Source organism: Homarus americanus, unplaced genomic scaffold, assembly GCF_018991925.1.
Source record: "Homarus americanus isolate GMGI-L3 unplaced genomic scaffold, GMGI_Hamer_2.0 scaffold31037, whole genome shotgun sequence".
In the NCBI taxonomy this organism is placed as follows: domain Eukaryota; kingdom Metazoa; phylum Arthropoda; class Malacostraca; order Decapoda; family Nephropidae; genus Homarus; species Homarus americanus.
Window position 1 is genome coordinate 5,435,539 of NW_024722227.1, and position 72,089 is coordinate 5,507,627.

Here is a 72,089-nt window from a genome sequence, read left to right on the forward strand (position 1 = left end):
ACGGGATGCTCTCAAGAGGTGATACCAGCGGCCTGACACCAGTCTCCTGCAAGACCTATCCGGTCTCTCCCTTGGCAACTCAACGCCTGCACGTCTCTGGGACGAGATGAGGAGACTGAACTCCCGCCACACAGACAGGCTTCCTGACACTAACCTGCGCCAGCTTCACACCCAGAAGCTCCCTGCAGAAGTTTGTCTGGTCCTCTCGGCATTTGGACTACTCTACTACCTCAGCGACCTATGCAGCCACGGCAGACAAAGTATTCCACGAATACACTGCTGTGCGCCATGCTGCTGCAAACAACTCAGCGGCCACACCATCACTTTCCTCAGGTCTCGTCAACCAGATCATCGCTCCCCAGATGAGCAGCACCTCACAAGACATGAGGGACCTGCTACAGTCCCTACACCACAGGATGCACACCCTCGAGCAGCTCTGCTCCTCCAAGCCTGCAGCTGCTCTAAAGGTGATTACACTATTGATGCAGGTTTATTATCATGTGTGTGTGTGTGTGTTCCATGCACTTAATACAGTACGTTCTTTGTACTGTAATACCTGTACATTATTATACTTGATGAGAATGATGATATATAATTACAATGTATCTGTCACACTCATTTGTCGGAAAATTTAGGCCTTTGACCCCATAGAAAATACCAAGCTTCTCTACCCGAGTAGGTGGTCACGTCTCCAAACGAGTTAACAAAAGATGACTAGACGACTAGACAAGCATTAGGTAAATCAAGATGTTTAATGAATGTTATTATTGTTCTTCAACAGCAAACACCTTCAATTTAAAGATGTTAATTTCCACTTCCAGAAGAAAAGCTGTTTTGCCTAGGTCCCAAATTTTGATGAACTTGATTTTATTAAAAAATCAATATACTGTAGATATAGATATAATGTACTTTGATTTATGATCAGGGTTTGTTCATGAAAACCATGTCATAAACTGAATACCGTAATCGAAAATAAAGTTGTATTTATCCACTGATTACCGTTATAAATTTGGAGATATGTTCCTTAACACTTTTGCTGTGAGACCAGGATAAATTTGAGATAGCAACTTGTAGCTTGCTACAATAACCAGGTTTTCCACTGGAGTTAAAATCAAACCTATTGAAAGTCTTGAGCGGTTGTGCCACCCTCCTCCTATTAGAGCAATGGCTTTTGCTACCTTGTAAATGCAGCCATATCAAGGTGATGAGTGTAAACCCCTGCATTGGTGATTTGTGATTATGGGGATTTTCTTCAGTTATTTATATTGTACAGTTTTGCCTTTATATGGTGTAAAATTGTATACTGTACTGTATTACATATAAGGATAAATAAAGTATGAAATCATTACATTGTATGCAATGTTTGGTATAATTTCATAAAGTGTTTGTTCACAGAGTTATTTCTCACATAGCCTTAGGTACAGCACCACATAAAGAATTCAACTTATGAATTTTATCCCAAGTTAAATATACAATGTTGTCATGTGTAGATGGTGAGCGTCCCTTTAACTGGTTTTTTATGCCACTTTCAAATTCCTCTTTATGAATGGCATAAAAAAGTCATAGACATCCGAAGAAGTTGATATCATCCAGCAGGAGTCGAGACTCTTCCGGGAATCAGAGATTTCCAATATGGAGACAAATTTTCTTTTCCCGGATAAAATTGCACACCCTGGAATTTTTCCGGGTACAGTACTGAACTGGGGAAAGTCATCCGATAGTAAACTACGCATTACGCACAGACACTCTCCCATTACTTTCAGTCCGTGGTCATGACAAAATACTTACAGCTAGTGAAAAAGTGTATTAACTTTTATCCACAGTATCTGTTCTAATTGTGCTTGAAAGATGAATTTGGTACCACAATGATCCTGAATAAATTCTTTACAAGATTCTTTCAATATAAAATCCTTAAACAAAATATTTCAACACAATATAATGATTGGCTCTCAATTCTTTTAAGAAAATACATAAATGTTTTTACCAGTCTATAATATTAATCCTGAATATTTTTTATGAAAGTTTGTTCATATAAATAAACATTCGTATGACATAAAAACCCTGAGTGTTAAGTCTAGGTTAAAAATAACTGTGGGGTCGGTGTTCTTTGGCAACTTGACTAGAAAATCCCCCACCCTCTGTACTTTTCCACCTTGTACTGGGGAAAGTTTCCGAGTCTAAACTATGCATCTTGCAGGGACTGACACACAGTTGCATTTATTAATGCACCCACCACTGTACATGTACAACATATTGAAAATAAATAAAATTACTACTGTATACTGTACACTATACAGTACTCACCAGCAGATGCTGTCCTCTTGAGCTTGTGATGCAGACAGGCCAAATGGTGTTATGATGATACAGAATGGCCTGCCTTAGTCCTGTACCAGGTGTTGCTAACTCCCTTCTCTCTCCCTTCATGTAGGATGGGATTGTACGTACACTCTACAGAACAGTATACATTAAACCCTTGTTATTCGCGGGGGTTATATTTAAAGGAATGGTGCGAATAGGCAAAACCATGAACAGCAACTTATACTATCATAGTGCACTACTGTATACCTATACAGGTACTGTGTAAGAAACTTAAGTCACCCAAACTACTTACATTTGTATGTGGAAGTTTGGAAATTGATAATTGTAGTGTACAGCAGGATGAAGTCTTGTTACTGAAGTAGAGGGATATCATCAGGATCTATGTTGTAAGAAAGTGATGCAGTGGTGATTTGTGGAGAGGCCGGTGACGGAGAGGCAAGGGATGGACAGGCAGGCAGTGGAGCGGCAGTGGCTGTCTTGAGGTGGTGAGGAAGATGGTTTAGCTGAACAAGCTGCTGGCTCTTTCTTGAAAATTATCGAGATTGGTATTTGTTCCTTGTATTTGAGTTCTCTAAACATTTCCTGGTTGGGAACTAATGCTCGGTTGATTTCTCGGATGATCTTAAGGCCACGTTCCATGGAAGGGTTGTGGTCAACAATGAAATCAATTACCACCTTCACATGTGAAACAGTTCACCCAAATTGTTAAAGTGCCAAACTTCTTGTTGCAATTTTAAAATGTCTTCCTCTTCCTCAGCAGTTTTTACCAACTGTTCGAAGTCATCTTTGCCATTTACTCTCTTTGCCCATCGATCAGCTCTACCATATCTTCTGTAAACATGTCCACCCAATTGATCCACAACACTCCAAATGTCATTCACATCCTTTTCTATGAACAGGAATCCCTGGAAGTTATTAACACACTCGGCCTACAAGACTGGCTAATGAGCTTTCACCGTCTCTGGTTTTAGCTAGCGGCTGGTGTAATATGCCTAAAAGATGAGTATTACACCCTCATCAATAGGCTGAATAAGAGCAGTGATGTTAGGTGGTAGGAATGCCAGCTCTACACTTGGATGGCAAAATTGCAGACTTTTGGGGTGGCCTGGTGCATTGTCTATGATTAATAGCACCTTGAAATCCATCTTCTTGGAAGCAAGGTACTTTTCCACTTCTGGGATGAAACCTCTATGGAACCAATCCAGGAATGCTAGCAGTTACCCATGTCTTTTGTGAGACTGCAAAAACAGGCAAATGGTTCTTGTTTTTTCCTTTTAAAGCCCTTGGGTTTGCCAAGTGGTAAAGCAAGCCAGGCTTGATCATGTGGCCAGCCACATTGCCACAGAAGAGGACCGTCACTCTGGCTTTGGTTGCCTTGAACTCTGGGGTCCACTTATTAATGTAAATTCTACACTGGCATCCTTTTCCAATTTAGACCGAATTCATTGGCATTAAAAATTTACTTCAATTTATAGCCTTTCTCCTCTATAATCTAACTTAATTCCACAGGAAATGCTTCTGCAGCCACGTGGTCAGCTGATGCAGCCATATTAGAGCGATAATCATTTATAAAATTGTCAAACCACCCTTTTCTGGCGTTAAAAGTTTCAGTAGCTACACTAACCCCTTCACTACCTGTTGATTAGTGAAAATGGGTATAGAGACTCTTAGCCACTCATATCACATTGTCAATCAGTACGTTTTTGCTGTGGTGGTCTTCAATCCAAATGTAGGAGCACTTGTTGCTACTGTCACAAATCGTTTGCTTGTTCTTAATGTACTGCACCATGGATTTATTCACATCAAACAACTGGCCAACTGCAGAGGCACTCATTTCTTCCTTTTAACTTATCATATAATTACTGGATTTTGCCTTTTATGCTTCATTGCACTAGCATCACTAGCATCAAACATTTTTTTGGGGCCATTTAACACAAAAAACACTAGTTTTGAGCACAACACGAGAGGTGCTGCATCACACACAATGGTTAAGCACAAACAGGGGAGAAGAGATGCTGTGGGTGTGACTCGTAGCGCTCACACAGAGGCTTCAGAGTTGGCCACCATCTATATACTGCACAAATTGTAAACTTGTGAATAACAAGGGTTTACTTGACTGTACATACACTCTTTACGCTCTAGCATATACTGTCCACTCTGCTAAATACTGTACAGTACTGTACTGTACATATGATACTCTCACACAGTATACTTAACTGTAATCACTTATGTCTTCACACTGCTTTAAAAGTTTTCTTGGCAGATTATATGCTGGTATATTAATGTACAGAACTACACAACACAGATTGTATGTGAAAACAGCAGTGAGTGAGCTAACAAGCTTGTACAATAGTTGCATGATTGCAAGAGTTTGAGGAGATAGGCTAGGAGATGTAGCAGGCATCATAGGCATCTCATGCAGTCACTTGACAGTAGTAGCCAATTGCAGCTCATAAGCCTACCAGCCCGGCACGTGTCCCTGGGTTGGAAACATGATGCAATCTCTCGAAACTTCGTTCCCATGCCCGAAACAAAGAAATTCTCTCAGAACTGCCCAGAGTGGAGTGATTTTTTTCTGGAATTTCTCGATGCTAAAAAAAAAAAAGAAAGAGGCTATGAGTTCCAGGGATCTAAGATTCCAGCTAGCAGATATATATTTTATAAAATTTTAATTTTTAAATTAACTGTGTACTTGAAAAGAGTCTTAGGAGTTATTTTAGTATATGTTGAGGGAAATTTTAATCCATAGAATTATATAATGGAAGTCAATGGGAAATTCAATTTTGAGTAACCGAATGCTTTTTAGGAGTGTTATCCCTCCTTAACTCGAGGGATACCTGTACCAGAGCGCAGGAAGAGATCAGATAAATGTTGTTTTCAAATATATTCAACAATGTGTGCCCTTGCCAAAGTGTACCAACTTGTTTGAAGCAAAGGGTTTTGAACTGTTGGAGGTTGTATGATATAAGGCAGGAATTAACTAAAGGTAGTTACACAAATAAGCTTGTGTTGGTCTTACATATTGTACAGGGAAAAATATCACATTACAGTATTAAACACTTCAGGCTATTATGAAAATTTTCACTGTTAAGTTCATAGATTATTATCTCATAATCTAGTATAAAATGTGTTGTTCCATGATTAGGGCATTGACCCAATAAGCAAATGGTCTTGGGTTTGATTCCAAGCCAAAGTAGAGGACCGAGTTATTGCCTAGTACATTAGGCAATAAAAAGAATACTTGAAATGGTGCACTTGCTGATGGTTAAAGCCTTCAATGGAATAGTATTCTGCCAAGGGGTGAGTAGGTAACCCACTAGCTGTAGAACAATAAGAATCTGAGCAGTTACCTTGCATCATAGCAGAAAAATGCTGTATGCAGGAAAGTCATTATGTCCAATCAACTGTGCTTCAGTAAATCATACAAAAAATAAAATACAAATATAATTGGTTTCTGCTCAAATCATTCGGGTCAAAATAAAAGGCAGTTTGTTGACAATTCATTTGTTATTTACTGCAGAAAATGTATAAAATTGAGTTCAAAATAGTTTTTTCAAAATCATCAAAACCTAAGAAGCAAATTTCTAAAATAAAAGCTAAGCTGCCTAAACTTGGACTTTGTTGGAAATGACAAGAAATTATATTTCTTAACTATGTTCTAAAGGATTTCTTATTTCCCTCACTGACAACTGTGTCCAGCCAAGTTATCTTTCACAAATTCATTCTACTAATTTCCAATACATTATCACTGTTCTGAAAGCTTAGCCCCTTAGCAGCTTTTAATTAATTACAGTGTTAAGAAAATTACATTTGTATTTGAGTTTTGTTTATTCACATAATGACTTTTCTTTAATCAATAAATATAAAACTGAATTATTCACGGGGAATTTTATTATTCTTTAAATCATGGCAGATTTGGGGTCCACTTCTTATTTGGTAGTTTCTTGTGCAACAAACTTTGGCCATTTATCTGTTACTTCCTTCCAAAGTATTTTACCATCAGCTAATTTCTTCACTGTTAGTGGAACTTCATCAATCTGAAAATGAAACAAAATGACAGTAATATTTAATTACTCTAGATTAAAACAGATATAAAGAATCAGGAGAGCTAAGTAAAGACCATTATTAGCAGTTACAAGATATTAAAATTATCTTCAGATAATTATTCCTACATTGTCACATCTTTGACAAATCAACTAAGTTTGTAGTGAAACTTCCAATCTTGTATGACCCAGCTCCTCCCCATTTTTTTTCTTTTTTTTACAGTTTGTATTACAGGTATACTGTAAGTGTAAGCTAGAGTTGAGGATATGAGCAAGTATGAGTGAATACTTCCACTTTTTGTTTTATCCCTTTCTACCCTTAAATTACACTATAGTACTATTGGATACAGCCAATAATCTGGCAAATTCATGGTCACATGAAAGATAATACACGTACAGGTATCAACTTTGCAGTAAATACTAGCTTTTTTTAAAAACCCCAATCAGATATAACAAATTACCTAGACCTGAAAATTATAATAGAAAAGCATGGTTATGGAAAATTATAGTACAGTGATGTGTCTAGCTCTAATAAAAATTGCTTAAGTGCACTATGCTAAACATGCTTGTAACATTACAGATATGAACACATCAATAATCTGCTGTATGAAATTTATTCAGTTCACACTATTTCTCCAACCACTCAAGTACACAGTTTCCCCAACCTTTTTTGTCTGGTAATACAGTAAAGCCTCGAATAATGACGGCAATGTGTCCTCCAATATTGCAGTGTATGTTGACTCATCATATAGTGAATCATTAATTACCATTAAAATAAAACAATAATGGTGAGATGCATTCCAAAATCTGACCTTTTCCTATCTTTTGTGTGACTTTTTACCCTCTTTTCCCATATTCTTTAAATAATGTTTATGAATGCACCTTATACAATATAAACAAATAATAATAAGATCACCCAAGAGGAGATGGGACGCCATTGTTTTCGTAAAGTGTTTACATCCGGTACGATGGTTCTGCACAAGAAACTGAAGAAAATAAGACCCTGGTTGTAGCTGTAGTAAAATTAATGAAAAAAATATATAGGTGTACAGGTATATGTTTTAAGTAATGTTATTTAATGTTAATAAGTGGAACAATAGAAGCAGCTAAGCACTAATGGTAAAGAAATAAAGCGAGACAGATTGGGAGCACCAACGTATAAGTACGTGAGCACTCGAGGAAACATAGCGTCATTTCTCTACATAAGAATATGAAAGCAACACTTATTTACTGCTCATATGTTTTAAATAATACTTACGAATGCAAAACAAAAATTCTACTCACAAATGGTGGTAAAGTCTAAAACATAAGGACAGCCAATGAATATTGTGTGAGTTTTTACTCAGATGATGAAATCATCAGGTTCAACTCTGGCTGAAGCTGTAGCTTTCCATAAAGATGTTATAGCTGTTGCTGAAACTGTTACTGAACCTAAAGTTGTTGCTGAATCTGCTTATGATGCTGAACTTGATGGTTTAGGCCTTTGAATAATAAAGCTGTTGAAAACCTTTCACAGCTGCTACCTTTTCTCATTAACGTATTTATCAGCTTGGAAGACCCACCTTGATTTTGGAGGAAATGAAATTCTATTTTTTTTTTTTTTTTACGGGTATTAGCCCACCTGGGCACAGGTCACTGACCCACATCGGGGCCTAGGGGGCAAAAATGTAATAATAATAAAGAACCAAAAAGAAAAAAAAAATCAAGAGTGAGAAACAATACAGTGGGGTATGCTATAACGAACGGATCCTACTACGAATATTCCTATAACGAACGGTTTTACCTATAAAATTGAGAATGCTATAACGAACGAAACTCCTACAACGAACATTATTTAATTTTTTTTTTTTTCTAATTTAGTTTTTTATTACAAATATTAATGATATTCTTTATTTCAGGGGTTTAGATGCATATTTATGCACTTTTTTTACAATTTTTACAATATTATATTTTTCAGTGTCAAGTGGTTGTATTTGGGGGCCTGGAACGGATTAATCCTATAACGAACGAATGCTATAACGAACAAGGTTCTAGAACCAATTAGATTCGTTATAGCATACCCCACTGTATATGTATGTTGTGTTGTCAAATTAAGAGAAACAATTGAGACCCTGCAATTGTGTGTAAATGAGGCAGAAAGTCAAATCAGCAACCTGGGACTTGATCACAATTTTCGTGATGCCATATGGCAGCAGGGTCTACCAATATCTTCCCAGGCAGTAGTACCTCCCTGTTTGGTAGCTGCCTACTACCGGCACCAGTGAAACCGTTGCTTGATAATTATACAGCCCTTTTCGCACAAGTACACACACCTCTTTGAATATCATCACTTAGAACTGCTTATCAGTTGTCATTTTCATCGTTTAAAAAAAAATTCTGTATAAGATGAAATCTTTAATACAGCACTCATTTTATACACCTGGTCACCTCTGCATCTAGGGGGCTGTAGTGTTTACATTCTTTCTCTTGTTTTTGTCGGTATGACAACAACTGGAAATATTTTCCAACAGTAGAAGGTAAGCAAATGTAAACATGTATATCAACGTCTAAATAAAACAAAAAAAATCTTTATTAAAAAAATAAATGAATAAAAGTAAAAAAAAAAAACTCGTTTACAAAACCAGTGACTGATTGGTTCTACATAATTATAAAACTGAAGAAAATAAGACCCCGGTTGTAGCTGCAGTAAAATTAATATGATTGTTTTAAATAATGTTATTTAATGTTAATAAATGGAACAGTAGAAGTAGCCAATCATTAATGATAAAGAAAAAAGTGAGATCGCGTATGTAAGTGAGCACATGTGTAAACATATCGTCATTATTCTACACAAGAATATGAAAGCAACACTTACTTACTGTTCATATATGTTTTAATTAATGTTTCTGAATTAAAAAAAAAAATTCTACCCACCAGTGGTGGTAAAGTTGAAAACACAAGGACAGCCAATGTTGTTGTGTGTGTTTTTACTTGGATGACTAAGTTGAATTTATATTTGGAAAATTTTAATTTTCTGGGTTTTTTACAGTCTAAATGGGTATACAAATGTGAAAGCCTACTGTAAATAGGTGTCCAAATATGAGAGTCTACGTATAAAGAAACAAACATTCCTGCGCTTTGAGACCAGCAGACAACCTTTAGCAATTCCTCAATAGATGGCGCTGGGGCACCACTGCCATTAGTAAACAAACCACACAGCAGCAAGGGTTTATTTTTATTTTTTTTGCAATACCTGTATATCAACAATATTAGTTAAATCAATAGTTTTATAGTACTGTATAGAGAATACTTGTAATTGTTAAGTAATGTAATGAAGTAACAGTCTTTGTAAGGGGCTGATTTCAGTTGACCCTAAGAAAACCTCTGCTACAACTATCAACTCGCGTCCTGGAAGACGCACAGGAATTTTCAAGGTATATTTTTGTAATAAAAAGTACGTCATTTGCATTTTTCACGTCCATGTTAGTTTTAATGCTTCGTTCTGTTAATGGACCCACTTCAGAAAATATGTTCATTGCTTGCTCCATATAATATCCACACACCTCTCACCTTTTTCATATCGTTTTAACACCTCTAGTTTCTCAGCTAATCTTATACACTTTCTTTTAGCTTTTGAACCAGCACTACCATCACTTGCTCTCTTGCTCATGTTGATTAGGGATGCAAAAATTCCATAAGAAACACGAGAACATCTTTCTCCTTTTCCTGATCAAATGGGTGAAAACAAAGGTCCCGCCAAGCTGCGACTGTTTATACTAGTGATGCTGACGTCACCACTCACAAGCCCAGCAGCCTCTGTGTGCAAGGCGTGTTTTTTTTTTAAATACATATCGGGATTTAGTTATTATTTATATGAAAATATATATTTTATTTTTATTTTTCTATTTTCGTCGTAAATACGAAAAAACAATGACGTAAATTGAATTGGGTCCTAAATTGGGTCTTAAATATAAATCGTCATTAGTAGAACTGTCGTTAACGGAGGCTTTCCTGTATCTCTGTCATCTAGCCTACCATAAGGTCGTACAATATAATTATAACCTAGAAAATTTTCACAAAACAAAGTTGGCAAAATCAAGTATACACCTATACATATTAAAACCCACCCCTAATCTTCTAATTTCCAGGTATGTAGTTAGTTCACTCCAATCTCTTATGCAAGGGAACATTCAAAATCATGTGGTAAATATCGCATAATAACAAAAATATATAACAAACTCACCGGCATTCTAACTTGCTCTGTACTATCTCTTTCTCTGAGAGTTACTGTGTGAGGTGTATTATTAACTGTGTCAAAGTCAACTGTGACACCAAATGGAATAGCTATTTCATCTGTTCGAGCATATCGTCGTCCAATGGAGCCAGTTGAGTCATCCACCCTCACTGGGAGATTCAGTTCAGTGAGAGCATCAGCTGTTGAAAAATTTAAGAATTAAAAGTGGTATCCACCAAAGTTACACATAAATCTTTGAAATGCCCAGTGTTAATTTATTGTACTCAATAAAAACAAAAATTAATCATTAACTTAAAATTCTTACTTCATCTGCCTGAAATGGATAGCACTGTTTCTCAAAATTCTATTTATACAAAAGTGTGTTGAGAAAATATGACAACAGACGAAGGATTTGGACAACCCTACCAATACAACAAAAGTCACAGTGTTCATTCTGAAATTCAGTGACCCCACCCCCCATCCAAGTACAACAGACTATTTTTTTAGGGACAGTACAAGCAGCATGTCAAGGTACTTCAGAGAATAAATGAACTTACTATACGGTATTCTTAAATTGAAAAAAATCTGGTGAACATAAACATTATTATTCAAAACCTTAACTATCCATGAGACTATCAAAGTTTTGGGTTTAAATCCCTTGCCAAGTCAACAAATCATGTACAAAATGGTGAATCATGATTTTCATCCTGAAACTTTTCAATAATCTTTACCAATTTCAAAAGAAGTCTCCCTCAGATGAACAAGAACTACAGTGGTCACTCGGTTAACAAACTCTATTCGTTCCAGAGGGTCATTCGTAAACCGAAACCATTGTTTCAATGGGATATTGGATAATTGGTTCCAGCTCACAGAAAAGTATATACAAAGTAAAGCCAAAAACGCATAAGGTCAGAAACACTCCTAAAAATCCCCGAAATCGCCCTTAAATCACTATACAGGATATATATATATATATACATATACACTCTTACTCTTAAATCACTACTGTACTGTGATACAGGTGATTAATTTTTATCTTTTGTGCAAAATATATGATGTTTATATTCAAATTTATTCAAATTATTCGCTGTCTTGCAAGGATTCCAGCAATGCAAATTACATTCTCCTAACTTTAGTCTGAGATAAAATATAAAAGATAAAATCTGTAAACCTAAAACCCTGCCTGGGCAGATGGGGTAGAGGAGGGGAAAGAGGGAGGGAGCGTGGGGGGGGAAGAGCGGGAGGTGAGGTGTACTTTGACAGTTAGCGCCGAAGGTCTGGTGAAGTATTTATTTGTTTATTTATGTCGTTTAGTTGAGTTTTTGTTTTTTGCTCATAAAATTGCATAGAAATGACCGGGGAGAATATAATTTACATTGCTGGAATTCTTATAAGATAGTGATTAATTTGAATATAAACAAGCTATAATTTGCATTAGACATAGAAATTTTAGATTTAATTTAAGAATTTTATTAGAGAGCAAAAATTTTTATCTTGTACAAAATATATGACGTTTACGGTATATTCAAATTATTCGCTGTCTTGCAAGGATTCCAGTAATGCAAATTATATTCTCCCAACTTTTGTCTGTGATAATATATACCGTAAGATATAAACTTAAAGCCTACTGTATAACCACCAAACCTTTGATGGGAGGAAGGAGGGAGGGAGGGAGGGGTGACAGTGACATGTTTGACAGTTAGCGAAGGTCTGGTGAAGTATTTATTTGTTTATTTATGTCGTTTAGTTGAATTTTTGTTTTTTGCTCATAAAATGTCATAGAAGTGACCGGGGAGAATATAATTTACATTGCTGGAATTCTTATAAGATAGTGATTAATTTGAATGTAAACATGCCATAGTTTGCACTAGACAAAAATTTTAGTAATCATTTTGTACATTATTTTGATTACATGTACAGTTCAGCTTTGCCCTTAGGAGAGTGTGTGCATGTAAATGAGTTTCAATACATGAGCCAAATATAACAGTTGAAAAACTTTATGTAGACAGAGCTTGGATGGCTAAATTTAAGAATGACCAATAATTTTAATACTGTATAAAAAAATGCACAAATATTAAAGTGCACAATTTCCTTGATATTTACTCCATTGGAAACGAATGTAAACATAGAAGAGATTACTGAATTGGCTGAGTACCCCCTCAGCTTATCAGCTGATGTTCAAAACAAAACGTGATTTTCGTAAGGATTTCGTTAATCAAAATTTTTTTTGTTAACCGAATTGAAGATTCTTATGGAAAGTAATTCGTTAACCGAGGAACCACTGTATTCAGCCACAAAAGCATGTGGTACTGATGTACAATTCCTAAAATAATTCAAAACCTGAGCATAAAACTTAAGAGTGAAACCCCAATATCTGTTAACGGACAGTTTGGTCATTTGTGTATGCACCAGCTAGAGCACACCCAGTAGCCACTTAGTCCACAAATATCCTGTATAAGCCACTCCAAGTATCCATAGCAGACCCTGAAGCAGATATAAGGAAGAATAAAAACTTACCCAATTTGTCGGTAAATGGAACAAAGTCCTGCTTGCTAGAAAGTGGTAACACTGACACTTTAATTGGTGCCACAACTGGTGGTAGTGAGAAGAAAGTTCGTTTGTCATCATCCTCACGGACTCTAAAGGTGAACAATAGACTTTAGCCATGAAATATTGATGTTTAACTTTGTAAATACTGTACGGATATTGGAAGGATTTACTGTATATTTTTTCACAGGAACTATTGTTTAAAAAATAAAGTAAAAAAAAAATAAAATATTACCTTGCTCATATCAGTAATATTCTACTAACTTCTACCCACGTCCTATTTTTTTTTGTACTGTACATTATATTATTTTCCAAGTATTATCCCAAGTGGCAGTCTGGCAAAGGATACACCATGAAGAATCAACTTTTCCAATACAGTATCCCTTCCTACATATTAATAATTCCTTTAATAAGATCCTGATATCATATCTAATCTTGCATCTAACAAAATAAAAGACCAGGGCAGTTACAAACCTAAAAGAATGTTCCAAGAGAGCATAAAAGACACGGCCTACACCAAATGAAGGTTCTATCACGCTTGGGACAACTTCTTCAACGTGGACCTTCTTTTGCTCTTTTTTAAAGCTAGGAACCATTGCTCGTGACAGTTTGTAACCATTCAGCTCATACTCTCTGAAACAATATAATGTTCAATAAAAATGTAAAGTGCTTTATCCACTCCTCTATAACTTGCATATTCTCCCTCTCCTGTAACAACACTGTCAACAAAGAATCAGAAATTTAATACAGTACCACATAACTCATCTGGGGTTGAGTTTGGGAATTTTTGTGAAAAATTATTACTTTACGATAATGTTTTATTAACCAGGTACAAAATGAACCTAAATAGTATGGGAATTATGGTAAAATTGCATAATACAGGTATTGTATTTATGAGGTCATAGGTGTCTGCCCTGCCTCCCGTGAATTTGCAACTCAAATTCATATTTTGTAAAATATCGAGACTCCACTGTACAAGTACAGGCTGTACCTCTCTAGTCAGGCAACCTCAGGACCTGACCGGTGCCGGACCATGGAAATTCACCCTTTTCCTGGATAGATAGTGACTTGTGCTTACGCTTGGAAGCACTAGCACCACTTTCTCTGTTTCATGGTCTCTTTGAAGACATATTGAAGGGTTAAATGTCGTACAGTAGCTTCTCAAATTTTGCGAGTTTTTGATTCAACGTTTTCTATTTGAAAACACAAAAAAACAACACATTTAAAAATTTTGACAGCGGAAATCGAATTTTGACGGGTTTGAACGGCCCACCAACGTTCAGATGTGCACAATCGTGTAAACAGCGTCATTTCTCTTATGTACAAAAGATTCATTATTGTTTATTACTGAAAGTCTTTTTGATTGAATTAATGTTTGTGAGTGCAAAATGAGCACTACAATTCATTAATAATACGTAGAATATTAAAACACGAGGAAATGAGACCGCATTGTTTTTGTTGATTACAAAACCAGTGACTGACTGGTTCTACATATAAAACTGAAGAAAATAAGACCCTGGTTGTAGCTATAGTAAAATTAATATGGTGGTTTTAAGTAATGTTATTTAATGTTAATAAATGGAACAATAGAAGTAGCTAACGATAATGGTAAAGAAAAAAAGAGAGATCGCGTATGTAAGTGCGCACACGTGAAAACATATCGTCATTACTTTACATAAGAATATGAAAGCAACACTTATTTACTGTTCATATATATTTTAATTAATGTTTCTGAATTTGTTTTTATTGAATTAATGTTTGTGTGTGCAAAATTAACAATACAATTTATTAATAATACGTGGAATATTAAAACACACGAGGAGACGAGACGGCTGCCGGCATTGTTTTTGTTAAAGCTTACAAAACCAGTGACTGATTGGTTCTACATATAAAACTGAAGAAAATAAGACCCTGATTGTAGCTGTAGTAAAATTAATGTAAAAAAATTAATATGGTTGTTTGAAGTACCTGTAATGTTATTTAATGTTAATAAATGGAACAATATAAGTAGCTAACCATTAATGGTAAAAAAAAAAGTGAGACTGCTCGTATGTAAGTGCGCACATGTGAAAACATATCGTCATTACTCTACATAAGAATATGAAAGCAACACTTATTTACTGCTCATATATATTGAAGGGTTAAATGTTGTACTCTGTATAGACAAGCAGAGAGAGAGAGCAGCCGAACTGCCGGATGTAAACAAACCTTAATTTCCTGCGACTTTTTTTTTTTTTAAGGGGATTAGCCCACCCGGGAATAGGTCACTGACCCACATTGGGGCCTGAGGGGCAAAAATTTAATACTCCTGTAATAATAATAATAATTCAGATAAGAAAAAAAAAAAAAAAAAAAAGCTGCCTATCTACCTATTGGACAAACTAAAATCGTTCCGGACCACGGGAGTTTCCGGACCACAGAATGCCGGACTAGAGAGGTACAACCTGTATTGCCAACACACTTCTCTGCTATCCTCAACTTTAAAAAAAATTACTTCATTAGGTAAATGGGAGCAGTGAATGTGCCGACTATGAACATTCGGTCAAACAATGACATAATCTCTCCCCCTCATGAATACGTGCACAAACACATCCATGAAACATTACAACTACAGCCTATCGTTCTTAACTAGAAGAGACATTAAATGTTATTTTGATGATAAGAAAGGAGCTTCACAACTTACTCAGATACTCATTGGCAATTTTCATCATGTTTGGGGGAAAACAATGTGATCCAACTGTATCTACATAAAAATAATACCTACCCATTTTCACTAAGGGCTTTATCCATCTTCTCTGATTCCTCAGAAGACAAAGATGCTAATGCTTCCTGCACAGCTTTTGCATCCTTTTTGAAAGCTTTGCCTATAGCTCCCTTGTCTGTCACAGCAACAACAGAGTCAACCATTTGGGGTTCCTTAAGGAGGCGTTCCACACACATTTTTACACCTGTAAGTTTACAGAAACACCATGACTAGAAAAAATATTGACGAAGGTAACAACAATGAATATAGAGCACCTAACAATAATTACATCTATGGAAATTATTGTTTTGAATAAAAGGGTTGGAGTGGGTGCACAAATCGTAGGTAAAATGAGAACACTACATTAATTTCTCCATTAGCTGGAATATTTGATCCCCAGAATTCTCCATTCCCCAGAATTTGTTTTGAGCATTCCAGGAAAAATTCTCTCTACTTTCCACTTTCCTGAAAATTCTGAGATAATCTCTCCATTACAGACATTCAAACAAATATTTGAGACTGCACCGTGTTCTGACACAAGGACGAATTGGTAGGTTAGCTGCCTGGGTAACTTAGGTCATAGGTTCATGAGCTGCAATTTGCTAATGCTGTCAGCTGACTGCATGAGATGCTTGTGATTAGCTGATTCATCTACCAGCCTATCTCCTCAAACCCTAGTATCATAATGTGCTTAGTTCATAGTCCATTGCAATTGTACAAGATTGTTCCCTTGCTCACTTCTGTTTTTTGCATAAGATTTGTGTTGTGAAATACTGTACATTACTGTACCAGGATAAAATCAGCCAAGAATAGTGATAAATCATAAACAGGAATTACAGTATATTGTTAATTTACATTCAGTAAGTGTGAGCACTGTATGTACAGTACTGTGCATAGAGTGGACAGTGTTTGCATACTGTAGTTTAGTGTACTGTACTTTACTGCACATGTACTATGCCACAAGCTACAGAAAAAACCTGTGGCACTAATGGGTCGAGGAGAGGCCCAACAAAAAGACTGTCCATAAAGGAAAATTTAGACATTCTAAACAAACTTGAAAAGAATGTGCCTGTGAAAGTGTTAATGGAGAAGTATGGAGTAGGCATGTCAGCCATTTATGATGTGAAATATGCCAAAGGAAAGCTGAGGAGGCAAGAACAGAAAGCTATGCAAGGCACAGGAGAGGAAGGTAGCTTCACCCATACTTGTGTGGGAAGCTTGAAATATGAGGAAGTTGTTAATGTGGTGTATGACTGGTACAAGCAGCAACGTGCCAGTGTTGTTCCAGTTCATGGCATTGAGCTCCATGATGCCGCATATCGATTTGACACCCTGCTGGAAATGCCTGACTTCTGAGGGAGCTTTGAGTGGTTCTAAGTTCTATAGGAGGCATGGGATAACCAACAAGTGTGTGGCTGGCGAGAGTGTTAGTGCTGATGTGGCAAGTGTCCAGCCATTCAGAGAGGAACTGCAATAATTCAACCATGAGAATGACATATAGAATGTATGAAATTTATAAAGTGGATGAGACAGGCCTCTATCTGAAGTCTCTGCTTAACAACATTGTTGTATGAAGACCTGAGAGCAGCACCCCTGGACTCTTGAGCTGTTTTATTTTTTCCATTTCTGTTTATATACTGTATGGTTAAATTTTTTTTCTCCCCCCCAAGCCTCAATGTGGGTTGGCAAGCTGTGCCCAGGTGGGCTAATCCCCATAAAAAAAAGGGCCAGCATGTGTCAAGTGCTGTTGTGTGCCAATGCTGCTGGAACCCACAAAATCAAACCAATGGTGGTGGAAAAACCCCAGAGGTCTAGAATGTTGTGCAATTCTATGGACAATTATCTTCCTGCATCTTGGCAGGAAAGGGCAGAGGCACCAAGCAAGAACACTTCAATCAACTGACCATGTGTAGAACCTAGTCCATGACCATATGACATCCTTACTCAAACTTTCAATGTGTATTAGTGCTAATATACACACATGAAATAACACAAGAATTATAGCAACTTACTAGATCCTTTGGTGTGCTGGGTGAGATCATAGGCACTTCTGTCTGCACACCCAACACATTCAATCCAACCATAAGAGGTAAGACACTCTGCATCCCAACAGTCACATGCATAATGAGCCATCTCATTACTTAAATGCTGCCGGAATCGTAGTTTCTTAGGATTGACACCAATCTTGAGGAGGTACTGCTGGATCCGCGCCATGAAATAACCTAAAGTTTCATTAGCTACCAATCCCTGGAAACAAGAAAAAGCATTGAGTAAGAGCATGATATCCTTTTTATACTAAAAGACCAAACAAATAAACCATCCACGAAGAAAATTTTCTTTGTACTGTATATACAAATGACAAAATAAAACATACAGGTAAACTTCGAGATACGATGGGGTTAGGTTCCTAAAAAAACATATCGCTAGGTGAATTATCGTAGATAGGGAGCTAGTCCCTTAACACACATGTATCGCTGACAAAACAATTCCTACAATACTACTATCAGCGCAAAACAATATAACACTCCTCATCGTGAAGAATAAGCATGATCACTACCGAAGGGTCAAGACGTACCTGGCGCTCCTCTCGGAGCAGTCAGGTCAACTGTTAAGTTGGCCCATACCAACCCCCTCCCCTGAACCCTCCTCCCCACCGGAATATCAACAAGTTCTCGCCAGAAATTACAATTTCATTCAGGAAAGGAACGGAACCAGTGTTAAACAGAGGTGAACAGTGGTGAACAGTGCTTAAGTCAGTGAGAACAACTCAACAGTAACAGTCGTACCCAAGTTAACCTTCACACAGTGAGGTCCCAGGTACCCAGTGATAACGGCCCGTGAGACCCAACAACAACCAGCGATGTGTTAATCCGTCTACGATAGGAAGGCCTAAGACCAAACCTCACTCATATAACACCATCTGTGAGGGAATTACTACACCACATGTCCCTCATAACACCATATGTGAGGGAATTACTACACCACGTCAAGTCCCTCATCACACCATCTGTGAGGGAATTACTACACCACGTGAGGCCCCTCATAACACCATCTGCGAGGGAATTACTACACCACGCCAGGTCCCTCATAACACCATCTGAGGGAACTACTACACCACGTGAGTTCCTCCTAACACCATCTGGGAGGGAGTTACTACACTACGAGTTTGCTGTTCAACACCTACATTAATCTGTATGTTCACTGTATGTTCCTTTACCTTTCTCTAATGAAGGCTTTTGTTAAACCACCAATGTATGTAATAAGTCATTTATGTCCAATGTATATTTTCAGCCTTCGGGCTGCAGAATTTTTTCAATAAACCGTTAATTATTATTATTATTATTATTATTATTATTATTATTATTTCCACTTCGAGGCTAAGGGGACTCTTGTAGGTGGACATCACTCTCTCACACAGTCACTGGGGAGTCTCATGCTGCTTCACTGTTGTCTTGGATGCCTTGGCCTTTCCAGACATTTTCAAAGTTACACTGCTCACTTCAGTCACAAGAACAGAACAAAAGCACTTGTCACAAAAACAGAACAAATGATAATGTAAAAACAATGAAAGCGGCCAACACTGCTTAAATTATAAAAAAGAAAAGAAAACAAGATAAGTACAATGTACAATGCTGGCTGTTAATCGTGGAGCCATGCAATGGCGGGTATATGATTCACAAAGAACCAAATGCGGCTGTAGTGCATGGGTTGGCCTTGTGGTGGCATGTGGGTAGGCTTACAAGTGACGGGAGAGATGCATCGTACATAGGGTTAAATATTGTTTCCTTATAAAATGTCAGACTTGACATAGAAAAATATAAATGGCATTGCTGGAATCCTTGCAAGACCACAATTAATTTGAGTACTGTATATACAACCCATAGTTTGCACTAGAGATAAAAAAAACAAAAACAATGGATATCGATGGTCATTCGATGGATATCGATATTTTTATAGTATATACCGGTAGCTCTCGAGATGGTCTTAATTTATGACCTTTGTTAAAGCGGAATATCGCTGATCGGGGTATCATATCTCGAGGTTTACCTGTACTGTACAGTATATTTCCACTGAAATAATAGAATTATGGCTAAAGGTGCTTTTCTTTCCCTTTGTCTCTTCTAATGCCCTTTTAAGAACTTTTCAAAATACTGTATTGTAAACGGTTCCTTCCTGACTTCTGGATTGCAGACAAAATAAAAAATAATTCATGTGTGCAAATCGTGTCAACACCTTCAAGTTAAAAACTATTTTACACAATTAAATCTTCCATCCAGACCATTTCACCTTGACAAAGTTGAAGACTATCTTATTTTTTTTGTCTTTATAAGTAATCAGAAGGCAGGAGGTGTACCTAAGGTATAAACAGTATATTATTGTTCCTACAAAAAAAAAGAGGGAAAATAAAGCTTTAACTCATACTATCTCCTTTCTGATACATGAAGTCATTACTACTGTAGAAGAGATGTCTCCATGCATAAAAAACTAACATAGTAGATGGTCACTCTTAAGAAACACAATTCCTGCCCTGTTTATTATGTAGCACTCAAATATGTAAGAAGACCTTCAAGGAGAAACCACCACGTAGTGTCAAAATGCTGATATATTGGATGAGGAAGACGAATTGAAGTCCATCATCTTTTTAGTGCAAATTAATGTGGCATGTACCAACACTTAATTTTTTACAAAAATAAAATACTGTATAGTGGTTTGTACAATCCTAAGTTGCAATGACAATGTGATTCCGCGAGTCGTGGTCCACTTAAAATGGATACTAGTTTCTACTTTAGCATTCTGGAGTAGCAGGTTTTATATTCAGAGACTACTTTCACTTTTCCATTATATATATATATATATATATATATATATATATATATATATATATATATATATATATACAACCTCATCCCGCCAGGACTCGAACCCACGATCTTATGTGTGTGACCGGGGAATGTTACCTCTAGACCACTAGGACACTAAAAGCAGTCCTAGACTTTGTTATACAGTATTTCACTGTTCATTGAGCTTATGGCGCTGTGAACCTCGAATAGGGGACTACCCGTGCCTCGTAAGTGATCAGAGTAACGTTTTGCCAAATCCGGCTTCGAAACACGAGGTTCCATATATATTTCATTAGCCCATAAAGCGCTCGGACTTCTACATATAATCAACAACCTAACCCCACCACGACACGAACTCACGATCTTAAGTGTGTGACCGGGGAACATTACCTCTAGACCACTAGGACACTAAAAGCAGTCCTAGACTGTTATATTTCACACAAAGCCTGTTCATCAAGCTTATGGGGCCGTAAAGCTCATTAGCGCTTTATGGGCTAATGGAGAAAGAAAGAAAAAAAATATATACTAACTAACTAAATCTATCTATCTATCTCAACATCTATCTATCTACATATATATATGTATATATGTCGTGAAAAAGACAAGTACGTTATATGCCACTTGGTAACGAGCAGATCTTTTGTACCATTATGTAGATTTTAATAATTCTATATTTTAGCAAAGATATACAGTGGTCCCTCGGTTAACGAGCACAATCCGTTCCAGCAGGTTGCTCGTTAGCCAAAAATCTCGTTAACCGAAACCATTGTTTCAATGGGTTTTTGGGTAATTGGTTCCAGCTCACCGAAAATTGCCTAAATTCAAATATTTTTTTTGAAATTGACACTTGCCTTGAGGTGTGTATGTAGAAGGCTCCTAGATGATGATGCTGATGTGAATTTGAAGTGGGAGGTGGAGAAGGGAGAAGAGAAGGAAGTGGAGGTGGAGGAGAAGCATTTTACTGCTGCTTGGAAGGTGAGTCACCTTCCATGAAAATGTCAAACCTCTGGACTGACATTTTCTCCACCATAAACATCCTCTCTCCTTCTTGAAGTGGAAGGCTGAGGGCTAGCATCATCCTCTCTCCTTTTTGAAGTGGAAGGCTGAGGGATAGCATCTTGTTCCCTCTGCATTTTACTGAAGAAAGTGTCAATTGTGGTCTGTGGGGTATCTCTCCTCCTCACTATTAACTTATGTTTAAAGAAGGAGACCATTGAGTCCTCAACATGACACAAAGTTAGTTCATTTTTTTCCACATCTTTGAAGCCAGTTCCCTGAACTTCTCCCAGTGGTAAAACACACCTTTCAACTCTTTAGTTGACATATGGTTATCACTTTCAATTTCCTCCTCACCACTGTCAGCCTTTAACATCTCATCCAGTTGCTTCAAGTCATCAGGAGTAAGTTCCTCCTCATGAGACATCACAAGCTCTTCGACATCATCCTCTTCCACTTCAAGGCCCAATGACTGACCAATGGACACAATCTCCTGATCCAACTCTGTTTCTCCCTCAAATCCCTCAAAACCATGGACTGCTGATGGCCACAGTGCTTTCCATGAAGAATTGAGGGATCTAGTGGAGACTTCTTGCCATGATGACACAATCAATTTTACAGCCTCCAGGATGTTGAATTGTGTCTTCCAGAACTGTTTCAGTGTTAGTTCAGGATCATTGGAAGTTGCCTGATGACACCTCCTAAACATTTTATTCATGTACAACTTCTTGAAGTTGTTGATCACATTCTGGTCCATTGGCTGTATGATTGATGTAGTGTTGGGAGGCGAAAACAACACTTTCACAAAGTCAAATTGATACTCCAAATTTCTGACAAATTCAGGGTCATGACCAGGAGCATTATCCATGAGGAGAAGAGCCTTTAAAGAGAGTTTATTGGTGGTTAGGTAGTTCTTGACAGAAGGGCAAAACACATCAACAGCCCATTCATTAAAGAGCTGTCTTGTCACCCATGCCTTACGGTTGGACTTCCAATAAACTCCAAGCTTTGTTCTTACCACTTTCTGTTGCTTGAACACCCTGGGGTTTTCAGAGTGGTAGACAAGCATAGGCTTCAGTCGGAAATCCCCTGAAGCATTGGCACCAAGCAATAGAGTGAGACGGTCTTTCATGGGTTTATGCCCAGGTAAAGAGGCTTCATCTCTGGTGATGAATGTTCTTTTGGGTATCTTTTTCCAGAACAGCCCAGTTTCATCCACATTGAACACTTGCTGTGGAAGATAATTTTCTTCTTCCATCAGTTCTTTAAATTCCACTAAAAACTTTGCTGCCCCTTCCTTATCAGCACTAGCAGCTTCACCAATCCTAACAACACTGAAAATGACACTTCTTTTCTTAAATTTTTCGAACCAGCCTTTGCTGGCCCGAAAATCTTCAAATTCTGTGCCTGAAGAACCAGGTTGATCTGTCTTTAAATGTTCATATATCTCCCTGGGTCTTTTACAAATGAATTCAGTAGAAACTGAATCACCTTTCATCTGTTTTTCCCTAATCCAGATGAGAAGTAACCTCTCAGTTTCTGCAATTAGGGATCTACTTTTAAACACTTTGGTAGATTTGTCTCTCACTTTCACTTCTTTAAATTTGTCTTTCTGTGCAAGAATTGTCGACACAGTTAATGTCGACATGCCATATTCTTTGCATAGCGCATTTGTTCTAATGCCTTATTCATGTTTTTTTTATAATTTCCTGCTTGGTTTGGATTGAAATCGCTTTTCTTGATCTCTTTGGCCCCATGCTGGATTCAAACAATGTCAACACGTGATCTTTTAAGTTTAAACTACTGTAGATGTAAGTAAAGAGTATTTTCTTTAAAATAACACTGCACTGCACTATATATTGTCAATATGTAAAATAAATTTCAAAATGACCAATAATTTGCTTGTAAACACAGAAAAAAAGCGTTTAGTTGAAGAGAGTCACAAGCAAGATGTTACCTCCACTGAAAATAGAGAGAGACTAACGCTTGTTTGGTGTGTTAAAAGGCTGGATGGCGCGCATAAAACTAGTGACTTTACCTTCAATTATGTTCAATAATTGTTAAAATGACAAAAAAAATTAATACTAAACTTTTAAAATTATTGAATAGTATAAACTTCTTGATATTTACTAAAATAGTAAGGAATTTAAGCCCTAAAACCGATTACTGTATTGGCGGACTAATAATACAGCTGGTTGACCACCAAGTGCAAGCAAAAACATGTTGAGGTCGGCTCGTAAGAAACTTGTTAACCGAAGTTAAGAATCTTATGGGAGGTAACTCATTTACCGAAATCTCGTTAACCGAGGCGCTCGTTAACCGAGGGATCACTGTACAGTACTTATACTCTAAAATAATGAGTGTTATAACAAAGTAACATTTTAAGAGGCATGCCTGTATATAAATAAAATAATCTCTTAAACTCTGATAACATTGGAGGCAGAACATGCAGCAGTCAGTAAATAGTTGCAAATCTTTTATCTTATATCCTGTACATGCAATTATAATACAGACAAACTGATGGTGAAAATCTATACTGGGTAATTATCTGTCACAAATCTGGAGCACAGCAAGTTGCCGATTTACATCAGGCCTATTAGTGTCGTTTCAATAAACTGTCAATGAAATTGGGAACAATTTCATATATACAATAAGTCATGACAATCCAATTTAAAATTTTTTTTTACTGTGAAGAACTCTAAAAACATTCAAAATGCAAGCCAGAATCAAAGTCCTATGGTATAATTGCCAGCTGAGCATTCAAACTGGGAATGCCACACCCCAAGTCACCGAGCCTACTTCAAGTGACTTTATTGACCAATCAGGGAATATGAAGTGATAATCCCCACAATTACTTAATGTAATCTTGGGTAAGCTGTTTATTTAAGTGCATTTCAGTGTGTTCTGTGTTAATTTGTCTCTAATATCTAGTCAAGTGAAGTTTAAATTAGGTTAAGATCCCAAAATTTGGCCTTGGAATGCAAACCCCAATTAGAACAAATTCAATAGAAAAAATGTGTCCAATTTATGCTGGTCCAATGTACATTGCATTTTCTAGGACCACATTGCCAATGTAAATCAGTGACTTGCTGTACTGTAGGACAGGCTGCTAAAGCAGGGCACTTCTAGAATGGTATCCCAGAATTCCATTTATTATATCTTGGTATTTTTGCAATTGAATTCAAGAGTTCTTCACTTGTATATGATGACTAATATTTATATTTCTAGAAGTATTTTACTATATCAACTAATAATTCCAAGACATAAACGAGATGCCTCAAGCTTGATAAGCACTGTAGTACCATAACTTCTACTGACACCATCCTGACTTGCCCTAAAATTCTCCTCTCTCACCGAGGAACTTCAAATCTGAAATTACACCTTTTGTCTACCACCAGTTAGCTGCTCCAGTGATCTTCTCTCTCCAGGGAAATTCAGTCTCTCGTTATGCCCAAAACTCTCTACGTGACGGTACCAGCGTGAGGCATGAGTAAAGTGTGGGGGAGGAGATTGGTTCAAAGCCTCACGAACGGTCACATCAGCTTGGGTTGGCAGATGCCCAAGAATGTAGCTTCGATCACTCAAGAAGAAATCCAGAGCACCCACTTCCATTGGAGTCGAGAGGAGACCCAACGATGGCAGCCCCAACTACCGACAGAGGGAGGGGAATAAAACTAAAGACCATCTCTTGAACTGTACTGTATATGTATCATTCCTAATACATGTTTACTGTAGCAGCCAGTATCTAATATACAGTACAGTACTTGTATAACCAGTATGTTGACAATCAATTTTAAGTACGAACAAATAGTTCCATAATATCTATACGCTGATTCTAATCCCAAAAATAATTAATCACCAGTGCAACTTAATTTAAATCTTATTACCAATGATACGGGCTTTAATTTCCCAAAACATGGTCATAATCTTGGGAAATTGTCATAATGAAAAAACAAAATCCTTAGATAAGAACTCAATAGCAGCAAATTGTACTTAATAAATCCCATAGGTCTATCCAGTTTATAAAATTATAAAAACTTTCAGCCTTTTCATTTTAAGTGAAATCACCATCTGCCTTTCAAGAAACTGACCCACTTAGCATCATTAAAGAAACTTCCCACTTACTATTCTCCCAATACAGTACTTTCAAAAATTAAAATTTCCAATGACATCCATGGATTGCATGCAACTTACAACCAAAAAATAACTTCTTTGTTATATCCAAGTGACAACATGCTGCAATAAAATACATTGAAGGTGCTCAAAATCAGTACCCATTTAGGTTTACTACTCACTTCACAATACATTATTAAATGATATTTTATCATTGCTGTTATTCTAACGATTGACATCTTTTTCTGAAATTATAAATAATTCCAAGGAAGTGGTACTTAACCCCTACACCCCAGGTGACGTTAGGGAACTCAAGCCTTTTCCTGCCACTGTTTAAATGCCCAGGGCGGGTTATCAGATTCCAGCATGACTATTTGGTGGTCACGCCACACGCAGGGTAGCATGGGTGAGCTGGGCTCAGTGTGGTTAGTACGCATTAGCCTGTCACCATGGAGAGTAGTTTGTCCATTTTATCATGTTGTATCAAAGTAATACTGCTAAAATTAGTGTAGTAGTATTACTGGAAAATAATACTATGATTATGTTGTATATGTATTTATTTGTGAAATTATTATTCTGATAATTATTTCTATGCATTACTTGCTCTACCAAGCACAAAAACAGCCAGACAGCCTGGTGACAGACTGCGTGTCTGTCGCCGAGCACTTTTTGTGAAAAATAATGCAAATAAAATATTATAAATTAATTATTTATTGGAAATAAGTATTATAATCAGTAAATATATGCATTACTGGCCATCCCGGACACAATGGCAAGCAGAAAATGGCCGATAAATGCGGAAGTGACCACGAGCGCTCGCTGTCAAAACAACACTGTCCCTTTATCTCCCTCCCTCGGCGCTGCCAGGGAAGTTTCTAGAGGGTCAATATACAGTGATCCCTCGGTTAACGAGCGCCTCGGTTAATGAGATTTCGGTTCACGATTTACCTTCCATAAGATTCTTAACTTCGGTTAACGAGCAATCCCTCGATTAACGAGTTTTTTACGAGCCGACTTCAACATGTTTTCGCTTACATTTCATGGTCCACCAGCTGTAGTAGTAGTCCGCCAATACAGTAATCGGTTTTAGGGCTTAAATTCCTTACTATTTTAGTAAATATCAAGAAATTTATACTATTCAATAATTTTAAAAGTTTAATATTAACTTTTTTAGTCATTTTAACAATTATTGAACATAATTGAAGGTAAAGAAACTAGTTTCTGGCGTGCCATCCAGCGTGTTAACACACCAGACAGGCGTTAGTCTCTCTCTGTTTTCAGTGGAGGTAACATCTTGCTTGAGACCCTCTTCAACTAAACGCTGTTTTTCTGTGTTTCCAAGCAAATTATTGGTCATTTTGAAATTTATTTTACATATTGACAATATATAACGCAGTGCAGTGTTGATTTAAAGAAAATAATCTTGAATTACACCAAGAGAACTAAAATTTTATGGGTGAAATGGTGCCATGGGGTGACTTCATTTCACCCCAATGCCTTCTCTTCTCCCTTCTCCTCCACCCCCATTCTAATTCCCATCATCATCATCATCCAGGAGCCTTCTACATACACACCTCAAAGTAAGTGTACTTTTCTACCTTTTTTGTTAAATTTAGGCAATTTTCGGTGAGCTGGAACCAATTACCCAAAAACCCATTGAAACAATGGTTTCGGTTAATGAGTTTTTCGGTTAACGAGCAACCTGCTGGAACGGATTGTGCTCGTTAACCGAGGGACCACTGTATAGTTTTTCTTACTTCTTTTTTATTGTTTTATCATTTAAAAAGGGTAAAAATATTTTTGGAATACAGTCTCTCCTCGACTTACGACGGGGTTCCGTCCCGACGACCAAGTCATAAGTCGAAAAGGCGAAAATAATACAGTACATTAAAATTCTAAAATGGGCGTCTCTTTTTCTTCTCAGTACCACGAGAACTCTTACTTTTACTCTTGCCAGCCATTTTAAAGAGAATTACAAACAAAAATTTTGTCAGTACACAGCGCAATCACTAACGTTGGTACTAGAAAATACGTAATTTGATAAATATTTTATACAACCACGGCGGTCGTACGTACGGGTTGTCGTAAGTCGAGGAGTACCTGCAGTTGACTTTTCTTGATTTACCCAGCTTGGGGGGGTACGGCCAGCGGCACCCTGGCCCGGTGCGTATGTGAAAGTATTCATGAAATGCTGCCAAATATAATTTCAAAATCTAAAAGCTAAAGCATTAGGACAGATAGCAGTGTGGTAGCAAAGCAAACAAGCGGATGTTGGAAATTGTATTCTCAACATGCTTCGACCTTACAGTCTTCCTCAGAGTAAATGATACATCAAAATCATGCTACTAATTCAAATCTTGCAATTCCAGAAACAGGGTGGAGCTACATCGGGTCCTTTGATTGGTCTGCTGCCACTGCGACCTCTTCCACGACCCTCCAATCATGTGTTGTCATTTTCCTTGCTGCGTTGGTCCTCAACATGCAGTCTGACTTTGTGTTAAGTTGCAAGGTGATGTGAATTGATTCCAAAGCTTCCCTGATCTTATCTACGCCTTGGTGTATAATTCTTGACCCACTCCACCAGGGCAAATGTCCTTCATTGTCTGTGTGGGCAACTAGCGAGTTTTTGAGTGTTATGACAAACATCAGCCTTGTGCTCAATGGTTCTTGTGGAACACCCGTATCCGGTTTCTCCAAAATAAAATTTGCTGCAGCCACTTAACGCCTCAGCCTCAGTTCACGTCATATGAGGTTTTGTAATTTCGTGGTATGGTTTGAATCATTACTGGGTAGATTTTGTTGCCAAGTAGGCATTTATCTTATGCAATCCTCCTAGTCTCCTTTCTTATCTCAGCTTTAGTGATATAAGGATCTTGCCCTTGGACTTCACATGCCTCACTACCTACCTTTTTCAAACCACCAGCCACCAAGGGCAAGTGTACAGTAGTTGGGGACTCTTGACGACCATGAGCAGATTCATGATCAATTACTGGAGTTAATAATAAGGACTGTAAATAGTAATAAAATAGTAAAACAAGTGTCCTGTACATCATTCTGCCAATAAATTAGTATTGTTTATCTTGTATTGCCAACCTCACCCAACTGCACCACACAGACACCATGATGCCAACCTGTGGTAAGGATATGCATTTCTTTACTGTTTATATCATGCTTGATCAGTTTGTAAGATTATACTATAATTGTTTTCCCCCCAAATATACCTGTTGGGTGGGGGAAGGGGGGGGGTGCATGCTTACCATAGCCTGGTATGCTTATCTTGTTCTTCCTCATCTTCACCAGGTTGCCTACCTTCATCCAAGACATTGTAAATATTCTTGATGATGATGTATGTATTTTTCTGTCTATTATTTGTTTGTAAAAAACGGAGTTGGGAACCACCATATATCTTCCCCCATTGATGTTTTTAATGCTGTTAGTGCCTCTGTTAACCCTCTCGCACACAAGATAAGTTTTAAGTTTTCCAGTTCCAAGATCACATCCATCTCTGAGGCCCACAGGGCAGGCGAGACTGCACACGGTGAATGTCCTTTTTTTTCATTTTTGCTTTGTCAATGTACCCCCCAAAACATGTTTTTATTGGCATAAACCATATATCTTTGGCTTCATAACTGATTGCTCTGTAACATAAGCATCATAATAATAATAATAATAATAATAATAATAATAATAATACAGGTATATAGCTATTTTTCATCACTTCTAATAAACGTGAGAAAAAATACACACCAATACGTTCACAATCTGCTAGCTCAAAACTGTCAGAGCCAAATGTTTAAGTACTATACACTGCAAGAAGTGGAATTTTATGAGCTTTCCAATGTATTAATCATATTTCTGATATCACTAATATTTTTTGAGAAAATAGCAAAAATATGATTCTCAAATGGTAAAATAATTTATTTTCCTTTTCAATTATTTTTGTGCCCATGTTGTGTATCAATATTAATTATATTGCATCTTGTAGCCAACACTATAACAAAGAGAATAGTACTGATAAAATTCATTTAAGTCTCGGTTTTTTTGGGGGGGCATATTTTTTAATACTGTACCAAAAATTCCATGTTTCTTTCAGGAGACTTACCTTGGTAGCATTAAATTTTTAGCAACAGGGCATCCATGAAAATTTTCAGACATTGAAGTTTTCTATATAGCAATGAGGTATGGACAACCAATAACAGCCCTAGATAAACAAAATACAATAAAGAATTACTTCAGGCTATGATTTTTCAGCATTATCCACACGTTTCACACTCAACAATGTGAAAAAAGAAAGAAAAAAAGACTAAACTTGCAATGAAAAAAAAAAACTTACTCCACGAACAGCTTCGCCAATAGTAGTTCTCTTTGCAGATTCTCCATCCATTTGAGCACACGCTGAATAGAGTGTCACCTCCACACCTGCAACCTTTGGGGAAAAGTAGTCATTGAAGAAATCTTATGATACAGATCAATAAATGATTTATATATATCCTTAAACAAGTCACACAAGAATAAACAAGGATAATTTTTTTTAAATGTAACCTAACACCTGTACAAATTATATTTCACAACCTAAAATACAAATGCACTTCAGAAATAAAGAAAAAGAAAATAAGATGTTTTTTCAAGTTGCAAGTAAATTTTAAATACAGTACAGTATATTTATGATCTCAGCAGAGAGGGATATACCAAATATAAAAACAAACCAAAAAATTGAAACTACTGTACTAAACATTTTATCAAGCTAAGACTATAGATTATCTAAAAAATTCTCATACTGTATTTCTGTATAAACTCGAATACAGTTCAAATTTTTTTGATCAAATTTTTATACAAGTAGGGGGTCAAACAATATATGCAGAGTATTTTTAAGGGGTTTAAAATTCATGCATTTTCAGGGGTCATTTACAGCTAATAATAATTACCCAGAACATGCTTTCGGTAGGCTAGCCTTACCAGTAAGCTCCTTCAACCTGGGCTTGCCTACCATAACCTAAATTCTTTCTCTGTGTTGTTACAAGAAAAACAGAACTTCATTCACCATACAGTATAAACTGCTTTAAATACCTAATACAAATAAAGATTTTTAGATAATGTTCTGATCATTTGCATTTGTCAACATCACTGGCAGCACTGTTGCCATGTTAGACTCATAATTGTAGCTACATCCCCATAGCCCTATCCCTATCAGGCCTAGCTGTGAGGTGTTATGGTTATTTTTCAACTCCTAGTTTCAGGTAAATATACTTTTTTTTTTATGTGCACACAATCCTACATACAAAGTGTGAAAAAAACGGCAAAAGAAAAAATTATCATAAGGTCAAACACAAAGGAATAAATATATCTTTGCACAAGAGAGTTAGCAGATTGAGCAAGGGAGCAGAGAGTAAAAAAACAGATGACACAGCCATTATCTAAGCTTGATATATTACTCCGCTAGCACTATACTGTATATGGCGAGTCATTTAAAAAACAAAGTATTTGTAAGTAACATTTAATTAATTAGAAATTACTAACCTGGCTGAACTTATTGTGGCTCTTATCATCGGGATCACAGAAATGTTCGATCTCAGCCATCGTAAACTCTCTTACTCGAAGAAGACCCGAGCGAGGTGAAATTTCATTACGATAAGCATTGCCCACCTGTTAAGTGATAAAAATGCTATTACATGTATTACAAACCCTTAAATTTCATAAATGGGAAATAATCACTGGATGGAAAGGAAAAATGTAATGGAGTAAAAACATTAAAAATACAAACTACTGTACAAGTAAGGCAGTGAGTGAAACGATAAGGAGTTGAAGTGAAACCGCAAATAAACATCTACAGAAAATGTCAGACTCAAAAACTGAGAGCAGGTGCAGCTAAATATAACAACAATGACTGTTGCACTGCTTAAGGGTAAATGCATAGAGTAATCATCATTATCAATGTTTTTAAGACCATTTTTCATGCATGTGTAGATTAGCTATGAAAAGTGAACAAAATAATTATATCAAATTCACAATCATGCTTTTCAGTCAATCAGCTGGAAAAATACATATGATCATATAGTAATTGCATTACTCCACTTGGTCACCAGCATTGTCTGATGCTTTAAACATTTAAACAGCTATTCCAGAGCTACCAGTAGTCCTTCCATTCTATATTTTGTCAACTGCTTCTTCACTCATTCTCCTTCAATAACCTGAAATGATCCCTGTCTGGCTCTGCTGCTTCTAGGCTAACCTTTGTCCAGGTTGAATGCCTCAATCAACAGTCAATAGTAGTTGTTTCTCCAAGAACCCTTAATTTCCTCATAAACAACAACCACATTTCAATCATCTCTTCTTAAGCACTGTTCGCCAACTACATCATTGATTTTACTCACTAATGTGCCTTGCTACAGGTGTTGACTATTATAGGATGGGATTAGGAACTTTGAAAAGCCATCGTAAGGTGATCGATCACATATTGATATTAATAACTAATGGGTTCTTTTCCCGAGACCCCGAAGAAGCCAGAGTTATCACTCGGAGCAGTTATATTTTAACTCATAATTTCAGGTAGACACGTGATTTTTATTATTGTTATTATTTTTTAAACTGCTACAAGCACACACATTCATACAAAATGTGCAAAACATAATTATAAAATAATTATTATCAGGGAATCAGGGAAAACCTATGTTATAGTTATTTTCAACTCGTAATTTGAGTACATATACTGTACATAATTTCATTTTTCCTGTTACATGCACATATGATCTTCCATAAAGAATGTGCAATTTTTAAAAAATATAATTATCATAAGGCCAAAAACATAAAGGGAAGAAACATTTTGTACATTTGAGAAAGTAAACACATGTAGTGGGGGATGGGGAAGGGAAGGGAAGGGAAGGGAAGGGAAGGGAAGGGAAGGGAGGGGGGGGTAGCGTGGGATATCTCGGCTCGCTCACTCGTGTCCCGTGTGTAATGACAAGATTACCAAATGGCAACGCAGCATTTTATTCTTTTATTTAATCTATTATTACTCTTTTTTTTGTCACATTTACTGGTACAGTATACAGGTGCAGTGTATATTATTTTATGTACAAAGAGTAGCTTGTACCAAATGCAAACCATTCTCTGGGATACGTGACCCAGTTCAACTGCTCAGCCTGGCAGTCACTGGGGATGGGCAGAGCCTTCCATGCATCCCGGGTGGGTTGCATCACCATACCTCGTAATATTACCAGTTATTACACATCACTTTTTCATAGCAGTGACAATGCAGAAAAAACATTCAGATAGTGACCATCGTAAAGGTGATCTTTAGGCATCACATATAGGTATACGATGTTAAATTTTTAACACCGTAAAATTGATCGATCACATAGATATCCATCGTATAATGGTCAACACCTGTATTGTGTATACCTTATCTCCAGCATTTACAGTACCCAGCTTATGCCATCATAAAAATCAAATTCATTACATTTCCTTTAGTAGGTCTAGTAAAAATTATCAAATTAATGTACTTTAATCAGCTATTATCCACTTATCCATTCTAATAATTTTATCTCAGAAAAATGTTTCCATCACAGGGAACTAGCACATTTTCATCAGGAAACAAAATTACTGCATTACATCTTTCAGTCCATTGGATCTTTTAATGGTCAGTGAAATCAGCTTGGGGTCATAAGGAAATTGAGTAAACTGGGAAGCAGCAGTGTGGGCCTGAGACCTGTTGCTCCTCTAAAAGTAAAGTAAAAAAGTGTAGGAGAATTACAAGTGTGAAAGTATGAGCACAAAATTAGAGGAAAGATGATTTAACATAATATACTGCATGTACTTACCTGAGCACATGCAAAAGGCAATTTTCCTTGATTATATTCCAACAATCGCTTGAAATTAACAAAAATACCCTGAGCTGTTTCTGGTCTCAAGAAGCCTTTCAGGGTGCCTGCAAAAGAAAAAATTTAATGAAAGTTGAGAATGTACTGTATTGTCAATAAGACTTAATAATTATCAGTTCTAATTACAGTGTAGTTTTTATTTTATTTACTAACTGACTAGTCTAAGTCACCCATACAGGATATAAAACATAAAATAAGAAAACATCAAGCACTTGATAACTCTGCAAACTGATACTAAATGAATATTAAAATTTAATATCCCCTGAGGCACCCAAAAGCTAAGTCATAATCATTTATGAATTATATCTAATTCACCAACCTAATATAATGTATAGTACACACTCTCAAAAAAGTATCTATATAATTTTGTGTTAGACAGAATAATGAAGGACAAAGAATTTTGACAAACCTACCGAGACAATAAGAGTCGGTGTTCATTTTGAAATTGATCAGACCCCTCCATAAAGATACTTTATGGAGTGCATGTACAAATAATTCAGAGATAATTTTTTTATGTAACAGCACTGTAATGAGCCCCAATACTTAACAAAACCATAGTCCTGGTACTGTACATACTTCAACTACCTGAAGTTGAACAATTTCTGATGAAACAAAAGTATCTACCTAGAACAAAAAATCTTACTTTACACCCTCTCAGTTGGCAGAAAAGTTAAAAACTCTCCCAATTCAAAATGAAGCCACATAATGCAATCTAAGTAAGTCCAACACGAGTCCTCCCAGGTATACAATATGCCCATTAGCACCAATTCTGAAACATGTTTACTGAGAACGAGGAAGTTGATTATTTTATAATATTTTATCAACTGTGCACCAAATGAACCTAAATAATATGGGAGTTATGGTGAAATTTCATAAAGATGTGTTAAATGGATCCTGGGGGAAGAGGGAGCTACTGTAATGGATCCTCTCCCCTACAACTCCCAACTGAGCTCCGGCCGCGCACCTACCAGCCAATCAGAGTACAGCCAGCTACGCCGAGAGACTAGGTCTATGCAGTGGACGTAGGGGTACGATCGCCGACCTAGTCTCGATCTTCAACCTCCAGCTCAGGATCAGTGTGTTTCACACCTTACGCTTAAGCCGCTGTGATTGGCCCTCTCGCTACGCTCACCCCAAATCCTGATCCTCGTAAATTGTATAAATACGGCCATGCCTGGCCAGGGAGACCATTCTACAGTCGTTTACCGGCCCAGCAACATCTCTCACAGCTCCTCACCACCCAGCTTCCTCAGAAACCTCCTCGCCCTACAGGACCTCTGAGCAAGCTTCTCCTCACCTAGTCACTCCTAAGCACTGCACTGTACAACAATATATATACAGAAAGTGCATTGTGAGTTTCCTTCCTCCATCCCATCCTGAGTGTGAACACAAACACAAATTATACCCCACACTACCACCTGTGCTGCCTCCCGCCTGTTGCTCCTAGATACATTCTTATCTTTCACACACAATATATCCCTACACTCTTATTTATTTCTTATTTATATATTTATAGAACTGAACAGTATACAGTTTTCTCCTTATTCATAAGGCAAATTCTGTATTTACTTACAAATAACACTTTATAGTACAAAACAATTGTATTGGTGAAAACAGCTGTCGACAACCAAACTTAGTCTGAATTTCAACCAAGAGAGTAATAACATAATAATGGATTTTCTTGAAACAGTCCAGATAAGCAATGTTATGTCTACACTTCCCCCAAAGACTCACTTTTTTCAGAGTGGAATCTGTCCCAATTAGTCCGGTGCATTGAGGTACAGTACTACTGTATTTGGAACTTCAAAAACAAGTAGCATCAACTAGCCATAAGATAGTCTAAATCTGGTAGATCGAGTCCCATCCTTATACAGTAATAGCCACTGAAATAATTTCCTGGTGGCTAAATGTCTGGTTATTCCAATTACAAACCTGTAGGTCCAATGCAAATGGGGAACATAAGGTTGAATTCCACAGCATCAGAAAGGTCATTTCCCGTCAAAGGAGATTTCATGTCATATTCCTTAACTACGCCATCCATCTCTTCCTGTCAGGCAAAAATACAAACATCTAAAACTATAGCTTATGTAGATGCCAAAAAAATTCTTTGTGAAGTTTATATGGCATATTATTGTTTGTTTACCTATGCTTAGGAAACAAAAGAGCTGTGGTAAGCAAAAGTACAAGTCAATTATGATGGTAATGGAATGCAACAATGAGCTGTGAAATGAAATACTTGGAGGAAAAGAAAATGCAAATTAAATAACCCAAAAAGCTGAGAAAACATTTTCTGTATTTTCATAGGGACAGAAAATAAATAGGACTTATTTACAAAGGATTCCTGCAACAAACTTGTACAGTTATTAATTCAGTAAAATTGCAATTAAATCAATGTATGTCATTTTGGGGAGGATCTTTTTATTAGGCAATTTTTTTTTTCCTGTACAAAAACTCAAATATAAATTAAATTTTATCATCAATCTCAAATGTTTATACTGTATATACAGTACAATGGTCTCTGCAATTGTGAGACTTGACAGTTTAAGATTAAAAAATGTAACAAATTTATTTGTACCCTTATTTCAAATAGATAAGGGATCCTTAGATGTTTCAAGCAATTTTCATAGGCATCCAGTGAAGACATCAAAAAGTCAAACCCCATACAACATCAATCCCACAGAATGTGGTCACTTAGCAGGGGTAGATCCAGGAATATCAAAAGGGGAAGGTCCAAGAAGTTGTGGGTGGGGGAACATGGCAAGCAGAGCATGCCCACCCAGATGGGGGGTTTTGGAGGGCACTGAAAGCCCCCCCCCCCTCCCCCCACCCCCAAAGAATTTTTTTTTAAATCTGACCAACATATTACTAGACAACAAATAAAAACAAAAAATCCATAACATGGTTCAGAGCAGTTTCCTTTTGGTAATTTTGAAGTGCTGATTTAAAATCTGGCAATAAAAATTCTCGGGCACATACAGTTTATTTGTTATACAGAAAATTAAATCTTACAAATACAGAAACTGAAAAATACTAATTTTCCCGTTATTCCTGTTACTTTTTCCACGTCATCACACTAAAATTCAATAAAGAATGAAAACAATCATAAGACACAAAAAGTATTAAATTAGCCACTGCATAGGCATTTGTTATTTTATTTCATCCTTTTGTGTTGTATTGTCCTCCGATTGTAAACACCAGCAATAGTTCCCCATCATGGCAGGATCCCATCTACCCTGGTACCTTCCCTCCATATGTCTAATGTCCTGATGAAATCACTCTCCCTGTTCATCACTAACCGCCCCCAGATTCTCAGGAAAAAAGTCCAAGTGCGAGTTGGCAATAGTTTTCTTCCTTCTTGTTTTCAAGAAACCCTTGACTAAAGGTGTGAAGGATTTCCATGCAGCAAACTCATTTTCATTCAGTTTGTTTTCAAAGTCGTCATCACGAAGTAACTTTCTTATCTGTGGGCCACCCAAGGATACCCTCTTTGACTTTAGCATTACTGAGCTGTGGGAATTTTCCCCTCAAGTACACAAACCTATCACCTTGTTTATCCAAAACCTTCACAAAATTCTTCATTAGTCCCAGCTTGATGTGTAAAGGAGGTAGAAGTACATCGTTTGGGTCTAACAAGGGAATATATTTAACGTTGCTTTTTCCTGTAACAGACTCTTCTCTCTTTGGCCAGTCCTGTGTGTTGTAGTGTTTTTCTGTTGCTCTGTTCCATAAACACAGAAAACAGCAATATTTCGTGAACCCTCCTTGAAGGCCGAGTAAAATGCCTATAACCTTCAAATCGCTGCAGTTCTGCCATCTATACTCCTTGTTTTTAATAGTGGTCAGTATTTTATCCATACTATTATATGTTTCCTTCAAACCTACAGAATGCACTACTGGAACTGAGGGCTTCTGATTCCCATTATGCAACAATACTGCTTTCAAACTAAACTTGGAGGAATCTATGAAAAGCTGCCATTCCTTTGGGTCATGTTTTTCTACCAACTCTGACATCAGTCCATTTACATCAGTACACAAGCAGAGGGAATCCTGCATTCTGTACAGTGAGGTTAGGGACAGCATTTCCTCCTACTTGCTGTTCAGCAATGCCAACCTTGCATTTAATATATCCCTACCAACACAAGTACGTATCTCACATTCCTACACTACATATACACAAATATGTTATGTGACTGACATTTTATATTGCCATATTTGAAATCAGCACCCCAAAATTAATATAGTGCAGCATATTTGATCCATGTTACCGAACCCTTGTCAACTAGTGATCAGCATTTTGAGGCCATTTTAAAGCCATGTGCACTTGATATTAGGAGATATTCTGAGGTCAATGGTAATTATTTTTTACTATACAAAAATTCTTTAGTACAATACTGCACAAAAAAAAAAATTCTGATGAATAAGGGAGGGGTTCCAGACCTCCCCTGATCTGCCCGTGCGCAGTGCACAGACAAACATCTGCCAGCCACCTTGGACATGCCCGTGTGGGACCAGTCTTTCACCAAATCTCTTGTCAAGCCAATACTGTAAGGGGATTCTTACCATTGTCATTCCCTCTAGCAAATTTATTTTGCGCTTTATTATCTCTTTCTCTTCCTGAGAAGTTTTCTTGTCGGCCATCTTCTTCTCAAAGTGCTGTTTGATAAGATGGTCCAGACGGAAACACTCTCCACTCTTTACATCCTGCAATATGCAAAATATACTATTTATAAAACATTGTTTTAATTAAAGGGTCATGATATTTCAAAGAAAAAGTATACTGTATTTCATACACCAGGACAACGATTATAAATCTCACTGCTCAATTATTTTTAAGATAAACGCTCTGTAATGGTTCTGTAATGGTACAGCACAGAGTAATTTTTCTTACCAAATACCTGTACAACAATCACCCATGGCATCACATAACACTAGAAAACTCTCACTGGCAGTCTTGGTGACTTATTGTACATATTTTCACACTTAAAAGCAATATAACTAAAAAAAATCAGTAACTATTTATGCATCTTACTTTGCACTCCCTCGAGAGACATAGAGCGAGGGGCGACCTGATAGAGGTGTATAAGTGGAAGGCAGGGCTAAACAAAGGGGACATTACAAAGGTACTCAAACTATCCAACCAGGAGCGAACTCGTAACAATGGTTTTAAATTAGACAAATTTAGATTTAGGCGTGAAATAGGTAAACACTGGTTTGGAAACATAGTGGATGATTGGAACAAGTTACCAAATATCATCATTAACTCGAATACGCTGAATAGCTTCAAATAGGGGTTGGGTGTAAACGGGACTGCCCAGTATGGGCCAATAGGCCCGCTGCAGTTTCCTCCATTCTTATGTTCTTATATCCACCAGAAATTTGATATTTTAATCTGCTTGCTGTAAGTCCAGTATAAATAGCAGGATATAGATCAGTGATTCTCAACCTGGATGGTAGCACCCCCCAGGGGGCATTTGCCACCTGTTCCATGAAAGGGGGGTGCTGAAATGAGAAAGGTTGGAAACCACTGGTGTAGATAAATGCTCTGGACAACACTCCCTACATAATACAAATCTCTGCAGTTCTTAAAAGTTGTATGAAATTGCCTAAATGAATAGCTAGTGTATAAATGTGATTCTTGAGTTGCTATAACAGCAACAGTCAGAATTCTTATAGACAGACAATCTAACAGATTTTGTCATTAAAATTGGCTCATAAATTGATATACTGTACACAAAAAAGGAAAATTGAAGCATATCCAAGGGTATGAAATAAGTGACCTATAAGATTTTGCCCAAAATAACACCTCTTCCCAGAGCCTGTCTTGGCCAAGAGATTTGTCTTGTCTGGTAGTAGGCTGCACTGCTTTCAAGATAATGTAAATTACTATATATAGCAGGTCCTTGTCCAGTGAACCAAAGGTGAATTTGTGCTTCAAACTTCTAGCCAAATGGTCGATTCAAAAGTCAACTAGGATTCAAATTCACCGAGGCAAACCTCACTGGGAAACTTCCCTCTTATCTTAATATTCTAGTCAACTATGCATTATAGTTTAAGTGCTTCGATTCTCATATCCTATGCTGATACAAAACCCCACCAAGAGATGAAGGATATAAATCAGGTCACTCATCTCATACCCTTAGCTACAGAGTACAACTTTTAATGTTAAACTCAAAGATTTTACACATCCAACTCCATCATAATATGCAAAACCATCATCAGTTCCAAATGTAAAATGAATCCGCTTCCAAAACCGAATACAGTATATCAACCACCTAGATGGCAGCTGTTCTAGCATGGGATAATGAAATGAGTCTCCTGGAACAAAATTCAGATTAAATTAGAGATAAATTCCTTAAATAAAGGATCCAAGGATATTAAAGCTCTTTTCTGGATACAACTGGCCAATACTGTACTCAAAGATGACAATAATACTGTGGTGGTTGTGGGCGGCAGTGGTGGTCCGAAAGTTACCGGCTGCCTCGACCACCACCTTGGACTGTATGCGTAAGAAGGAGAGTTAAAGTGTTGGCGACAGATGAGGTGGGCACCACCTGTAACTCACCCCACACAGACCTCTTGCCCCTAAAGATCTGTCTGGATAATCAATTATTATTGTCATTTTTAGTGAAGCTGAGCTGCGTTGGAACGTCATGACCTTGTTTACATGGGTCGTACTTCCAGCTTTTTAATCTGCCATTTTAGTGTTGTTTTAAATTAATAAAATATTTTATGCAAGAGAACCTATAATATTTTCATGCTAACCTGGCCCATTAACCATGCACCTTTTCTAAAAAAATAACAGATTGGTTCATAGAAAATGTTCGAGTAGCTGTCCATTTATTCAAACTAAATGTGTTCACAATTGGTAAGCAGACCTGTTATTCTCTAAAATAATGTTAAATATCTGGAACATCAAAATGAAAATCATTTCAAAGCATTAGCACTTAAGAGAGAATGTTAGATATTTATCATAAAAGGTCAAAGATGAAATTCACTTTTGAATGAAGCCTTTTAATTATTATTTTTTGCTTTGTACCAAACATAAAGCAAACAGAAACAAATGATACCAAAAATATAGTACTTCAGTAGAACGTTGATATAACACGAGATATGTTCCAAGAGAGGTTGCTTTAAACCGAATTAGCACTAAATCGAAGTGTTGTTTCAAAGGAATAATTTAGTTTGGTACTTGAGAGACACACAAAATACTAAAAAGACTGAGAGTCTACTCAGATGTACCTCAGCCCATCTCCTAGAATAAACAAAACATTGTTTTTTGTAGTATTATGTTAAAACAAACACTCATAAATCAACAGCTAAAATTATGGAATGCAAAATGGTCTGTGTACAGTACTAGCAATCAGCTGATGTTTGGGGGTCGCGTGGGCCATGGCGCTGCCACGCAGATTTGCCAACTCTGTCCTTTTAAGGACAGTCTGTCCTCTTTTGAGATACGTTTGTCCTTTATTGTCAAAATAAAAAAGGACAAATTCACAAATTCATCCCCCCACATGCATAAATCATATCACCCAACAAAATGAGATAAATTATTCAACAAAATGGGCTCCAAACAAGAAGGTTATTAGTTAATCCCTAATAACTATTGATTGTGAAAACCTTGAATTCATCATCACCATTACACAAAGATAATGGGCAAGTTAACATTTGCCTGTTCATCTAATCTTTTACCCCTTCCCTTCATCTCAATCAAGTGATCTAATCAAACCCCAAAACAGGGTTCAGAGATCAATGTAATTACCTTGCAACTTCAGGGATATGAATCTTTTCTTAAATGGTCACAAAAAAGGTTCAATTAATTCGTATTAATAAACCTAATAAATAATTTCTAAGATTCAGGCACCATACTTCACAAGTATTGTCACACTGACACAGTAATTCATGGTACCTGCAAAGTTTTCTTATGGCCAGGGGATTGTCCGTGGGCCTTAAACCTCGTTCAATTTTAAAGCAATCACCAGGCTAGGAGTCTGATGCACCGGCTTCATATTGGTTTGGTAGATAAGGAGCAGAATTAGAGCAATTTACATTGATCAGTTAAAAAGTGTAACCTTTGACTGGACAAGTCAAGCTTCCCCTGGACACAACAGACTCTGCCAGGGGGTTGATCTTGATAGCAGAATCTCACAGGTCACTTGGTGTTATAGAATAATAGGTAAGTTATCAACTACTGATTAGTTACTTCTACCCATTGATATTTCAAGATGTCCTAAATTTGCTTAACAAATTATATTAGAAAACAGTACACCCACCTTAACCATGTAATCTGCAAACTTATCTACATGCCCAGAAGCCTTCAAGACTGTTTCAGGTGTGAGGATGGAACAATTGACCTTCAACATACGCTCTTGGATTACAAAATGTTTATGCCATTCTGCAAGCATGTTGTCTACCAGGTCACAACCCATTGGTCCAAAGTCATACTGCCCTGTTCAAATGGTAGTTAACTATTATTATACGTTATAAAATTTGAAATGAAAACAAACTAAGCTTATTGTCCTGTGAAACAATAAGGAAAAACAAGAGTGAATACAGCCATTCATCAAGTAAATTACCCTACAATCAGCAGGTTACACTTTAAGTAGGTTTGATTTGTTTGTGTGATACAGTATTTAAAAAATGTCAACTCTTAAATTTGTAACTCTAAATAGTTATCTAAAAAACAACAACAAGTGTACAAGATGATCCTCATGGCAATTAATTCTACTGTACTGTACTCACATACCTGTAATTCCACCATAAATGGCAAAGGAGTTGTCATAAAAGAAGCGGCGTTTGATCAGATCATTCATCTTGGCTCGGTCAAAGGAGTCAGGTGGGCTGAGCTTGAGTGTCATGTCCTCCAATTCCTGAGTTGATATTAATAGATTTGCATTACATAAACAGAATATAGTTCTTTGTTCTTTACATCATTACCATAATACTGTAATAGTTACACTGATGTAACAGAGGAGTGTTTATACTTTACATGTGATAATAAATAATACAAATTCATGGGTATCTCTATTACTACAGTATGTTATATTTATTTATTTATTTATTTTTTTTGTGGTAAAAAAATTATAATTCCAAGCCAAGTGCTGGTTACTGCAGTGTTTATTTACAGGTATCCCTCTTTTAACGATCATTCACTTACCAATATTTCAGTTTAGCGATATAAATTTTTTTAACACCCTTCTTTCAATCTATCAAAGTATACTGTCCTCATATCTGAAGGTTGGCGACCAGAGTCTTCCACTCTAAACTGTTCTCGGGCCATTTTTACCAATCTTCCAAGGTTTTGTACTCTTTGGAGACCCAGCTTTTAATTTTATTCATCCATCCCAGTCTGCCTTCACCTGGCCCTCCTTCCCTCAACTTGCCCATTAATATTTCTGTTATCCCTTCATCCCCAATTTTTTCTGTACATTTCAAGTAACGTATTTCTATTTAAGAATTTGCCAGTCATGTTACAGTACAGTACTACGTTTATTTTCCTGTCAGTGTAGCTTATTCTTAGCATTCACCTATTACACCACATTTCAAAGGCCTCCAACCTCTTTCTGGTGTCTACTGAAAACGTCCATGCTTCTGATCCATACAAACTTAAATTAATATCACTTTTCATTAGGTCTTTTAGATTATTAAATGCTGTTTTTGCTTGCTATATTCTTGTTTTGATTTCTTCCATACATCTACCATCACAGCTAATGTTTCTTAGTGTTGCCAAGAGTAGGCAAAAGCAGCTGGGCTGGTTGCTACAGCGACGCTTGAGGGCAGCCATGCGTGAAGCAGCCAGGGTCTATGCAAATGGCACCGCTGGCAGCTGCTTTAAAATTTAGATTTAGCCTTTCCTTAATAGTTTTAGTTAAATACAGGTTGACAACCCTTTATCCGAAAACCGAAAAGCTCTGAAATCCTAAAGTTTTTTTTTTGTGGAGCAATTTTTTTTTTTTTTTTTAAACAGAGATTAGCCAACCCAGGCTTAGATCACTGACCCACATCGGGGCCTGGGGGGGGGGATGTAATAGTAATAATAATAATTAAAGTAAATAAAAATTTTAATAAAAAATACACCAAAATAAAATAATAATGATAACAATAATAAAATTAATAATAATAATAATAATAATAATAATACTGTATTAATAAAATAATAATAATAATTATAAAGAATGACAAGAATGAAAAAAAGATAAAAAGTGAGAAACACGACCTAGACCTATGAATTATTATTGTTGTTACATTATTATTATTATTATTATTATTATTATTATTATAATTATTATTATTATTATACTTATTATTATATTTTGGCCCCCCAGGCCCAATATGGGTCAGTGACTTGTGCCCGGGTTGGCTAAAAAAAAAACATTCTGAAAACCGAAAAATTCCGAAATCCGAAATGCCTCTGGCCCCAAGGATTTCGGATAAGGGATTGTCAACCTGTATTCACATTTAAATAGTATTTCATTAATGCTTTTAATGTGTTAGGTAGTAAATTACAGTAGTTGTGTACTTTACTACATATTTATCATTAGTTAGTTAGGTTTTTTCTTGTTTCTGAACAGATTTTATGTTTTGTAGGTATTTTTATTATCGGTGAACCGATCCCTATTTTTACCATGTTCCTCTATTCGAGATATGAAAAATCACCCAACGAATGTTTTTTGGGGGAACCTAACACATTCGTTTATCGAGGGATACCTGTACAGTACTGTAGTATATGTTACAAAAAGAAGTGAAATTTTTTCTTTTCAGAGCTGTCATATGATTGATAGGCATTCATAAGCACTGCCCATGCTAGTGTTGAGTTTATACAATAGTATTAAGTCTAGTTGAATTAAATTTCGTAGCAATTTTTTTGTGTATTTAAACAAACTAAAAACTTCATAATAGCCAAATATTTCATCCACTCTGGGAATCCCATCTTTTTTAATCTTCTTGTATCTGGTTGGATTGGAGCCTATAACAAACTTACATTGCTTGTTTAACTCTGCTAAGAAAATAATAACAATGATTGACTAAATTTGAAAACAATTGATAGGTAAAAGTTTAAAATAGATTTTAGTGAAGATCTCCAAGTTTATAATCTGATTTCATAGCTTTGTGGGGGTAATTCCTTTGAATTGAGAAGATGGAAAATAAAAGAAAATAAGAGATAATAAGATTATATAATGGCAGCAGAATATCAACTAAGCGTACGAGCCTATGGCCTAGGTCAGTGTTCTTAAAACTTTTTCATCTTGATCCAGTACGATTTTATGCAGTACCTTCACAACCCTATTGACAGTCGTAAGAGCACCCCTTCCCTTATGGATAGAAACACATACTGTATAGGTCATTCTACCAGTACATGCGTGCTTACATACATGCATACCTGTATTTATAATATATGTACATTCGGGGAAAGTAATTTCACTACATCTTCAAGTTACTTATCTGATAAAGCTGTCAATGCTAACTTATAATGTAGATAATTTGCATTCCATCAATTGCATAGATAAATTATATATTACAGTACAGTATATGTAAATTCTATTTCTTTATTATATCATAGTGATGTTGATACCATAGTTTTACTTGACTGCCAGTAACTGAAATGACTACATGAAGAGGAATTACCTTTCCTATTTTTACATAATAAGCACATACAGCAAGCCCTTAAAATCCACAGCGGTTAAGTTCTCAAAATGGCCGTGAATATCATATGTTGACCAGGGAGAGGGGGGGGATAAATTTTTTTACTGGTGTCGAAAGAAATGTATATTCCCTTCACGTGTTTGCCCTTTGGACAATTATTTTGTTTACTGGTATTATATATGTGTATACACACACACACACACACACAAATAAATAATACTGTAATGGGAAAATCCTCTCGCAAATAATCAGAAACAAGCCAACAAATGTATCGAAATGTAGAAAAAATGTGAGTCTACCCTCAAGTCAACTCCATGCTTTGTTCCCATGCCCAGATTTGGAGAGAATTCCCCCGGGAATTTCTTGGAAGGCTAAAAAATTCTTTCCGGCTATTGGAGAATTCCGAGGATCGCAGATTCCAGCTAACTGGGAGATAACTGTATAATCCTAGGCCCCCTGCATCGTAAGGGTAACTCAGATCACCCAGGCAAAACCCGTTTTGTGTTGGAAAGCACTATTTTCGGCCTAGCTCTATACGGTGGTAGTTGATAAGATCTCCTTACTACACTGTAAATAAGGTTGAAAGTCCTTTGAAAATAGGGTAGAACATCAATTTGTGGCTTTTGCGTCGTCAGGTGCTCTTGTCCCGTCAGTGAGTGAGTGAGGAGTGGGCAACCAATCACAGAGGCCGGCCTGCAGTCTCCTCCCCCGTCTCGGCCAATGACAGTGAGTGTCTGCTATCTATGTCACGGCCCCTCCAGCCAATGAGGCGGAGTCCCTCTCTCCCTCTCCATCAGTTCTCCTTTGTTGTGGTGGGATCTACACTCTGATATCGATTAAAGTAAAAAAAAAGCCATATGTGGATGGGTGTTTTGTTGCTTCAAGTCAACATTGCAACAATCTACCATCTGCAAGTACAGTCATTTAGCTTCAAAATACATAAAAAATGAATGCTGTACGTATCTAAAAAAACAACAATGTTGTGCAAGTTAGAAAAACTTCAAACGCAGTTTTCTCGGTTTCAAATTTTGGCGCGAGTAACCCTTACGATGCGGGGGGCCTCATATATGACAGTGTCCTTCCCCAACCCAGGTGTCTAGTCTCTCTATACAGAATACAATACATACTAAAATAGGAGTTTGGTCAAGCAATCACCTTTTACAACCAATGGTGAGTGAAAGGTCTTGTAAAATTTAGCTGTGCTATACCCCTATCCTGTTTCATTTACAAGTGCTAAAATTCCTCAGCTTTTGTAGCTCTTTCCTCCAAATAGACCTTTTGTTTCAAAAGAATTGATGTCCAAAGGAAATGAGTCTTGTTACTTAAGGTAGAGATAATTTCCCCTATAACAATGCCTTCACTTCACCCTGATTAGAGAAGTAATTACAGAATACAATAAGGAGGAGTAGCCTCAAAGAAAATTAACAGAGGATATACAGGAAATAAAATGAGATCACAGATGTAGTACAGTAAAAGTACTGCACAATACTTCTCTCAAATATGTTTGGCAATTTATACTGTACAATATACCTTTTTACGACTCTTTAATTCTTGGACTTCACGCTTGACATCCACTTCAGGTGCACCATCGGTCTTCAACTTCCGGACAATGTCACCCTGGAATAAGAACATGTATATAATATACAAAAAATGGATATTATGCAAAAACAGAATAAAAATTGTCAGAAAGGATCAACCCAAAAGCATTTTTCCAGCTACAGGTATCCCCCAGTTACGGAAACTCTGGTTATGGAAATTGGGTAAATTTATATTTTTTTCAATACTACTGTATTAGAAAAAAATTCACAAAATTATAACATTTATTTCGTGTTGATTCCTTGGTGGTTGCTACAATACTGTACAGGGCGAGGCAGGAGTCAGTAGTCTCCCGTCTCCCTCCCAGTAACTCCGATTGCACCACCTTGCCTCAGCACCTCACCTAAGGCAGCACTTAACATCATTTGTGGGAAGTTAAATTCAAGTGTTTTGTATATTTATTATCATATTATATCATAAAATAATCAATTTGTGTGTTAAACAAATAATTTATTTTCATTCATAAATGTGCTTGTATTACGTCTTTTTGCCGAAAATATTTCCTTGGGAACACAACTCCAATTATATAATGGAATTCAGTGGGAATTATGGTTTCGCGATACGGAATTTCACTTTACGAACAAACTTTCAGGGACACATACCTTCCGTAACCCAGGGATGCCTGTACAGTACTAAAATTAAAAAAAACATAATCCCAAGGTTGGTAAAACACCTCTGGGTCAGAAATAAAAGTAATTTAGCTATCGCTCTACAAATCTAATATGTCATGGAAGCCACACATCCTTAACAGAGCTAAAGTTGCCTCCCGAAAGCAGGGAATGTTGTACAGATGCCGTAGCTACTTCACTCCTGAGCAGTTGCTTCAAGTATATAAGGGATTCATTTGTCCTAACTTGGAGTACTGCTCTCATATCTGGGGTGGGTCTTCTGTCCAACTGTTAGATAGGGTGGAATCAAAGGCCTTTCGTCTAATTAACTCTCCTAATTTAGTTGATAATCTCGCTTTCCTTTCTCTTAGCTGCAATGTTGCTTCACTCTCTCTCTTTTACAGGTACAGTACTTTAACGGGCAAAGTTCGGTGGATTTGGCATACAGTGAGTTCTGCTATAACGCGTGTTTTGATAACGCGAATTTGCTCTAACGCGATTTATGAATTAGGAACAATACTTGTATAACGCGAACGCTTGTTTGCTATAACGCGATTTTTGCTTACTATTTCTCCAATTTTGTGGTATTAACTGTGAATATGGTAAAGAAGAATATCTCCAAGAAGCGTTCTGGTGATAGAATTCCCGGTGATGATCGTAAAAGAAAGGATATAACACTTGAAGAGAAGCTCGATGTTATCAACCTCAAAATCACCCTTCTCCCCCATCAAGTTACATTCATATTTTGTCAAGGTAAAGTATTACATTTACTGTATGATTTCATTATTAGATATGAATGTAACATTTATTTAGACTGTGCTATCCTTTGTGTTAGGCTAACTACTAAATTTTTTCGATTTCGAGTAATCTGCACCTAACCCTATTTTCTCCAGAAGCCCTGTTATTTCTATTACGCGATTTTCTATAACACGATATTTTACAAGAACACAATTATCGCGTTATAGCAGAACTACCTGTACTGTGTACTGCCGGCAAGGCCGTGGGCTCGTAACACTCGTCTTGCCTGCGGTGCCCACAGTTTTTCTGTGGCTGTCATGCACACTAGAATAACCCGTCACAACACCCCTTCTTTCCTCATACAGCCAAACTGTGGAATGCTCTGTCTTCTGTGTTTCCATACTCATACAATGTCTCGCTTTAAAAAGCTGGTTTTCCGGCATCTTCGTGGTGTAATTTAATATAATCTTTTTCTTTTCAATTTCTTTCTACTCCTATTTTTCGCCCCTAGGCCCCATTGTGGATCGATGACCTGTGCCCGGGTGGGCTATTCCCCGTAAAAAAAAAGTCAAGAAAGTTGTCCTGAAAAAATTGCTTGCAGGTTAACAGTCAAATTCTACAACTTTTTACATACAGTAAATTCTAACAAGTACAGTACAGTATATATTATATAGCCTTAATGGAGAACTTTTCAATGATGTCATAGTTTCACCAGACTGGAAGCCATGGTTTCAGAACAGTCAGGTAGTCAACCCAGCAATACTGTATGTATTTTACAGTGTTCTTTTTTTCAGATTCATAATGCTGTACAATACTGTATTGATTTACAACTGATGCTTTCCCAAGTTTTTATTGTTCTCTTTGATAGGCAATACTTAAAAAGTCCTGAGCCCCCTAAACTACCAATTTTCCACTAATACTGCACTGAAGACAGCTTTCTAATCTTGAGGATATAGTAAATTAAGTTAAGAAATTTGCCAACTTTTTCTTTTTACTTTCTGTAATTTTTCTTCCTATAAATATTGGATGGGTTTTTGACATTTGTACACTTCCTGTGACCTCTCAATACCAATGCTTCCAGCAACTGTTACATTTACCAGTGCTGTACATGCAATACAATAGCTACATATGATTTACATAAGATGAGACAACCTAACATTACAATGATGTACAGTCCATGTTTATATTGATTAGGATAGGAAGGTTCATCTTATTTCCTATACAATATGATGTAAGGTAACAGTCACTGTATGCATTTGTATGTATGGATAGCTGGTGGAAGCAACTGTATGTTAACAACAAATCTAACCCAAAAATGGCATTGGATAGACATGGTGGATATACAGCATCAGTCTGGATGGTTTGTGCGTTCGTACGTGTGGTTGAATGTCTGTGCGGCACGTGTCTCACTCCGAGAGTCCTGCCATCATATGTATCGAATCAGTGTGCCGCATTTTGCTACCTACACTCATAAACAGTACATGATGAACTTTATATGTAGAGTATATATTATATTTAACAGGAATACTCAAGGGTTTTAAGAAATGGGTGAAATAATGTATAGTATGTACAGTATTTTAAGAAATAAGCAAAATTAAAACAATCTTACTAAAAGAACAACACTTGCACTGAATACTGTACTTTGGTCTAATCAGGTTTGCTGTAGGCTTAACAAGAGCTAATAAGTATGAGTGGGAAGATACTGTGTATGTAAACAGACTTGGGGTTGCTGGGGGCGATCAGGCATTGCCGCATTTGTCAGGTTTATTTATTGATTCAATATTATGCATTATTTTCAGCTAAATCGAACTTTTCGTTATATTTGGTCAATTTAGCGAACTAGTTCACTAAATCGAGCGTGATTCCGTTAAATTCTGCGCCAAATGCGCTGCTTGGGGGTTGTTTGCATTTGCTCGCTCTGTGTCCTGCCGCCACCGAGTGTGCTGTTTACTGCTACCTCTTGGTCTACATCTCGGTCAACTAACTACAGCTCCTCCCAGACTTACAACCACCCAGACCTACGACCACCTCAGTCGTACCAAAATTTTGTCAAATTACGTATTTTCGAGTCCCAACGTCAGTGATTGCGCTGTGTACTGACAAAATTTTCGTTTGTAATTCACTGTAAAATGGCTGGCAAGCTTAAAAGAGAGAGTTTTGTGATGCTGAAAAGAAAAAGAGACACCCATTTCAGAGTTTCTATGTATTATTTAAGCATTTTCCACTTACGACCTAGATTTGGGTCCCTAACCCCGTCGTAAGTAGGGGAGGAGCTGTACTGTGCCAAGACATCATGCCGAAAGTCTCTCAGAATTCTCAGAAAGGAATTGGTGTGTGGAAGAGAGTCAAAAGAGTGTGGTTATCAATTGGAAAAAGTTTGGAAATAGAAAAAATTTAGAACAAACACTGAAACCCCTAGTTTAAGGTAAGCCATGAATAATGTTTCTAATGTTTCTCTGTACGTATCATGTGTCTGAGGTGTCTCCATAGGTGTGAACATATAAACGGAATTAATCTCAATTTAGCGAACTAGTTCACTAAATCGAGTGAAAAATAACGTTAAACATTCCTTCCGCTAAATCGAGATCGTTATATGAGATTCCGTTAAATCAAGAGTACAGTATAGTCTCGATTTACGCGGATTTGGTTTACGCGTTTGGTCACTTACGCGGCACCTTGCCAGACCAACAATTTTTATTTAAACGGTTCATTCCATCATTTACGCGGGAAGCGGCGCGGGCAGGGTGAGCACAAGGTCACCTAGTCGTCAAAACATTACCGAGTTCTTCACCCGCCACCCACCACAGCCGGCCCAAGTTAGTGATAGTGAGGATATGGACTTTGAGGGGTTTGACAAAGAGGCCCTGCAAGCCTCTGTGGTGGATAGTGATACAATTGATACAAGTGATACAGGTGAGGGCCAATAATCTGCCCTCTGCCTCGGAACCAACCCCCCATCCCCGTGTGCCCAGCCATCTTTTCTACTAACGTAAGTGTTAAAAAACCTATTAGTATTGATATTTCTCTTAAATATTAATTGTGTGCAAACCATCATAAAATTAAGATGTTATTTTTACTACAACGTACGTATTGTGTCGGAAAAAGTGTAGTTTGGGGGTCGGCCCAGTCTCTATTTCAATTAATCCCATATGTTCTGTTATTTCGTTTACGCGTTTCTCGTTTTATGTGGACCTCCACGGGTTCAATTGACCGCGTAAATGCAGACTATACTGTATAGTGTATTTTTGTATAATCAGTCTCTTACGGTGTGATTCACCATGATTAACATAACACCTTCAATAATAGAAAAACACAATACGTACTGTAATGTACAAAATTTGTAATATGACTTGAAAATAAAAGGACAGTATTCACTAAGGAGAGCTTTCAGCATATCAGCTGACAACAGGGTTACCATGAAAACATAGTGCAGGGCTGGCCCTACCTTGTGAGTGGCCTTGTGCAAGATAATGGTTGGGGGCCCCCATTCCTTAGACAACTCTCCCATCGTGCCCAGTCCCTCACCCACATACAAAATATTCCTGATTTTCTATGAGAACACCACCTTGTACTATTAGACAAAGATACTGTACATGCAAATATGTAACAGGAAGGTATATCATTATCACTTGCCAGGTTTTTAAAGACAGAAACTGCCAAAGCCCATACTTACTGGCACCTGATAATTGAAACACACTCTCCTGCAGTTCTGAGATGCACACACCACATGATACATCAGAGTAGAAATACGAATCCTACTAAACAAATATTGTATGTTGTACTCAGTAGAGGGCCTCCTAAGAGACGGGGGCCCTGTGAGCCGCACAGGTTGCACATAACTAGGGCAGGCCCTGACATAGTGTCTAATCTTTGGTATGGTGATACCTTCCTAACAACTTAATTGCTTTTGAGTGATACATGATGACTCTATTTGGTTGCAGTACTTGTACTGTATACTTAGACAACTGATCAGTGAATAAACCAAGAAATAACTAATATTGTTCTGTACTACTGTACAGTACAATACAGTATTATTTACTAATTGCTGATAAATACACTACAGTTATACTGTATTTACTAAGTACTGAGGACAGGTGTTGTGGGTGGGAGGGATCCGTTTGCTCTTTTAAACAAACGATTTGGAATTTAAAATGACGCTATGACTCATGTTTGCGGACGATGCCAAGTTATTTAGGGAAATTAAGAACCAAGCAGACTGTGAGCTTCAAGAATGGTTGAAGAAATGGCTGCTAAAATTCAATGTCGCAAAGTGTAAAAGGATGCACCTGGGACATACCAATGGTACGGAGCTGTATCATATGTCCCAACAGGATGAAAAAACTGCATTAATTGAGACAATGTGAAAAGGACCTGGGCGTGTATGTTGACAATGAACTGAAGTTCTTGGGCCATTGTGAGAAGGTGAATCAAGCAACTAGATTAATAGGCCTCATAAGGTCGTTCACATATCTCCAGTCCATCCCTCTTAATGATCTTCAAGAGTGAGGTGCTTCTCCGTCTGGAATACTGTCACCCTGTCTGGTCCCCGAGATATGCTAGGGACTGTCAGTTGACTGAAAATGTCCAAATGAGGGCCACCAGACTGGTGCCTGCACTCTGGCACCTCAGCTACCCAGAGAGATCAGAGAGCCTGCAACTACCTAGCTTATACTATAGACGGGCAAGGGGGGACCTAATTGAGGATGTATAAACATCTCAAAGGGCACTACTCAGTCGAGTGTCCTTACCTGGAGCTGGCGGACGCTTGCCCCACAAGGGGTCACAGCTCAAGGTTGAAGAAGCAGAAAGTCCAGAAAACTGTGAGGGGTAACTTTTATGGAGTGAGAATTGTGAATTCTTGGAACAACCTGCCAGTGTGTGTTAAGGCAGCACCGAGTGTGAGCTAGACTTGACCAACACTGGAGCAGATTCAGATACATTCAGGAGCCAGTGCATGCCCAGTACTTGCCAACAGTGCGTAACAGAGACGTGACGGATCGCCCAAGTGGCTAAAGAGCCGATCAGTGGTGAAGAGGATAAAATAGAAAATGGTGTTGAGTGTGGGATTTTTTGAGGGAAAGTTGATTATTTTATGACATTTTATCAACCCTGTACCAAATAAACCTAAATAATTTGAGAATTATGGTGAAATTGCATAAAGACATGTTAAATGGATCCTGGGAGGGAGGAAGAGAGGTGTCACCCACCTGCCCGCCACAAGTTCCCACATACAGCACACACTCACATCCCACACACAATATACCCCTACACTCTTATGTTTTATTTTTATCTTTATAGTACAGTACTGTACAGTATACAGTTTTCTCTTTATTCACAAAACAAATTCTATGGTTACTTATATATAACACTTTACAGTACGAAACAATCTTTTCAGTGAAAAAAGTAGTTGACAACCAGTCTGATTTTCAACTTTTTTTTTATTGTTGATGTAATAGTGTTCTACTAACCTTGTTATGCACTTACAGACCTTAGTTGTTGAAGCACAGTAATAGCATTATAACAATTGACTTTTTTTTTAAACAGTCCATATAAGCAGTGTAACCCCCCCTTCATACATTTGCTTTTTTTGACTTTCACATTTTCCAAACTGGGATCTGACCCCATCATTCCAGTGTATCGAGGTACTAATGTATGTTAATTACTTATGGGAGAAAAAAATACATAAAAAATAAGAAAAACACAATTCCGTCACTTAATTTACAGTTTTCTCAAGAATAAAATGAACCTCCTAACCTTCTTAATGCAAAAAGAGCAAATACAGTACACCATTTTGTCTTGAAAACTGCAAAAAGCCACCAGCTTAATATTAACCACAAAGCCTGCTTAATTTTTTTTTTAATAAAATTATATCAAAATGCCGTGGCAGGTACAGTATAAAAAAAAATTTACCAACTGCTTGGAGGAACCACAGAAATGCATTGTAGGAGTACACTAGTGACATTTTGATGGTTAAATATCACAATGAGCACCGGAAACTGTTTTAAAAATTTATTAACGTTACTGATACCACAGTAAATTGGACTACAGTGAACCCTCACTTTATGCGGTTAATTCAACCCACGGCGGCCCGCGTAAAGTGAGAAACGCGTAAAGTGAACAACATAACATATGGGATTAATTGAAATAGAGACCGGGCCGACCCCCAAACTCCACTTTTTCAGACACAATACCTACGTTGTAGTAAAAATAACTTCTTAATTTTATGATGGTATGCACACACAATTAATAATTAAGAAAATATCAATAATATTAGGTTTTTTAACACTTACATTACTAGAAAAGATGGCTGGGCACACGGGGATTGGGGGTTGGATCCGAGGCAGGGGGCAGATTATTGGCCCTCACCTGTATCACTTGTATCACTATCTACCACAGAGGCTTGCAGGGCCTCTTTGTCAAACCCCTCAAAGTCCATATCCTCACTATCATTATCACTATCACTGACTTGGGCCGGCTGTGGTGGGTGGCGGGTGAAGAACTCGGTAATGTTTTGATGACTGGGCGATCTTGTGTGCACCCTGCTCGCCTGGCTCTCCGCGTAAAAGGGTACACACACCGTGGAAAGTGAGCATTCCGGTTTCGGCAGGGTACCGCGTAAACGTGGAAAAGCGTAAAGTGGGACCCCGTAAAGCGAGGGTTGACTGTACATTGTTAATAAAAATATATTATGTCTTTTCTCATTCATATTTCATGATTATTCAGCACCATAAACTAACATTAGAGATAATAAAATTTTAAAGAATTTTTGATAGGATGGTCCAGATATTTAATTTAATTTCCAATCATTTGTCCTATTCGAAGGAGCAATTCTCTCGACACAGAGGGAAGGAAATTATCATGAATACAATTCGTCATTAAAAATTAATTGCAAGTGTTGTCGTATGTTCTTTGTTTCAGTGCAGCAACTGAGCAACTCGGTCCAAGTGTACTCCCATGTCCACAAAAAATGTGCAATTACAGCATGCTGCTTCAAGGAAGTTGTTTTCATTGGTTCCAGATATCAAAGTAAGTTCTTTCTGTTTAATATGCCAGAGGGGCCGCTCCTTGGCTAGGTAGTTAGGTTGATTAGGTCAGATTCTATTAGGTTCTGTGCATCATCCAAAGAACATTTGTGGAAAAAACAAATGAAATCCAACAACAACTTCTGGTTTTAACCATCTGCTCCAAAGTTCGATATGGTCGAGTCAGATTTTTGCTCGTCTTTACACCACAACTTCTTTCAATTTCTAAGCCCGGTAAAATTGTAATTTTGGTCATCCCTGTATCTAATGGTGGATATCCAAACTGTGATTTCTTACAAATATGTAGGTCCAAATTGTTCAAAACACACAAAAAAAAACCATCGGAAAAAGATAGTTTGGATGTCTAGCCTACCCTAATTCATAAGATTCCTAGGATGACCGAAATTCAAATAATACCCAAAGCCCTGCCCACTTTGTGGAATCAAGTAACATAGGTGTTGGCAGCCACTACAGTAAATATTAACCAAATAAGATAATAACAAGCCCTGCTGTAAAGACAGCAGCATCTTCTGTGAAAATAAAAATCGGTCTTTTTATATTAGTGCACCATTCTATCTAATCTAACCAAATCAGGGGGACCCCCTGATTAGGTTAGGTTAGATTATGGGTAATATTGCAGTTTACAGCAACCACAGAATTCCGGAAATTCACTACACTCAATCGATACAACTATTTTTTCTATGATAATTTTCTTATATTACACTTCCGTCGCAAATTGATAAGGAAGTTATTGAATTTTTAAAAGAATAAAATCAGAGCACCTGTTGCCTCTACGCTGTTGCTCAAATTGTGTGTTCATATGTTCGCTTACCTCCCGCGGGTAGGGCAACAGCCAATCAAATCCAATAAAAAAATCTCAACATTTGATTCAACCAATTAGTGTTCAATATTTGGCGTGGGTGGTAGGATGCGGGACATTTTTAATCAGTTGCAATATGGAGCCATTATGTGCTGGGTGCGATTTCGATTATTGGAAGTTTATTGTATTATTTCATTCTAAAAATAAGGAAACTTTAGAAAGCAGAGGAACCCAAGATGCATTCTGGGGTATTTTTGCATTAGTTCGCACAACATTCCTGCCCCAAATCTATTATCACATTCAAGAAAGACATTAATTTTAAGAGAATTTTCTTCTATTACATTACTGCAGCAAACATATAATAACGGAGATAGCGCATGCCAAATATTTTTCTATTTGCTTTGATTAATCTTCCGCCATTATCGCCTGCCCCACCTCCCATTCGGCGTGTTTCCTTCATAAATCGCCATGCGCATGCGTTCCCGCACATGTCACGCGGCCAATCAAAAGCCTTTTGGGGCACCAATTAAAATGAATTGTGATTTAATTCGTGGTATTTTTTGCCCAATGAGTTTCAATTGTGATTTTAGGTCTCATATTTTGAAATTCAGATTCATTTCAGACCATGGAAGAGTGTGATGGGTGTCACTTCAATTATATGGAGCTGATGGTGCGTTTTGGGGGAAAAAAACGAACAAGCTATCGCATTTTTTAGATCTCATGGGGTTCTCCCGACCTCGGTAAAGTGTCCTAAGTGTAAGAATGAGTGTAAATATCGTCCAGACCAACATAGTTGGCATGAACCAGGCCAATAAGTTAAGATATAAACGATTCCATCGTGGTGACAGTTTGGTTAGGTTAGGTCAGGTTTACATGTTTTTCTAGTGTTTTTTGGTTTATTTTGTATTGGCTTGGCCATGATTTTTGTCGGAAAATGACCCACCTAAAACCACCGATAACTAAAAAACAGGCAATTTCCGACGGAGATCAAGGTCAAAACCAATTAAAACACAAAAATGCACTTGAAAAACATAGTTTTGACTTTCAAGCAGATATGTGTGAACTAATGCAAATTTACCCATTCTGGTCCCCGACTCAGACTCTGACTCGAAGTAAGGTAAGAAACACTGTAGCAGCTATTTATATTCTTGTGGAGGCTGACCACACGACTCTAGGGTTATTATATAGAGTTTGGGGGTCTGGGGTTTAGTTTGATTATATTGTATAAGTTAGCAAGCACAGAGTACCGGGAATTCAGAACACGCAAGCAATAGAACTATAATGAGTGGGGGGTGGGGGCTAAATTTAAAACGAGTGATTTCCAATAAAAACGAGTGTCAGATTTGAACCAATCGCATCAAAAACCCTTAGAAAATCAAATTTTTTTAATCAGATTCTTTGGTTGCTGTAATCTGCAATTTTACCAGGTTAGGCTAGTTGGTAATTATGTAGGACTAACCCGCAGGCGAAATTGATTGAAAACAATTATAAAAACGCCGATTTTTATTGTTATATTATAGTGGACACTGTTGAAGATTGTGAAAATGTTAAAAAACGGGTATTTTTAAAATAAACGCTACTTAACATTTGTGTGATTATGAAGAAAAGACCTAACCAACCAAACCTACCTAAACCAACCTAACTTCCCCGGTATATTAAACAGAAAGAACCTAATGTAATATGGTGAAATTTGAGGCATTTCTGGACGTGAGATGATATGGCCGCATCGACGCTATGCAGCCTGGCGGGTTATTCCTATATCAACCGGTTAGCTTAGGTTAGGTTGGTTTGGGGTAATTTTCTTTGTTTTTTTTACACATATTTCCAATACCCAAAGAAAGAATGGTGCACTACTATAAATTAACCTATACATCTAATCTCCCTCTTGTCCTACAGTTATATTCTAACAGTAACTTTAGCCTTCCATCATTTCAATTAAACTGATTATTCCATATCTTGAGCACTTCTCACCTGTTCCTTGCACCTGGCCCTCAGCGGTGCCAGCTGTTTTTCAACCTCAGGATCCATCGATAGTAAGAGTGATTGTAGCTGGATCTTCCGCTTGCCTGTGTGTTTCTTGCTCCCCCAACCAGGATTATGGTTCTTATATAGCGAAATGGAGCTCACAAGACACCTCCTGTGTACTAGAGGTGATGACAGCTGGGCGTAACGCTGCACAACACTACACGTGTACCTGCACAGGATACTGAGGCTCATGTGTGAGGAGTATCAGTAACTACACTCGGCTACACCCAGCACGACACTCATCGCTGGTTGGCTCCTCACCCGGCTGGTAATCTACTGCCATGTAAACTCACTGTTACGATTTTTGTCTATATATCTTGGTAAATTTCTCAGTAAGTTGATCAACAAAAGGGAAAATATTAAAATGCATTTCAATTTTATAAGTTGTAAAATTCAGAAATATGTCCGCAGAATGTGAAAATTTTATACAATGAAAAGGAAGAAAAGGCAACGTTTAATGTGGTCATTGACTGCCAGATCTCAAAGCAATTGTTAGTGCTTTTGCATTATAATCTGAGTGTATTTTCTTTACATATGATGTTACCAATATTTTTCTTGGATCTTCAATTGGAAAACTTGTAGTGGATACTCTCCCCTACGACTGGCCAATGAGGCATGTAAGAAAGAAAATGTTGACCGTGACCTTGGCCTGTCCAATGCTGTACTCAAAAACATTCAAGTCAGAATCATGAACTCTGATCTAGAAGAACTGAGAAATGCAGAGAGACCTGGCAGTTATAGCATTAGTAAATATGACAAATTTTGTGACAAGAGGTACCGGTATGGCCAGCATAAGGACAGAACCAGACAATGTGATGTAGTCGTGGCCAGAATTAGGCTAGGATACAGACACATCTGGCAAGTTAGTAACGCTGTACCCCTACCGGAACACTCAGCATGTAAACTTTGTGATAAACCTTTAAAGCATACACTTGAACACTATGTTATTGAATGTGACACTGTCAAAGACTTCAGGCCACCTGGCTTATTGTATCATGAACTTTGTAATTACTACATTGAACCGGGGGTGCTTGAGGACATTCTTGCTGTTTATCCCAAATTTGCTAGCCCACACTGATTAGTCTTCAATTAGAATATGACGTCCAATGTATATGAGCCACTGTCTTGCATGGCAGCAAACAGTGACATCACCCACACGACTCTGACCTATATATACTGCTAATGAATATGATGTATTTCTTTGTGTACGAACCTCTGTCCTGCATGGCAGTGAACAGTGACATTGTAGTGGATTCCTGCCCTACAAACGCTGTTTGTCGCTGAGTAGCTGACCCCGCGAATTCCCCAGTGTATGCCTCGTGGTCTAGGTCAACCAGCGCCGCCTTACATGATGGAGGTCAACTATTAAGCCACGCCTACCTCCGCTATATAAGACCTGACCTCGTGGTGACCTACCCCTTTTTCTACCTACAGCTGCAGCAAGCAACACCACCTCTTCCGCTCCTGCCTGGCGGCCCTCGCTCCCGCCGGCGACCCACAAGCTGGTCCTCCTCTGAGTACTCTCACCAACCAGCTCTCTCTACTTCACGCTTGGACTCACGCTGCTACCTCCTAGCACCAAGCTGCATTGTACATCCAATACAATATGTATACAGAGAGCACATTGTGAGTTTTCTTTCTCCATCCCAACCTGAGTGTGAACCAATAACCCGTACCCCACAAATGGTGACCCCCGGAGATTCGCACTCACAGAGGATGGAGGAGAAACCAATCACTCTCCCAGTCTTCAAGCAACATGGAAGACTGGCTTATCCACACAGAGGCAGCTCTCATCGGCTCTACAGCTACTGTCTCTACACTGCAGGTTAGACACCCTAGAGCAGCACTGCTTCTCTAAGCAGACACCAGCATCTCTTCCTGCCCCAAGCACCACATCCTACCGACCCCAGCACACCCGTCCTGCCTCAGACGCTGCCCCCGGCCCAGCAGTACCCCCTGCCACTGTCCTGGACCCTCCTCCGCTCCTGCCTGGCAGCCCCTGCTCCCGACACGGCCCATGCGCCTGAGTGCGGACCCACACACCCCTCTTTTCTCCCTCAGGCACTCTGCTGCTGTCATGGACACTCTTCCTAACGCAGCTCCTGCTCCTGACCCAGGCGATGCCAGCGATGGGGGGGCCGGGTCGAAGTAAACGCCCCAGAAGAGGCGTCCCCTCTCTCATAGATACAGACATTTCTGATACGGATAATCATACTGCATCCCACACCCTGCAAGAGTCAGACCTCAGTGATAGTGACAATAACAATAATGTCTATGGGAAACACTTGTCGGAGTGGTAACACCAATGCCAAGGGCAGCGAGCTTCCCCTCACCACCCGCCCCTCTGCCAACCAACCAAGTAAGCTGAATCTGCACTTCCCCAAGGACTCACTGAAAACCGTCAAGTAACGGTTTAATTGGACAACAAAGTATTGGAGACAACACGGTCTCACCATTCAATTCCGAAAAGGTAAGAACCGTAACTTTATCAAGTGCCAGACTCCTGAGGTCTATGAAACACTTAGTACTGTTGGATTTGATGGGATTGTCCTCATGCCTTCACCTGCTGACGTAGCGGAATGTTGCCAAATCCTAGTTAAACAATTCCCCCTATACGCTTTAATCCATGTATACTCAGTATACGTCGACACGACCAAGGAAAGACCCCACAAGCAGCTGTCATAGTTAAATGGAAAGGGAGGGACTGCCCAACCACTGTTGAGGCCCACCCAATCCTCCCTCCACTGTATGCAGAACTCTATCACCCCGGTCCTGCTTTTTGTGTCATCTGCTCCCGTTGGGGTCACATCGTCACTGCCTGCTGCCGACGTGATCGTCCCAGATGTCGCTTCTGTTCATGGCTATCCCCAGGGACAATATCATCGGATGCCATTCGTACTGGCAGACTCGACATTCACTTAACAAGTGTTACAAACAATAGAGACAGTTAAAGCTTTCAACATCACTCACAAAGGATCTTGTATGCTTTAACTGTAATCAGACATCTAAGTTGACTCAAAACAATGGTGTGCTCTCTCACATTCAGATTTACTTTATAGAGAGGTTGGTTTCAGGAAGTCAGAGAAAATGGGAAAACGGAGGACTCGGGCATCTTGAAGTGATGAGAAAACGGATGCCTCAGATGGGAGACTCAATAAAGAAGGCATAGCTACATGTTTTGTGGGCTATTGAGCGTAATATGAATCGTCTGATTTTACGATAACTGACATGTACGACTGTGGTCATTACAACGTAACCATCACTCCTCCGTCTGTGCCCAGAAAATCAAAGACCACCTCAATGTGGGTGGTGTGGGCTATGTTGTTCACCCAAGGTGTTGTAATTGTGGTGGCTGGCACAATGCTGACTCATGGCAATGCCCCAAACGTCTGCCTGTCCAGGGAGAAAAGCCTCCCCCGAAGGCTGCGTCAACCTCAACCTTCCCCCTAGCCTACCGGCTGTATCCCCCTGCGTCCCCTCCTCTGGCAACGCCTTCTTCAACAACACCTGCCCCTGCCTGGCCTCACCTGGCTGCAACACAGCAGTCCTGGCCGTCTCCAAACTCAACTATTACTAGGCCTCCTCCCCGTCTCTACTCTGATGCTGTCAGGCTTTGTGCTCCCACCGGTGCCCCCCCACAACCCCCCTTCGGTGACACGACACAGATCATATCCCTCTTCCACGAATTTACCAACTGTATTGAAAGATTGTTTGATACACTCTGTACCGCCATCGCCAAACTACACAGACTACCCCTGCCTTCAGCTGCTACCCAGTCACCCCCCACTTCTGGTTTGACACAAGCTGGTAGCCCTCCTGTGTGCCCCTCTTGCTCACGGCCTACTTCACCGCCGCCTGGCATCACTGCTGACGTGGCACCTACCGAGCCTGCCACGGTGTGCCCTGCTGCCCCCGTCCACCCACCGTAAGCCGCGCCTGCTCATGGACCCGAGGACACCACCCCGGCTCCCTGTCCCCCGCCGGCATGCCGGCATCTGGGGCCCATCCACTCTAGTTCTCCACATCAATTAACCACCATAAGGACATGCTAGTGGACTATGTATCTACGCTAAGAAGGATGTCCCCTACCAACCTCTTGAAGCCGACACTATCGACGTACACGCCATCACAATCACACTAAAAGGTATGTCCTTCATTATTGTCAATGCCTATGGCCTGGCACTTGACATTATTAGGGACCTGCCACGCTTTGCCATAAACAGATAAATTGTAATGGGAATTTTCCCCCCACACACTTTTCATTGTCACTTTATGTAACTTGCTGACATGACCCTTCAGGCTTTTATGCCCTTAATGCATGAGTGATAAAGGCAAGCATGAACTCCATATGCTTCCCAGTTGGGCGCTGTAAACACTTCTGCGCTTCGCCTTGCACAGGATGTAAGGGGGTGCCCAATGAAATAGCCCCCTCGGGGGCAATCTAAAAAAAAAAAGCTGTTAGGGCATTTTTTTTCAGAGTGAGAATTGTGAACTCTTGGAACAATCTGCCAGAGAGTGTTGTGACGGCACCAAGTGGAAGCTCTTTCAAGAAAGGACTTGACCAGCACTGGAGCAGGTTCCAATATATCTAGGAGCCAGTACATGACTAGTACTTGCCAACAGTGCGTAACAGAGACGTGGCCGATCGCCCAAGCAGCTAACGAGCCTATCAATTGGTGAAGAGGATAAAAGAAAAAGAAAAGTAACAGAGACGTGACCGATCGCCAAAGTGGCTAACGAGCCGATCAGTGGTGAAGAGGATAAAAGTATAAGTAAAAAGTGACCGATTGCCCAACGGGCTAACAAGCCAATCAGTGGTGAAGAGGATAAAAGTAAAAGTAAAGTAAAGCTACTGCCAGGCCCATGTTATTACACACGTAGCACGTCGTAGGAGTGTAGATTTTTTTCCTTTGGACATAAAATGACATAGATCAAGCCTTTTATCAAGCACCCTCTAGTTGTCGAGATATCCAACCTTTTACCATTGAAGTACAATACTGATATGTGGTACGATACTGCAAAATAAACCTTTGAAGTGGGAAGTACTAGTACTATTATACTGATCATGGTCGAACATGTTAGTTATCGTAAAATCAGACGATTAATATTACGCTCAATAGCCCATAAAACATGTAGCCATAACTTCTCTATTGAGTTCCACATTTGAGACCTACATTTTCTCTCTGCTTCAGGATGCCTTAGACCTCCGTTTTCTCTCATGTACCTCAGAGACTCTAATATCTCTTATGATGATTGGAGATTGAAATTGAAAGTGAATGCATATTTTTTACATTAAGTTAGATATGTCTACTTACAGATGAAACATTCAAGATCCCTTGTGAGTAATGTTGAAAGCTTCAACTGTATTTACTTTTACTGTAGTACAATTGTCAAATAAATTTAGTGTAGAGTTTTCCAGTTGAAGTGACATCAGATTCTCTGGTGATTGGGAATCAAAATGATCTAACTTCAGTAGCAATTGGAAACTCAGGGCGTCCCCAAGGATGATGTCAAAAATCGTCCATGGAGACTCCCTGGGTTGAAAGTCACATGTGCCAAATAAGAAATAACGTAACTTAAACATCATCTGTGTTGATGCCATGCGTATTCCTTGCCAGATGTATGTGATAATTTGTAATTAAGTTAAGACTTTTCTGAAGCTCTCCCATCGTATATCAGGCACTGTGTGGGTTGCTGGAACCTGCCGGGAGGCAGTGGCCAGTGACCAAGAGGATGTCTGACGATGGGGGGGCCTTTAATTCATCAGGAGTTGATAGCACCAATGAGAGTCGTGGACCTACGAGTACGATCGTGTCCTGGAGGCATGGCTCGAATGAAGGACAAGGCGGAGAGTCTACACTCGGCTTTGTTTTGTGTACAAAACAAACGGCCCAGACAACCAGTCCTTGACTCCTTGTTGTATCACTGACTCGTGGAGTCAGGATAAATGTGTGTGAGGTTCAGAGCCACATATATCCCCAAGTGTGGAAAATATCACAGGTAGATACTGTACTGGTCACGTCACGCACTAGTCACTCACGAATCAGATTTTCTAGGAGCCAGATTGGGTACTCCTGGAATTCCCTGTTTTTCGATGAAAAACACACAGCTCACCACGCACACGTCCCACCACCTCCACTGGCTCATAATATACTCGAACCTGCACCAGTGTGGGTCAAGTCTAGTCTTAAATGAGTTCAGTCAGTGCCATCACAACACTCTCTGGCAGGTTATTCTAAGAGTTCACAATTCACCCCAAAAATGTTAGATTCTGACAATTTTCTGTACTAGTGGTTACTACTTTAAAATAAAAATCTCCAAAAATTTTTAAATATATTTCTTTACATAATTGTTAAACAAGGCAATTGTACTTGGGGTGGAAAAATAATTATTACAAAAACCTTACACATTGAATTATTTTAAATTTAATACAGTATTTAGTCAATGTAATGATAACAGTATAAATAAATAAAATCATGGTACAAATATAAAATGGGAAGGCAAAATGTATTACAAAACTATGTCTATCTTTTTGCACTGTGTTTGTATGCAGCATACCCATGTACCAGAGAAGTACATGTACTGTGCTGTAATAAACCTAAGCATGTTTCATAATCTGGCACTGGGTACATGTGCATCAGCATCCCTCCAAGGAACAATCCAAGAAGTTATGCAGACTTGTGAACTGTGAGAAAACTGTCTCTCTCTACTCTTTGACCTTAGTGAATTGTAACAAATAATTAAACGGGTATCATAAGTTCTTGTACAGTACTGTAGTATTCACATTATGTGCCTCCCTTTGTTAATTAGTGGTTCCATTTATGTATTTCCAAAGGGTAAACCCGTATTACACTTTGCAGTGTAAAATATATTTAATGTATAAATCATTCAAGATAAAGTAGATAAAGAATATGGCCATAAAAAAATCCCATTAACTAGAGCACAATTATGAGTACAGTACATATATAATTTATGATATTTTGTAAAATTATGGTCAATGTGGTGGAAATGCTGAACCATAAGAAAGAATAATTTTTGGAGGTGGTAGTAGGTATGTACTGTACGGAGTATTTTTCATTTGTGGACGAACAGTATTGTTTCAAAAGCATTGAACCCCATCCATTATGAATATGGTTATATTTCCATAATAAATATGACTCAAGGAGGCCGATGAAAAAGCACATCTAAATTTGTAATTATAAATTATAATGTTCACATTATCATTATATTCCATAATAAAAAAATGTAGACGTGATCCTTTGTTAACCAAGCCTGTAACGAGGTAACTCTTGTCATACCACATAGAAAAGATCCACTTGACCCTAGATATTAGTAACTGGGGACTTACCTTGCAATTACATATCCCTCCTCTCTTTGATAATATTGCAATAAACTCTTATTTCCATCTTCCCTGGGAAACTGTATTTACACTCTCCCTATGCTTGATTCTGTACTCATGAGGAAATACTGTAGTGGCAGAGTCAATCTTCAACCTAATCCTTCAAGAACTACAAAAAATACTGCTTACAAGCAGACAGGAACATCCAGGGTATAAACACCCATAACACCCCTGTATTCATCTAGCTTCATTAACTTCTAACAAACTAAATGGCTCTTAATTTGAACTGCAACAGGTCTGTGAAGAAAAAAAGAACGACCGACACAGTAACATTTGTATCTCCGTAACAGACATTCATTTAGTTGCAATGAGTTTATGCTGCCTTTTTTGATGGAAAGGAAGAATGTGAGCAGCTGAAGTGAGAAATATGATGTATGGATGTGAAACATTGGCAGCTAAAGAGGATGACATAGCAGGCCTTAACGAGTTAAAATGAAAAAGGTGAGGTGGATGTGCATTGTGACACTGATAGACAGAAGGCCCTATTCAGAGCTATGAGGGTGGCTTGGTATTGAGAATACAGTACTGTACTGGCAAAGATCTGCATTGAGCAGTGGTTCCCAAACTGGGGGCTGTGAGGACATGTGGGGGAAAAAAATAAAAATACAAACTTATACTGTATATAAATATACAGTGGTCCCTCGATTAACGAACGGTCCAATTAAAAAAATTTCTGTTAACGAATTAGCTCCCATAAGGATTTTCAATTCCATTAAAGAAAAAACTTTGATTAATAAAAGCTTTACGAGAAACACGCTGATCGGCTAGTCTGCCAATACAGTACCGGTAATCTGTTCTATGTTTACATTCGTTTCCAGTGGAGTAAATATCAAGAATGTTGGGCTCTGAATATTTTTATATTTTTTATATTAACATTATTGGTCATTCTAATTTAGTTAACATATTGATAATATATACAGTACCGGGAACAGTTTTTGTGTGCCAATCAACTGATCGAATCACCCACCAACGCTTCTCAGTTTAACTTTGTTTACAGTGGAGTGAACATCCAGTTTGTTGGTCTCTTGAATATTTTTGCATTTTTACATTAAAATTATTGGTCATTCCGAAATTTAGTTCACATATTGATAATACAGTATACAGTGCAGAAATTATTATAAAACAAGAAGAAGGCATTTGAACCAACGCACTCTGTAAAGAATATGGCATGTCATCATCGACTGCCTATACAATCAGCTGTTTGATATGTAAACAAAGCTGCCGGGAATACGACATACACACCTCAAAGTAAGTTAAAATACAGTTCTCTTTGTTTTTTATTTATTATTATACAGTATACTGTACAGTACAGTACAGTAATACAGTGATCCCTCGGACATAATTCGTTCCAGAAGGTAGTTCGTTAACCAAAAATTTCGTTAATCGAATCCATTGTTTCAATGGGATATTGGTTCCAGCTCACCAAAAGTACATACAAAGTAAAAAAAACAAAAAAACATGCAGTAAAGTACACTGACTTTGAGGTGTGTATGCAGAAGGCTCCTGGTTGATGATGATGATGGGAATTAGAAGTGGGGGTGGAGGAGAAGGGAGAAAAGAAGGAAGTGGTATGGAGGAAAAATCACCTTCTTTGGATCCATGCTTCATGCCTCTTTTCACCAATAAAATTTTAAGTTCACTAGGTGTAATTCAAGATTATTTTCTTTAAACCAACACTGCACTGCGCTATATATTATCAATATGTCAACTGAAGTTCAGAATGACCAATAATTTCAATGAAAAATGCAAAAATATTCAAGACACCAACAAAATAGATGCTCTCTCCACAGAAAACAAAGCCCAACTGACGCCTTGTAGCTGACTCACGCATCTGATGGGCGCACAACAAACTAAGGTACTGTACTGCATATATTATCAATATGTTAAATAAATGTTAAAATGACTAATAATTTTAATATAAAACATTAAAAAATATTAAAAAGCTCAACTTAAATGATATTTAATCCATTGGAAACGAATTTAAACTTAGAACAGATTACTGAATTGGCAGACTGGGCCATCAGCTGACCAGCTGATGCTCACCACAAAACGTGATTTTCGTAAGGATTTCGTTAATCGAATTTTTGTTCGTTAACCGAAATGAAGATTCTTATGGAAGGTAATTCGTTAACCGAGGGACCACTGTATGTATGTATGTATGTATGTATGTATGTATGTATGTATGTATATATATATATATATATATATATATATATATATATATATATATATATATATATATATATATATATATATATATATATATATATATATATATATATATATATATATATATATATATATACAGTGGGGTATGCTATAACGAATCTAATTGGTTCTAGAACCTTGTTCATTATAGCATTCGTTTGTTATAGGATTAATCCGTTCCAGGCCCCCAAATACAACCACTTAACACTGAAAAATATAATATAAAATTGTAAAAATTGTAAAAAAGTGCATAAATATGCATCTAAACCCCTGAAATAAAGAATATCATTAATATTTGTAATAATAAAACAATAAATTAGAAAAAAAAAAAAAATTAAATTATGTTCGTTGTAGGAGTTTCGTTCGTTATAGCATTCTCAATTTTATAGGTAAAACCGTTCGTTATAGGAATATTCGTAGTAGGATCCGTTCGTTATAGCATACCCCACTGTGTGTGTGTATATATATATATATATATATATATATATATATATATATATATATATATATATATATATATATATATATATATATATATATATATATATATATATATATATATATATATATATATATATATATATATATATATATATAGTCAACCCTCTATTTACGTGGTTAATGTAACCCACAGGGTACTGCGGAAAGTGAGAAACGCGTAAAGTGAATAACATAACATATGGGATTAATTGAAATAGAGACCGGGCCGACCCCCAAACTCCACTTTTTGACGACACACAACTATGTTGTAGTAAAAATATTATCTTACCTTTATGATGGTATGCACACACAATTAATAATTAAGAGAAATATCAATAATATTAGGTTTTTTTAACACTTACATTAGTAGAAAAGATGGCTGGGCACACGGGGATGGGCGGTTGGTTCCGAGGCAGAGGGCAGAGTATTGGCCCTCACCTGTATCACTTGTATCAATTGTATCACTATCCACCACAGAGGCTTGCAGGGCCTCTTTGTCAAACCCCCCAAAGTCCATACAGGTCCATATCCTCACCATAATTATCACTATCACTGACTTGGGCCAGTTGTGGTGGGTGGCGGGTGAAGAACTGGTAATGTTTTGATGACTGGGCGACCTTGTGCGCACCATGTTCGCGCCGCTTACACAACATGGCGGATGGCGGGAGGTTTGGATCCAAAAATGGCGCGGCTCGCCAGCCGCTCTCCGCGTAAAGGGGTACACGCATGGCGGAATGTGAGCATCCTGGGTTCCGGCAGGGCACCGCGTAAACGCGGAATGTGGGACCGCGTAAAGTGGGGGTTGACTGTATATATATCACTGTAGGTGAGCGTGATCCAAGTATATGCTGAGAACCAGGAGGTGGTGGTGAGTGTGTGGTGGGTAGTGGAAGGGAGGAGGATGGCAGGAGCGGAGGAGGAGGATGGCGGGAGCAGAGGAGGAGGATGACGGGAGCGGAGGAGGGTGGTAAATCACTGAGACTCGGCTGGTGACTCATCCTCCTGCTCTGACTGGGGTTCCTCAGTTGCTGTTTGCTCCTCCTTGCTTGCAGGCTGTTGTGAAGATGCTGCTGCTGCTTCCTTCCGGGTCAAAAAAAAGAATCCAGCGTTGACTGCTTAATGCTCCTCTTCTTCTCCTTGTAGATCTCATTGTAACAAGCAAGACTATCATCAATTCTGCGTTGAAACTTTGAGCTACGTTCTCTGTTTGGGTCGTTATCAATGAAGATTTGCATACTTTGCTGGATCATGTTGAATGCTTCTGCCATCCTCTTGGTAGTTAGCGTTCGTTGTGTTACTTCTTTGTTGTCTTCAACGGGACAGTGTTCTGTTAATTGTTGCGGATTTTCGTTGGTGAGCTCTTCTGTATGGGATGCCAGGACTTGCTCAATATCCTTCTGATTTCAGCTCATCAAAACCTGCCTGTCTAGCCAAGCTGAGGATGTCCCTATTCACTGCTGGGACTGAGTCCGTGAATCCCGTAAAACTGTTGACACACTCGGGCCACAATTTATGCCACACACCATTCAGGCAACTTTCTGGAACTTCTTTCCATGCCTTGCCAATGTTGTCAATTGCATGAAGAATGTTGAAGCCGCGCCAATATTCTCGGATCATTGGTTTATTTTCAACGTCTGTAGCCTTGAGCAGCTGGTCTATGGTACGGCGTAAATAATACGCCTCGAATGCAGTGATGATGCCTTGGTCCACAGGCTGCAGCAGTTCTGTCGTGTTGGGAGGCAGGAATACAATTTTTAAACTGTCATGTTAAGTTGTCGAGATTGGGAGGATGAGCTGGAGCATTGTCAACGACAAAAACAATTTTGAAGTCTAGGATCTCCTTGGCACAGTATTCCTTCATTGCAGGGATGGTGTATACAGTTAACCACTGGCTAAATATGGCGCCGGTTAGCCATGCCTTCTTATTTGCCTTGTAAATGAAAGGAAGATGATCCTTGCAGTAACCTTTCAGGGCCTGTGGGTTGGCAGCATGAGAAATTAGCATAGGCTTCAGCTTGAAGTCGCCAGCAGTGTTCACGCCAAGCAGCAGCGTCAAGCGGTCTTTTGCCGTTTTAAAACCTGGCGCTCTTTTTTCTTCCTTTGAGATATAAGTTCTTTCTGGCATCCTCTTCCAAGAGAGACCAGTCTCATCCAAATTGAAGACTTGCTTCGCTGAGTAGCCTCCTTCCTCGATAACGTTTTTGAATTCAGGCGGGAATATCTCAGCAGCAACCGTATCTGAACTAGCAGCTTCACTAGTCATCTTAATGTTATGAGAGTTACATATAACGGTGCTTTAAAACATTGAAACCTTCCTCGGCTGGCCGTAAAGTCTCTTCCTTCGATCCTTCACCCTCTACTGCTTTTAAGCTGTCAAACAGGGATTTTGCTTTATGCTGGATAACCATAAGGATCACAGGGGCATTGCGTTGATTCTGGTCCTCCATCCACAAAGCCAGCATCTTTTCCATCTTTTCAATAACGGAATTTCGAGCATGACTTGTCTTTGTTGCATTCAGAGAAGTACCACTTCCAGCACTAACCTTAATCTTGTCCGTGTTGGTCTGGATAGTACACATTGTTGTGGGGATTAGACCTAGTACAGCAGCTATGTCCACTGCACGTTCCCCTTTTTCAAAACGGCTTAAAACCTCCATTTTCATAGCAAGGCTAGCGGTCTTATGTTGCTTCTTCACAACACTAACATCAGTAGCACTTGATGGATGCTTGGAAGCCATTTCGAATGGTTATAGTACAGTATTAAAAGAAAAAACACTTAAACACGCACGAACGCTGTGGAAGCCTAACAAAGACTGGTGACGCTGTGACGTTCCGCAAATGAGAGGTAGCGTGCAAAGATGAGAGGGTGATGTGCCGTAAAAAGTAGTCACTGACGATGCTAAAAACGACTTTACAGTGGTCCCTCGATTAACGAACACAATTCGTTCGAGAAGGTCGTTCGTTAACCGAAACCATTGTTTCAATGGGATTTTGGGTAATTGGTTCCAGCTTACCAAAAATTACATACAAAGTAAAAATAAATGCAGTAAAGTACACTTACTTTGAGGTGTGTATGTAGAAGGCTCCTGGTTGATGATGATGATGATGGGAATTAGAAGTGGGGGTGGAGGAGAAGGGAGAAGAGAAGGAAGTGGGGGTGGAAGAGAAATCACCCCATGCTTCATGCCGTCATTTCACCCATACAATTTTAAGTTCACTAGGTGTAATTCAAGATTATTTTCTTTAAATCAACACTGCACTGCACTATATATTGTCAATTTGTAAAATAAATTTCAGAATGACCAATAATTGTACTGTAAAAACAAAAATAGTTTATGCTCAAGAGAGCCACAATGAAGATGTTACCTCCACTGACCAGAGATACAAACTGACGCCTTGCTGGGTGAGTAAAGTGGCTGATTGGCGCACCAAAAACTAGATTCCTGTACCGCAATTATTTTAAATAAGTGTTAAAATGACTAAAAATTTTAATATAAAACTTGGAAAATTATTGAATAGTACAACCTTCTTGATATTTACTCAAATGGGAACGAATTTAAGCCCTAGAACCGATTACTGTATTGGCAGACTAATATTCTAGCTAGTGAGCAAGCGAAAACATGTTGACATGATTTCGTAAAAATTTCGTTAACCGAATTTTTGTTCGTTAACCGAATTGAATATTCTTTTGGAAGGTAATTCGTTAACCAAAATTTCGTTATCCGAGGGATCACTGTATATTGAGTTGTCGGGACGTTAACCGAATTATTGGTAAATAAAGAGTAGCTACGTTATAATGAAACGTTGTCGGGGGTAATGTTAAATGAGGACTTACTGTATTTTTGTGGCTGAATGTGCATT

The 72,089-nt window shown here is 38.1% G+C and overlaps 1 protein-coding gene across 2 annotated transcripts; it reads right to left on the minus strand.

Moving 5' to 3' along the window:
* Positions 1-5,807: 5,807 nt before the first annotated feature.
* On the minus strand, positions 5,808-58,380 carry LOC121862329 (glycine--tRNA ligase-like). Of its 2 annotated transcripts, XM_042360522.1 has the most exons (16): positions 58,088-58,380; positions 46,863-46,949; positions 42,436-42,559; positions 41,963-42,138; positions 38,253-38,393; positions 35,625-35,739; positions 33,633-33,739; positions 31,333-31,458; positions 30,149-30,241; positions 25,084-25,350; positions 17,878-18,112; positions 15,887-16,070; positions 13,597-13,755; positions 13,093-13,214; positions 10,585-10,775; positions 5,808-6,356 (listed from the first exon to the last, which is right to left on the minus strand). In XM_042360522.1, exons 1-16 carry the CDS (start codon positions 58,331-58,333, stop codon positions 6,249-6,251), a joined length of 2,481 nt encoding a protein of 826 aa, XP_042216456.1. In that variant the 5' UTR covers positions 58,334-58,380; the 3' UTR covers positions 5,808-6,248. The 2 variants fall into 2 exon arrangements, with proteins under 2 accessions (XP_042216456.1, XP_042216457.1); XM_042360523.1 differs by lacking the exon at positions 25,084-25,350.
* Between the last annotated feature and the right edge of the window lie 13,709 nt (positions 58,381-72,089).

Bases quoted from the DNA above. Each gene is read 5' to 3' on its own strand.
- LOC121862329 (XM_042360522.1), bottom strand. From the start codon at position 58,333: ATGAGCCTCAGTATCCTGTGCAGGTACACGTGTAGTGTTGTGCAGCGT. The intron at 31,459-33,632 runs GTAAGTACATGC...ATCACTTAACAG, and splicing joins TGCCTTTTGCATGTGCTCAG to GTGGGCAATGCTTATCGTAA. The intron at 25,351-30,148 runs GTAAGTTTTTTT...CTCTGTCGGTAG, and splicing joins TTGGCGAAGCTGTTCGTGGA to TTGGGGCTGCCATCGTTGGG.